Source organism: Erigeron canadensis, chromosome 2 (assembly GCF_010389155.1).
Source record: "Erigeron canadensis isolate Cc75 chromosome 2, C_canadensis_v1, whole genome shotgun sequence".
Classification (NCBI taxonomy): domain Eukaryota; kingdom Viridiplantae; phylum Streptophyta; class Magnoliopsida; order Asterales; family Asteraceae; genus Erigeron; species Erigeron canadensis.
The window spans coordinates 39919602-39991690 of NC_057762.1; the positions used below are offsets into that span (position 1 = coordinate 39919602).

General features: G+C 33.5%; 8 protein-coding genes across 12 annotated transcripts; 5 read left to right on the forward strand and 3 right to left on the reverse strand.

The window, feature by feature from the left end:
* Positions 1-3869: 3869 nt before the first annotated feature.
* Positions 3870-5771, forward strand: LOC122588255 (long-chain-fatty-acid--AMP ligase FadD26-like). Its single transcript, XM_043760373.1, has one exon. The coding sequence runs from the start codon at positions 3870-3872 to the stop codon at positions 5769-5771; it is 1902 nt and encodes a 633-aa protein (XP_043616308.1).
* Positions 5772-11288: 5517 nt separating this feature from the next.
* Positions 11289-14065, forward strand: LOC122588902 (zinc-finger homeodomain protein 5-like). 3 transcript variants are annotated; one of them, XM_043761121.1, is made up of 3 exons: positions 11289-11582; positions 12340-12876; positions 13468-14065. In XM_043761121.1, the coding sequence occupies exons 2-3, from the start codon at positions 12366-12368 to the stop codon at positions 13851-13853; spliced, it is 897 nt and encodes a 298-aa protein (XP_043617056.1). In that variant the 5' UTR covers positions 11289-11582; positions 12340-12365; the 3' UTR covers positions 13854-14065. The 3 variants fall into 3 exon arrangements, with proteins under 3 accessions (XP_043617056.1, XP_043617057.1, XP_043617058.1); XM_043761122.1 differs by having other exon boundaries at positions 12347-12876; XM_043761123.1 differs by having other exon boundaries at positions 12434-12876.
* Positions 14066-18267: 4202 nt separating this feature from the next.
* LOC122588721 (protein RADIALIS-like 3) lies at positions 18268-19997 on the reverse strand. The gene is made up of 2 exons (XM_043760893.1): positions 19597-19997; positions 18268-18580 (listed from the first exon to the last, which is right to left on the reverse strand). The coding sequence occupies exons 1-2, from the start codon at positions 19872-19874 to the stop codon at positions 18553-18555; spliced, it is 306 nt and encodes a 101-aa protein (XP_043616828.1). The 5' UTR covers positions 19875-19997; the 3' UTR covers positions 18268-18552.
* Positions 19998-24166: 4169 nt separating this feature from the next.
* LOC122586829 (bifunctional aspartokinase/homoserine dehydrogenase, chloroplastic-like) lies at positions 24167-33071 on the reverse strand. 2 transcript variants are annotated; one of them, XM_043758826.1, is made up of 19 exons: positions 32976-33071; positions 32257-32415; positions 31422-31492; positions 30934-31308; positions 30747-30835; positions 30336-30639; positions 29699-29751; positions 29405-29619; positions 29235-29322; positions 29054-29167; positions 28300-28398; positions 27927-28121; positions 27365-27447; positions 26504-26729; positions 26266-26411; positions 25326-25461; positions 25159-25242; positions 24765-24857; positions 24167-24677 (listed from the first exon to the last, which is right to left on the reverse strand). In XM_043758826.1, exons 2-19 carry the CDS (start codon positions 32397-32399, stop codon positions 24429-24431), a joined length of 2763 nt encoding a protein of 920 aa, XP_043614761.1. In that variant the 5' UTR covers positions 32400-32415; positions 32976-33071; the 3' UTR covers positions 24167-24428. The 2 variants fall into 2 exon arrangements, with proteins under 2 accessions (XP_043614761.1, XP_043614760.1); XM_043758825.1 differs by having other exon boundaries at positions 32970-33071.
* Positions 33072-45474: 12403 nt separating this feature from the next.
* LOC122587352 (U-box domain-containing protein 5-like) lies at positions 45475-50635 on the forward strand. Of its 2 annotated transcripts, XM_043759490.1 has the most exons (5): positions 45475-45721; positions 47638-47823; positions 47969-48076; positions 48459-49255; positions 49669-50635. In XM_043759490.1, exons 1-5 carry the CDS (start codon positions 45668-45670, stop codon positions 50408-50410), a joined length of 1887 nt encoding a protein of 628 aa, XP_043615425.1. In that variant the 5' UTR covers positions 45475-45667; the 3' UTR covers positions 50411-50635. The 2 variants fall into 2 exon arrangements, with proteins under 2 accessions (XP_043615425.1, XP_043615426.1); XM_043759491.1 differs by lacking the exon at positions 45475-45721 and having other exon boundaries at positions 47776-47823; positions 47915-48076.
* LOC122587353 (CBS domain-containing protein CBSX3, mitochondrial-like) lies at positions 50634-51829 on the reverse strand. Its single transcript, XM_043759492.1, has 5 exons — positions 51508-51829; positions 51309-51390; positions 51120-51193; positions 50976-51036; positions 50634-50898 (listed from the first exon to the last, which is right to left on the reverse strand). Exons 1-5 carry the CDS (start codon positions 51739-51741, stop codon positions 50756-50758), a joined length of 594 nt encoding a protein of 197 aa, XP_043615427.1. The 5' UTR covers positions 51742-51829; the 3' UTR covers positions 50634-50755.
* A 794-nt stretch (positions 51830-52623) lies between these two features.
* LOC122588256 (vegetative cell wall protein gp1-like) lies at positions 52624-54186 on the forward strand. Its single transcript, XM_043760374.1, has one exon. The coding sequence runs from the start codon at positions 52624-52626 to the stop codon at positions 54184-54186; it is 1563 nt and encodes a 520-aa protein (XP_043616309.1).
* A 6669-nt stretch (positions 54187-60855) lies between these two features.
* Positions 60856-62149, forward strand: LOC122590091. The gene is made up of 4 exons (XM_043762421.1): positions 60856-61011; positions 61265-61383; positions 61602-61699; positions 61835-62149. The coding sequence occupies exons 1-4, from the start codon at positions 60960-60962 to the stop codon at positions 61980-61982; spliced, it is 417 nt and encodes a 138-aa protein (XP_043618356.1). The 5' UTR covers positions 60856-60959; the 3' UTR covers positions 61983-62149.
* Positions 62150-72089: the final 9940 nt, after the last annotated feature.

A 72089-nucleotide genomic window follows, 5' to 3' on the forward strand; every position in this document is an offset into this window, starting at 1 on the left:
GACCGACCGGCCTTAGAATGCCGCAAAAGCATGGACGTGGTCTTTTCTAATTTTTTTTGCACCAGGCCAAGAATAGAACTATTAAGGTGGTCCAGGTTTCTTAATTTTGCTGAAGCCCACATAAAACATGGAAATTGTATATAAGCCCATAGTTAAAAAGTCCAAACACGGGCAACTTTAATTTACATGTTGGCTGTATGGCCCGTATGGGACCTAAGCCGGTTTTTGGTTTGGGCCGGTGTTAGGGGTTGGCTTATATATATATCGAACTTTTTTCTTTCTTTTTGAACGGCATATTAGATTTAGTCATTTAAATATCGAACTTATGTTTATTAAAATAAGTAGCTTATGATTTATCTTTATAAAGCTAAAAATTCAATCTAGTGTTTGAATGAACTTAAATATAATAAACTAAGTAAATGGGCTTGAATAAACTAATAAGCCCATGCTAATAAGCTTACCTAAATACTAAAATAAAGCTTATCTTACCTTTATAAGGAAATAAGCTAACACGACTATCAAATAAGCTATAACCCAAACACACCTAGGGGGATGTTTGATACGAGTGAATCAAAGAGAATGAAAATGTAATAGAAAAATGAATATAGTGGGAAAGAGAATGAGTATTTGGAAAGAAAATGGATTCCGTCGTTTGGTACAAGCAGAGAATAAATATATGAAACATACAAAATTTTAAATAAGTATTAAATTTAATAGATATAACATCATTAAAAAAATTTTTTTTTTTCCATTCCCATCTATTCTCTACAATTTATAAAGAATGGAGGGAATGAAATCGATTCCAACTTCTCCATTCTCTTTCGCATTCTCCATTACAACCAAACATGAGAAATTTTTCCCATTCTTTTTCCACCCTTTCCAATTTCCATTCCAGCCAAACACCCCTAAGGTTATATCAATAGGCGACAAATTTTTAATGAAAGTCTTATATATATAGTTTATGTAACTTTTGTTTAGAGGCGAGAAGAAATGCCATTGCTTAATCCATTAACTTCGATGTGTTTTTAGTTTCTTAGGCGTCTCCAAATGTTTTTCGTAAAATTTACTAGTCAAATGAGTTGTATAAGTTGTAAACATAATTATGTAAAATGTAAATAAGTTTAAGTTATTTGTTTTCGTTTCCCCGTTATGAAACTTACTCGTACAGTATACCTACGACACATATATAAACAGGGAACGAACCAGAGTGGTTTTTATGGGTGTTCGTTTTTTTTTTTTTGGTTTTATGGGTGTTATCGAACTGAATGATTTCTTTATGCAATAAATGAAATTTTTTAAAAAAGATTGGATTTTTGTTAAATATACTATGTCCGAATGATATTGTATAACTGACCCGCGATATATACCTTTACGACTAAAATTTGTGCACGCAAATATAAAAAATAAATGTTATTATCAATGGCTTTTAGATGCATGTGTAGAATCGATATAAAGCGCACGTCTTTTCGGTTCATCCGAAATTTACTACACCACTTTGCATCCATTTCATTTGCACATGAATGCCAAAAGCATCATTTAATTCAGCATATTTGGGAGATATATAACAGCAAGACGACAACATCCATCTGTAAATACAATTGTTTTCTACCTATTATTATTACTTAATAATACAATTTGGCATTGTTTGGGCTGGAAATATATCATTCTATCAACATGACCAATAACTGCTGAGATAATAACGTTATTATTTCAACTATTTTAGTTTTTTAACGTTTTTTTCAGAAGCGTACTATACTCATGGTGTAAAATAAACTATAAAAAAATCATTGTATTTTAGAATGTATAAACCACAAAAAGTAGTAACAATATATGTACACACAATAATATGTACTAAACGGTTAAAAATATTTTTACCGCAAAATTCAAAGTAACTACTACTACTACCATTGCAAATGAACCTAGCTCAACTCGCAGATGCATCCCTGATTTTTTTCATAGGTCCTGGATTTGACTCTTAGGAGTGACAACTCTGTAGGTTTTTCCCCTGAATCACCTGTAATAGCTTATGATTTACATCTCATAGTCTAAAGTACGTGTAAGATTTCACAGTGAGATGTTACCTGATATCTAATATACCGACTAACTATTAAAAAAACTACTACTACTACTATTTATCCTTGTTAAAGATAAAGCATATTCCATCAAGTATATACAACATCGTTTTCGTGTTTTTTTTCTTGCTTCTTGTTTTACCCTGTCCGTGTGAAATAATAATGCTTAGCTATAAATTTTATTTTGTCGTTAAACCTACTTTACAGAACTATTAAGTGAAGTAAAGTTTCGATCAGATTTAGAATACTGTCTACAGCTTGCAATTAATGAACTAATCTGAATGCTCAATATACATTATGAAGTAGTTCGTGATGGATCGGATAAATCTCAAATAGTATGAGGAACATTCAGTACAAAATCGGGTTTAATACATAAAAAGGTAACCTATTTACACAAATTTCTTATTAAAGGTAACCTATTTTGTTTACGTCTATTTAAAGGACCCTATTTCTAAAAATTTCCTAATAAAGGGTATCTCGTTAGTTTTTGACAAACGATGTCTGTTAAATGCCACATCACCGATGCCACGTTATCAGATTAGTTAACAGGGCAGTTGACTTTGACTAACTTATCCAAAACGAACATATATAAGTTAAGTCAACTGCCACATCAGCAAATCTGATGACGTGGAATCGGTGACGTGACATTTAACAGGCGTCGTCTGTCCAAAACTAACGAAATACCCTTTATTAGAAAATTTTTGGAAATAGGGTCCTTTAAATAGACGAAAACAAAATAGGTTACCTTTAAAAGAAAATTTGTGTAAATAGCTTACCTTTTTATGTATTTTTCCCAACAAAATCCGATATATCTTAATTTTTTCTTCTTCTTCTATTTCTTAAAAAAAACAAAAAAGGTCAAATTCGACTAATTAGAAACATGGTACAGAAAACCAACTCCATTTGGTGGTTGGCCAGGGGTATCTTCTAAATCCATTATGTGGGTCCCGGAGGTGAGTTTTCCCAAGGTCTCGGGTTTGAGTTTTGGGTTTCTCATCTCAAGGTATTTTCCATGAGAAGGGGGTTGGAAGTCTAGCGATTTGTTGGTTAAAATTGCCTCCAACACGTCTGAATCAAAACAAACTTTACACACAAAAACAAAGAAAAAAAAAGAAACATGGTACAGAATGTCAAGGTATTAATAATCAAATTTGATAATATTAATCTTGTTTTTTAGCATTAGTTATAACCCGAATTATAATATATATACGCTCTCCATTTGATTTGCCGCCAGAACCCTGGACCATGAATACGTACATTTATATATCGAGACAAAGACTCAAAGTCACTCGAGGATATACTCGGAGAATATTATCTAAAAAATCACTAAATATTTCATAATTCGGGTAATATTCTGGTGTCAAGATCGAACGTCTATTTTAATACTCACTTTTCTGTCTATGTTCATTTGTCTTGCATAAGGTGTATGTGTTTATGGGCTTATCCATGAAGCGACTAATTAATCCTTGAGTAATTCATTAATTACGTTTTTATACTTTTACTTATTTTGTAGTTACATTTTAATACCTTTAGCAATTAGCTAGGTATAACTGAAATTCACATACATTTGAAAAATACATGACAAATTAATGTGCCAAATCATTTAAAATTCTAGCAAAGCAACAAATAGCAGGGTGTTTAAGTAAAAAACCAAAACTAATAGACTCGAGATGAAATTAGAGAATATTAGATGCTCCTATAGCACAATATTAATTTTGAAGTTTCTGTATAAAAGCTAGTGAAGAAATCACTTGTTTCATGCACTACTACAACTTATAATTAGAGAAACAATTAAATATGAGCTTTGAGAATTATGACCCTTGTTTTCCGGACCAGCCAGTAGTTGATCAGTACCTCCCGGTCTGGGCTAACCTTCCTTCCTTCAGGTCCAAGCCGGCTTTCATTTGGGCCGAAGATGGTCAGTCACCCGGTTCATTAAAATGCTCCAGTCTCACTTACGAGGGGCTAAACAACTCAGTAGACTCGATATCCTCCCAGCTCCTATTATCCTTTCAAAGGGGCGACACCCTCGTTATCCTATGCTCTCCCGGGCTCGAGCTTGTGGAGATCTTATTTGGATGTCAACGAGCTGGACTAATGGGAGTGCCCATCATTCCTCCAAACCCAAAGTTTTCAAACGATGACCACCATCATCTTATTCGTGTTTTGTCTCAAACTAGGCCAAAAGCAGCTATTGCGGACCGAGGTTACATTGCAAAGGTCCATCAGTATATCAAATTTTCTCACCATGAAAACCATCTCGCTAATCTACTGTGTAAGCTCAGTTGGGTATCCATGGAAGATTTGAAAGATAAAAATGTAAGCTCAAGGTACAAGAGCTTACATTCATCATATCAAGGTTGCAAGCCAGATGAGGTGTACTTGGTACAGTACACCTCAGGTGCAACCGGAATACCCAAGCCTGTCTTGGTAACAGCTGGATCAGCCGCTCATAACGTTAGAGTAGCTAGAAAATCCTATGATCTTCATCCGAATAGCATGATAACCTCATGGCTACCCCAATACCATGATTGTGGGCTCATGTTTCTCTTGTTGACAATCGTTTCAGGCGCGACTTGTGTGTTGACCTCACCAAACGCATTCATCAAACGTCCAAGGATTTGGCTCGAGTTGATTACCGAGTTCAAGGCGACGTGCACTCCAGTACCCTCATTCACATTGCCATTGGTTATTAAACGAGGTCAAATTTTCAACAAAGATGGCCTTACTATAAACCTAAGGACCATGAAGAACTTGATAATCATCAATGAACCAATATACCACGATGCAATTAAGCACTTTGTGGAAGTGTTCAGCCTTTTTGGTCTGAACACTTCCTCGATTTCCCCATCATACGGGTTAGCTGAGAATTCCACTTTTGTCTCCACCGCATGGAGATCAAAAGTGTTGGGAATTGATTTCCCAATCCACAAAAAGCTAGTACCAAGTGCCCGCCTTAAGTATGATGAAGATGATGATGAAGATCAAATCAACATCGTTATTGTTGACGAGGAAACAAATGAACTCGTCAAAGATGGAATCGAGGGGGAAATGTGGATTGCTTCTTCTCCAAGCAACGCCTCCGGATACTTGAGCCATCCTTCTTTAACCCAAGAAATATTTCAAAGTAGACTAAAAGGCGGAAACTTCACCCATGAACGCTTCATTCGAACAGGCGATCGTGGAATCATAAAAGGCCCTGAAAGATTCCTCTTTGTAACAGGACGATGCGCAGACATTATTAAACATGAAAACGGGGTTGAAACACATGCACATTATCTAGAAACCGCAGCATACGAATCGTGCACGACATTACTTCGTGGAGGATGCGTTGCAGCATTTCAGATTGATGGAAATATGATCGCCATTGTTGCGGAGATGCAAAAGAGCAATGAGAAACAAGAAAGTATATTGAGAGGAATATGTGAAGGAATAAGAGCGTGTGTCTTAAAGGAAGAGGGCGTTCAAGTGGACACGGTCGTCTTAGTGAAAAATGGAAGTATTCCAAAAACAACATCGGGGAAGATACAACGATGGCTTGCTAAAGATAGATTCACATGGGGTAAGATGGACGTGATGATGGAGATGAAGTTCAATAAAAATGATCATGAAAACAGTTTCAAGAAATCTTTTGGAAAAAATCCGGTTATAAATCATCAAAGCGAAAGGAGAAAGATTGTATTGTATAGTAACTTATGAATATGTCTATACGAACTGAATGTAACATAAAGATAATTTAAGGTTTACCGCTCGTATACCCGATGGATTATCACGTACGATGCATTAGTTACTAAATTAGGAAATTAATAATAAAAGGCACTACTATTAATGTTATTGATTATTACTATAATTTCTCTATTGTTCTAAGTATAATTGTTTTTGTTGTTTTTTGATGAGATCTCATCATTTGCATTAACGATATCATTGGTTTTAGTTTACGAATACGGTTGTTAAAAAGACAAACAAAGAATTATGTTATTCGATTCTTGGAACGAATGGAATTATATAGATCGTTAATGTACAAATTACAAAAATCAAAGTCTACTTAAGGACAATAAATGGAAGATCGATCGTTATCAAACTCGATCTACTAAAAACAAAACTTCATTATATATGCACGTACTCAATGGTGATCATTTTACTTATTTTTTTTTAAGGATTAGTATTTCAAAATGCAATCAACTTTATATGAATTGTCATAGTGTGTATCAAACTTCAATCATGTACATTGTATGCAATGAACTTTTAAATCGTATTCATTGTATGCATCTGACCAATAAAAAACTTACATGTGGCAGCCTATATGGTTGTCACATATACGTGAGTACATATAATGCACAGTATTCAAAAGTTTATTACATATAATGCACATGATTGAAGTTCAATACATACTATCACAATTCGTATAAAGTTGTTTACATATTAATGTACTAATCTCTTTTTTTTATTGATTAACTAACCACTACAAATAATGTTGTATTTATTTACACTTTTAGTTAGCGTGAACAATTTAAATTTTTGTCACGCTTTTATGTTTGTACAAATAAAAGTATGTAAAAATTTTTTCACACTAAAAAGTGTGTATAATAAGGCGTTACAAAATAATTATGAAAGTTCACTCTAAAAAGTGTGAAATTTTGGTTCTACACACTTTTTAGTGTGGAAAAATTTACATACACTTTTTATTTCTATATATTTGTATACACAAAAAAGCGTGACAAGATTTTTAATTTGTTCACACTTACTAAAAGTGTGGACAAATGCAATATTATTTTTTAGCGAACTTTTATTATATTTGTATTTAATTTGAAACTCAATCTACATATCCATACGTAAACTAACAGATAATATGAGACTTTTTGCACATACACATGTACATGCACACATATATGTAATGAAATATTTCAAATAACGAAAGCCAACAGCAAACGTTATCTAATAACGTGTTAATTTATGCATTTGAACTCATTCAGGTATATATAGTAGTTGAGGTTATAAGATCAAATTCTACTTAATTACTATTTAATATTGAAAACAACAAATCTCTTTTTTCAAAACACCAAATTATATTCATTAACTATCCTTTTTTGAAGACTAAAACCATAGCGTTTGACTTCGTCAAACAAAACAAAACAAAAACTCCGCATGTAAATGTAATATGTAATGGGCCAGGTCTGTAATCTATAAGCTGGGCTAGTTGGGGCCTTAGACAAGGTCAAAAACCGCCAATGGCCAATAGACCCCATTGGTTTCTTCTTTGTCCAATGTATCATACATTTAATTTAAGTTTTTAATAAAATAACTTGTTAAGTCGTTATTAACATGTTACTAATTCATTGTTTTCATGAAAAAGGTGTTTCCAATGTATGTGCCAAATAACCTATATGCACATCTGATTTGCCATAAAACAAAAGATATAATGGTATTAGCTTTTCTTTTAAAAAAAAAAAGAAGAAACAATCAATAACGCTTTTAGGGACCTTTTGATTAATTTCACTTTATAAATGTATCACTTTAATTAACTTGCAGTGAATAAATTAATATAGTTCCAAGTACTCTGTAAGTTATTACTTCAACGTATATATAACACTGATAGAAAAGTTTATTGTATACTCCGTATTTGATTTGTGTATAAGTAAAAGTTAATGATTGGTGGGTGTTATGAAGCATCTCTGATATGATGTCATGAGCTGGGTGAAAGTAATGACTGTATATATGCGCAGGTGATTACTCACAGGCTACAGTTTACTGCATGATTTTTGTCCCTAGCTATACATGGGCCAATTCGTTAACTTCGATAAAAACTTATAGCTATCACTACTTTTCGTAATAAAAACATATAGAAAAACCTTATAAATATGGTAGAGGGTAACATCACTAGGTAAAAGTCAATACTGACAGGGAGCCCGCTAATTTATTTGTCAGATTTACCATTACAGACATGGGAGCCCGCACTATTAGCGGCGACGTCACCGCTAATAATCTTCCTGGTGGTGTTACCCTTTTGACCTGGTGGTGTTACGCTCCTCGATAAATATATATAGAGATTTAGTTTACTTACAATTATAAAATAAAATTTAACGCTGTATTTTTTTTTTAACATGCAGTTTTATTAACTAAAATAGAACTTCGGCAAGACACCGAAGAAACAAAGTACTTATAATATAAAAGAGGGACTCAAGGCCCATAAGTGCCACGAGAGGTTTAACTTCCTACCACGAGAGGTTTAACTTCCTACCACGAGTGGAGATCCAAGAATAAGAGACGGATACTATAGACTCAAACATCTCCTTACTCGAAGTTGCCCCCCCCCCCCCCTTAAAAACAATGTGATTCCGGTGTTTTCACAATGTCCACCACCATACAAAAGTGACCGCATGAATAACTTGTTTGTAGGTGCTGCGAAATTTGGTTTGCTTAATCCAGTCCAGAACCTCCATTGGTGTTGAAGAAGGCAAGTCTATTCGAAACCAAATTTACAGGTAAAAATGAAGTTCAGTAGCCACACTACACGAGGAAAAAAGGTGGCTACATGTTTCCACCTGCAACATACAAAGAGGTCAAAGAATGGAAGCAATATCTAATCCACGCCTACTCAGGATGAGCCTACTTAGGTTGAGTCTGGTCGGTATTCTATCTTTCATGACTCGCCATATGAAAATATTCACCTTCTTCGGGATCAGTCTGTTCCAGGGAGTATAAAATTCGAAAGTTGGGAGAGAACATTTGTCGATGAACACTCTAATACTTTGACGCTGTACTATCTGTTCCAAGGAGTATAAAATTCGAAAGTTGGGAGAGAACATTTGTCGATGGACACTCTAATACTTTGATGTTGTACTACTAACTAGAACGAGAAAGATGTTATAGTTTTAGTATATTATAGACCCGTTTCCTTATTCTAAAGCATTAGTATTCGTATCGTAATAGTTAGTTTATCCATGATCCAGGTCCAACATTTATATATATATATATGGTAACATTCCGGTGAAAATACTTAAAAATATTATTTTGATGCATTAAACGTTCATAAAACTAACATAGTGCTGAACTATTTATCATTATTTAAGTGTTTAATAACACATTGATCCGTCAAAATCGAAAAAATCACGTTTTTTTTCTTTTTTGTGCATCCATATTGGATGCATACCAATATGGATAATTTGGTATTTTCCAATTAAAGAGGTGGTATGGTGAGAAAGACTATTTAAGATCTACTTAGTGCGGGACCGTTTCGTTGTGCGATTAACACACATCATACGCGTTTGAGGTAAAATTCACTTGTTAAAAAAATAAAAGCGATGGATAATTTGGGACGATCAAGTTCTTTTTTGAAAAAATAAAATGGTCAAATGCTTTACAAGGTAGTTAAAATTAGGATAATATTAATTTGGTATTTTCCGATTAAGGAGGTGGTATGGTGAGAAATAGTATTTAAAATCTGCTTAGTGTGAGACCGTTTCGTTGTGCGATTAACACAAATCATACGCGTTTGAGGTAAAATTCACTTGTCAAAAAAATAAAAATGACGGATAATTTGGGACGATCAAGTTCTCTTTTAAAAAAAATAAAATGGTCAAATGCTTTACAAGGTAATTAAAATTAGGATAATGTTAAGATAGTTTCAAACTTTAGATGATTCGAATCCAAGTGTCGTACGGTGAGCTTCAAACAACAACTGTAAATTAATAAAAGATAATAATAATTTGAAAACGTGAAAGATGAAAAGCTGCCCATAACAAAACGTAGTACATTTATAAAGTTGAAAGGAGATAATTATATTCTAGATTGTGTGATTGAAGATAATGTAAAGGAATGGTGGGGTCATGTCAAATGAGAAAGAAAATCAAATAAGTTCGATTTTCATCATTGAATGTTGTCTTCGTTTATTTTGTATAACCGAATAAAATTGTGCATTTTATATTAACATGACAACCATTGATCGATATTGCAACATGTTATCGTTAAATTAACAAGACAACATTCAAAGTGTTCATCAACGAAGTTTATGTCTAAAAGAGTAGTAATGGTCATATAGTACTCACGAAATCTAATTAATGCTCTTTAAAGTTAACAAACTTACAATAATAAAATTTAAAAAACTATTTGGTTTGAATAAATTAAGATCAAAAGGGACGGGACGGTGAGGGATGGGTTTAGCATGAAAATGGAGTTGAGTTAGCCGGGTTAAAAGGGACCAATAATTAAGGGCCTTTTTTGTGAAACGGGGACCAATTTTGCAGTGTGTAGGGCCTCATCGTGGCCTTCTTTTTCCTTTTTAAATCTCAAAAATATGGCCACAGATTAATCACAAAACAAGCAATTTGAAATGTGATTGAATATTTAAGACAAGTATTTTTGCTGTATATGTGAAATATATCTAGACATCGATATGTTTCAATCTGCCAAATTTTTTTCCATATAGTAGTATATATTTCGTATCTAATGTTTAGGTGGAGTCGTGCCCACCATTACGGGTGTCTCATCGTTGGGAGAGGGTTGGCCGGATATATATCATTTTAATTTAACTTTTATTTAATTGTGTCATATATATTTTAATATAAAAATATGATGTGGTATGATTATTGTTAATAATATGATATGATTTGATACGATTATATTTTGGATATTATGCCACAATTAATTGTGAAGGTAAACATTCATAATTTAAGGAATATATATATCTTGTACGAATTAATTGTACGCGTAGCATGAGGTATAACTTTCACCAGGCACGAGAGAAACAAATAATTCCAAAAGTCCTGGTTTTTCTTTCGAGTACGTACGTTGGAGTTGCTATATATACTCCACTGATGATTTCAAATTGGCTTGATAAGCAGTTTTGCCCCATTTATACATTCATTCTCACATTACTTAAAAATTTTAATTTGCATCTACTATCTTTTGTTGCAGAAAATATTGAAAGACTAGTAACAATTAATTAAATACGAGGTATGTTCATTATGGGAAGGAAATTAAGAAAACAACTACTACTAGCTAGAACTAAAAAAAATAAAAATAAAATCGATCTACTAGATCGTTGGTTATAATAATAATAAAAATTCATCTACTATACTACTCCATCGATCTAGTTAGCTACACAATGAGCTAAATTTAACCCATACGGCCATACTATACTAGATAGATATGATGTACATATATAGGAGATTTGATCGAAAGTTGAAAGAAAACAAAAAATATATCATATTCTAAGTGTCATCTCTTGCTCTTGGGCTGTTTCCCACTACTCGATCGATCTCTTTCTCTTTCACTCTCCCCATATATCTCTCTTTCACTTTTTAATTAAATTAGCTTCACTTCAAGCAACCAAGCTGTCCCTTGTTGGAACCTCTGAAACACACACACTGTATATCCTCCCGATATGTATAGCATATCTAAACCCTAGCTAGCTAGCTAATTAATTCTTCCATTATATTCACAAATTAATTAAAGGTATATATGTGCATGCTAGCTTATGTTCCGGCCACTTCTTCTACTACTTATAAGCAGGTATATATAATTAATCCTTGTCTTTACCTTTTAGTTAGGGCACCATTCTAGATCTACACACATTTAACTAATTCTTTTAATATACTTCCGAATGATCTAAATCCGGTTTCTGGGTTTTGTACCTTTAAACCGGATTCAGCTCACTCGATCTTAGGTTGTGATATTCTCTCAATGTTTTCATAATTTCTTACAAATTTAAATATGTTTGTTCTTCAATTCCATCTTCAAACAAATGATGAGTTGGTTTTGATAACTAGCTACTTAATTATTTCAAGTACTTAATTAACTAACTTACAATATAGTATATTTTATATTGCTTTGACACATTTAGAAATCACATATGGATAGCAATCTTTTAATTTGCATAAGTGTATATATAGGTAATAAACTTATGATAGTTAGAAATGAGTTCAAACATATATTGAATAATTAATCAACATGATTTATAAGTCATATATATGTCAATCTTTGTTTAGTATACTAGCTAGCTACTTAATTATTTCAAGTACTTAATTAACTAACTTACAATATAGTATATTTTATATTGCTTTGACACATTTAGAAATCACATATGGATAGCAATCTTTTAATTTGCATAAGCGTATATATAGGTAATAAACTTGTGATAGTTAGAAATGAGTTCAAACATATATTGAATAATTAATCATGATTTATAAGTCATATATATGTCAATCTTTGTTTAGTATACTAGCTAGCTAGTATATGAATTTATGAAGAATGTTTTAATTAATGTTAGGGTTTAGTTAATCAAGAAATTACTTAATGGAGATGAGTAGTGGGACTGACAAAGAGATAAGAACACAGATATCTTCATCACTTGCATACAACAGCAACAGCCACCACTTGGTTCGTGAGCCAGCATCTTTAGAAACCATGGACCATGGATCAGACCCAGATGATCGGTTTGGTGGATCTGGAGCTTCGGTTACACCAATATCAGTCGGATCTAGGCTGTTGAAGTCACCCCTACATCAGCCGCCTCTAGTACGGTATCGAGAGTGTTTGAAAAACCATGCCGCAAGCAACGGAAGGAATGTCACTGACGGATGTGGCGAGTTCATGCCTTCAGGAGACGACGGAACCCTTGAAGCGCTCAAATGTGCCGCCTGTAATTGTCACCGTAACTTCCACCGCAAATTAGTAACTAATGCCACCATCCCAGTTGGACCCTTTCTTGCGCTCCCGCCTCCGCCATCACCATCCCCTTCATCGTTTTTCAACCATCATCCGAATTGGGCATCTTCCATCAATACTCCGAGGAGCGGATCTACATGTAAGGAAATCAACGTACCGATATATGTATATATACACTACTAGCTAGCTAGTCATAACATTCCCTATTTTTATTTTTGGTTTTCATAATAAAACTGTTGGCCCAGCTGGTCATAGGCACTTTCGGTTATACCTAAGATCTTGAGTTCGATCTTTAGGGATGACAGGTCTTGGGGTTTTTCCCTTCGAATACTTGTATAACTCATGGTCAACATCTCGTTGTCTAGGGTACGTGAAAGGTTTCACTATTATACTGTGAGATTTCCCTAATGTCGTATCCCCACTGAATGTTCGAACAAAAACATAAGTAACATATACTCGTAATTAAGACGTTCTCCAAAGTTGTTTTGGGTCTTGTGTTAACGTATAAAACGTTTTATTTTTTATCATAAGATTTAGAATTGAGGTATCCTGAATTTTTGATATGAAGGATACAAATTTTGTAGTTTATTTTTATGTTTTGAAAGTTAACAGTCAAACTTTGAAAAGTTAAAACATGACACATGTGGTGGGACGGAGGGAGTATCATTTTATGGGGAAATCTTTGTGTAAAACGAATAATATACGTCTCAAGCATAAATATATTTTCTAGATTCGCCACACCCAATGAAGATTGCAACGGGAGAAAGCGGTGGTAACATTAATGCTACGGGGGAATCTTCAAGCGAAGAGCTGCATTTCATCGCAGGAGGAGGAATGCTGCCATACGGAATGACAAAAAAGAGATTCAGATCCAAGTTCACTCAGGAACAAAAGGAGAAAATGCTGGAATTTGCAGAAAAAGTGGGGTGGAGAATACCAAGAGAAGATGATCCACAGGTTCAAAGTTTTTGCTCAGAAGTTGGAGTTAAACGACAAGTTCTCAAAGTCTGGATGCATAACAATAAAGCCGTTTCAGCTGGAAAGAAGCAACAGCAGCAGCAGCAGCAGCAAGATTCCACTATTGATGATCATGAAACAACGTCGACTATTGATTGATTGATATGATTGATTGATTGGTTGATAATGTAAGGTACATGCAATAATCTTCTCTACGCATAATGCAGTAGAATGTTGTAGCTAGCTAGTTAGCTACCTAGGTGTAGTGTATCATATTGTATGTGCTTTTAATTGTGTTTTCTTTTTATATATGTTCTATTGTGATGATTTTATGGAGTTCGAATCTTTATCTATACATTTTGTTTATTAAATTATTCCATGTTAAAACTAAATGATAAATACATTGGGGTCATATTTAATTAATTTGTTAGAACATATATATAGCTAAGCAAAGCAAATTATTATAGATTAAGCAAAATTAATAACCCCTTAAATACATGTATTTTTTCCGTCACATTTTAATTGTCCAAATATATGAATGTATGGAATTTTAAATATATTTTTCATTGATATAAGTTCTATCAATTAATATATAATACAAATAAAGATATTTATGATCAAAAATTAAAAAAAAAGACTTGAAAAGTTGACATTTAAAATGGGACAGATGGAGTATATATTTCGGGACGGATAATTTGAGAACACTTTTTGTAAAAGAAATACGTGAGAACTATATCAGATCGAGTCCTATGCACAAAACTATGTTTGTACACATACAAGTTGTAAAAATGAAGGCTTATAAATACAAAAATCATAGTACAACATCATATCCCATGTCTAAATAAATTAGCTGTTATCTAAAAACTAAAACTAATGGTTTCACGTCTCATGTTCTAAAATAAAAGTGTACGTACTGAAATCTTACCAAGTATTTTAACGTTTAGCAAAAGTTTTAATAGATTCTTACATAAATGTGGCATTACCCTTTACTTATTTGAAGGGAAATGATCTCATTGGGATTCTCAATACACTGTTATTTTTATTTTATTTTTCCAGTAAGTAATCATAATCTTTATCGATGTCCTCTTGTATATTTTTGCTTCATGAAAAGTGAGAGAGAAAGGAAACAAATGCAACGTACGCACTAAAGGGGGGAAGACTCGAGTAGTCGAGTTCTTGTATTGTTACATAATGTAAAAATTAATGATACAGTCATTTAAAACATTATTTTCAAAGTTGTTATAGCTACGTACTATATCATTTAAGTTTGAGTTCGAGTTCAAGTAAATGATCCAATTTTTGGAGTTTGTTTTAGCTCGACTACTCAATAACCATAAGGTTCGTATGAATAGACTTGATAATTTTAAGATCACATGACTCAACGTACATACTCAACATGATATGATAATACAAACCCAATTTAATATTTAATGAAGTTATCCTTTCGAGGCTAATTAATTTTTTTAGCTTCTTTTTTAAGGTGTGGATTATTTGTTCGCGACAGGGATTTAACTTACGTTGTCATAACTGGATTCGCGCTATAGAGACTCCTCACCCTCAATACATAGTAGGAGGAGGAACTCCCAACTAAACCGCCCAAAGACACGACATTTAATTGGGATAAAACCATGCCCCCTCTGCAGGACTCAAACCTGTTTCACTGGGGACTTTATTGTGAAATTCCCTCAAATGTCCTTTTGAGACATCCAGCATGTAAAGGTGGTACTCAACCACTGAGCTATAATGAGAAGTACAATTAATTTTTTTAGCTAAACCAACATTTTTTTGCTACTCCATATGTATATGATTAGTAAAAGATATCTCCTTAACCCCAATGGAGGTCAGTCTAGCTGGTCAGAGGCACTCCCGGTGTTACCTAAGGTTTTGAGTTTGAATTTTAGATGTGACTGATGTGCAAAATCGAGCTTTAAATTTATAAAACTAAAACTACCTAAAAACTCACTACTACGCACTCACGGGCAGTGAACCCGATCGTTTGTAATATAGTTAAGAGGTAAGTCTGAGTTCGTTCTCAGGGATTGGAAAATGATTAGTTGCTTGTAAAATGGTTTGGAAAATGGGTGTTGCTTCGAAAATCCTTTTGACAAATAAAGTAAATTGGTTTGCAAAATAATTGCATAAATTTAAAAGAACACTTCAGACAATATAATTAAAAGTCATCCACCTTGATTTCCCTCGACTTCAAATGTGATTGCATTTAATGAAGAACAAATTCTCTAGAGTTTAAAGATAATCGTGACAAGATTAAGCTACTCATGTGGTACCACCAACCGTGAACAAATTATCGAATCACCTGACTACTAGTCGAATTACCCAAGCCGATACCACCAAAACTAAGACAATTCTTCTAACAATCAGTTTTGTTGACTATCAAATTATCAATTGAACCTATGTGACAATAGTGTGGTACCACCAACCGATATCAATCACGTTGACAAAATTAATCTTTTCTTAAAACGATATTCACTATCATACCATGAACTAGTGATAATTACTTATAGACAAGTAACCGTTTTAAAATTACATACACATTCAACTGGTACCACCAACGAAGAATCATATGCAACCAATATCGAAATTAATTAATTAAAAGAATTAATATCATCAAGATCACAGAACAACGATAATTAAATAGACCCTTTTGAATTAAAAATATTGCAATCACATTATCCGTCTAGTTTCATCAAGGTGGATGATTAAACGTTTAGCCAATCATGATCAATTCACAATAATGAATAAAATAAAAGAGAAACATGATGTACCAATCGTTTGAAGAAAATAAAATGCAAGACAATAAGTAGATACGATCTAGATGGGTGTCCGTGAATCTTCAACGAATCCGCCTAAGAAATAATCTTGATTGGAGGAAGAAGAACCCTTGTAGAACAGCGCCTAGAAAGATTTCTGATAGCTTTTTTCGACCTAGGGTTTTGTTTATATACCCCTCCAAAATCTGATGCAGAAACAAGGAAAGGTCTGTCCTCCCGTGCACCCACTGCGGCGCAGTGGGGTTGAGCCTTCCCTCACTGCGGCACAGTGAGGTGGTCTTGACTTTGACTTAATGGTGATTGCGGCGCAGTGGCTAAGCAAACCACCACTGCGGCGCAGTACGTTTCCACGGCTTCTATTCTTCCTTTCCTGACTGCGGCGCAGTCATTCACTTACAACCCCCACTGCGGCGTAGTGGGGCAATCTTCATTTGTTTCCGAGGATTTTGGCTGCGGCGCAGTGGGCTACATGCACCCCTACTGCGGCGCAGTCATGGCTTGTACAGAACCAACTACTTTCGATCTCGATACTTGCCAAACTCTACCGTTTCTTCCACTCAAATCAACTCTCATCAACGTAACGTACCTCCTGGCCAATAATCACCCGAAAATGTACCAAATTGACGCGTAACCTGTTTAGAGCCTGTAAACACTAACAAACACCATAAACGCGCCAAATGCATACAAAAACGACTTAAAACATATGGTAAAATGGCCAAATAACGATGTGGGTAATGGGTATAAATTAGTCACATCAGTGACAAACTTTGGGGTTTTCCTTCTGAATACTTGTAACGACTTATAGTCAACATCTCGTTGTTTAGGGTACGTGCAAGAATTCATCATTATACGGTGAAGTTTTCTCGATGTCGTATACCAACTGAATGTTCGAAAAAAAATGCACAGGCTGTTGTACGTTTTCAATAAGAGCTTCAATATGTATCATCTTAGAAAACTAATGATTTATTTGATAAAAATTGATAAGATCAAAGAGCGAAAGAGGTAAGTGAGAGTGACGATTAGGAATCGACTCAAAATGAATATAACCGAACCATTTTTGAAAGTAAAGGAGAAAAAAAAGTGTTGCTTTAATACACATCTTTTTAGGATCGAAGTTTTGTTAAGGGTTTGGTTTTGGAATTTCTAAAACTGGAAAAGAAAAAAACCGAACCGTCTTTAATTCTCATACAAATTGTGGATTTGAATCATTTGATAAAGGAATTGGTTAGGTGTGTCTCATACAAATTGTGGATTTGAATCATTTGATAAAGGAATTGGTAATAGTATCACATAAAGCTATCATCATATGTTTATTCTCTTTGTTAGAGTGAATCAATAAAAATATGTTGTAGAATTATGTGCTCCCATTTGATAATGGCCTAATCGGTGTGTAATGACTGGCATTGAAATGTTGTTCCTTAAGTTCAAATTGGTTTTGGGCTGAAGTTGTCCAAGCCCAATAACTGAAAGAAGATGAAAAAGTACTCCGTATCTAAAACCAAGGATATGTTTATTGATTTAATTTTCTCACGTATTAGACTATCAGCCCTATGTGTTTGTAGGGCTTATTAACTTGTTTATGTCGATTGCAGACTCAAGGCTAGTATTAAAAGAAAACGGCGACAGGTTATTTCAATCCTGGTTTTGAGGCCTTTAACAAGTTTTGAGGACTTAAAAGCGCTCACTTTATCCTTGATCAGATAGCCTTTGTTTATATGTTTTGTGTTCTGTTTATTTGTGGTTTCTGTTATTGATTCTTGTACAATGATATACTTTTGATAAACGAAATGAAAACCACGCACTATCATAGATTCTTAAATATGAGATTACATTACAATTGAGAAAATGTTATAATAACATAATACTAATTACCATCCATTTTTTTACAAATTTAAACTTCTTTTTGGAGTTAAATTTGCAATGACTGAATTAGGAACAGAGTTGTATATAGAGTAATCGACAAACAAACACACATATTACTACATCATCCACTTTCTTCCACTAAGCCCCCTTTTCTTCTCCCATGATCTTGTTATTGTTGTAATATAAAGATCCTCCGAAGCAAAGTGTCATTGTAACTTTAGATTCTTCAGAAGCCTGTTAATTGACAGTTCAAGATTTGAGTGATCAGTAAAAAGCAACATTTTTCTAACCAACTTTATAATAAATATTGTTATACTTAATTGTTGCAACATATTCAAAGCCCATAGGTCATATGATCGAAGGATCGTACTATTCTGTTCATCGAATAGTTAACTATATTAGAAACACGCTACGACATGTGTTGATCAGGTGAGCACGTGATGAGATGGTTATGACCTCTTTTGGCAGTTGACTTGGTACCAACAGGGTAGCCGACCTCTAAGTAGAAAAGGTTGTTTATTTGGCAAGTGTAAAATGGGAACTGCTGTCTAAATTTATAGCTAGATCCAAGGAGAATTGTCATGACTTTATACTCAAGATTTATAAACTAGCTAGTAACTATATGTTGAGGAATGTGATAATCTTATAAAATACTTTGTCCATCATATGTCCACCCTTATCAAGACAAGTCACTAGCTAATATTTTACAACTTTTATAAGCATAGGTTTGGAGCATGTGCATGTGAACAAAACAAGTAAGATTGGATTTCATGTGGCTTTTTATAGTATTCAATTCAAATCATAACAATAGGCCTCATGATTATAATAAGTATATGCATGCATATATAGAAATACAGATGGCTGTAACATATTAATGTATGTATGCATTTGGTAATTGCCATTGTTTCTGGCTTCTGAAAATAGAAAGTGAATGTTTCAGCAGCCCCTACTATGATAACATAATACATGCTGATCAATAGATGTTTGTAAATTGAGGATCAATATGCGAAACTCTACATTATATCTGACGCAACATCATCAAATTTAATGTCATTATTATCATGATTGTACTGACTTGTAGATCGAAATAAGTTATATTATTGCATTTATAGATTTGCATTATGAACTATATGTGGATGAATATCCTTAAGAAGGGTCTAAATGCTTGTAATATTATATGGTTCTTGTGAAATAAGATGAGAATCATCAAAGTAGTTAAAACATGACAAGAGGAAAGACGATAAAACTACCTCTGATTATTAGCAAATCCACGGCCGTTGTTTCCAAAATCCCTATAATCGGGTAAAGGCACTTGGTCTGATTCAATTTGCATGATATCCCTCACAAGGATATCGTAATGTCGTTTCACCTCCTCCACTGACTTGCCACCTACAGCCCTTGCGATGTTATGCCAGCGATCAGGACTGTCTTTGTTGTAGTAAGCCAAAGCTTCTTCAAATTGTTTGTTTTGTCTCTGTGTCCAGGAGGAACCAGAGCTTCGTGAAGATGTCATAGAGCTTGATGCCATCAAATATAGAAAACTAGAGTGTATGTGAAAGTGGAAATAGTCTGACAAGGATAAAGAATTGAAGAATTTGAAACCAAAAAAGGAGAGTCAAAATCCCTCAGTCAAGGGAAAAGACTCAAGTCAAGGGGGATGGTATGCACTAGATTACCACACTGCCTCCCTTTAAATAGGAAGAAAAAGTGGCAAGGTGGAACAAGTTGGAGAATCTATATATTTTTAATCTCTGTTAAAACATTCAACACTATATTATTCGGTCTATTGGCAGACAATACATAAGCAAGGTCAGTCTAGTTAGTAGTTACGACGTTCTAAAGAGTAGTAGATAACTAATCCTATATATCTATTAAAGTTTTATTCTTGTCTGTGATAATATCATCAATGCATCAGCAAGTGGCTTTATGATAGCACCTTACCTTAGCTTATGGCATTAGATCCCCATTTCATATCCTACCCATTAAGATAGAAGATAGATGCGCTGACAGCGAGAATTAATTTTGACACCGAAAGATATTATGCTATCTTTGATTTGATGTTGTTGCACACATAATCATTTGATTTTTACACTACTATATATATTTGCTAAAATTTTAATAGATCACTGCACTAAACCTCTTCTGCTGACCAATGAGCTTAATGAAATATATTTATACCTTTACCCGGTTGAGGCATAACTGTCTACGTCTCATCTCCCCCTTATCCTGCCCATGGTGGGATTGAGTATCGTTAGTGCTGTAGCCGCTTTTTATGTCAAGAAGTGGGTAGCCATCATTGAACAACTCCAAAATGTTACGACATGTCGTTCTGTAAATTATATTAATAAAATATTATAATACCTTCATCGGGTGATAAAGTTTTCTACTAAATAAAACGAACCATGTCTTTCAGATGGTATTCTATCATTTCTCAACTCCAAGCATCATGGTAGTACTATCAAAATAAAAAAGGAATAAAAAGAGAAATTTATCAGTATCTAGTATACAAGGATATATTCTATGTATGATATTTACTAATTTGATGCCATTTACAGAGAATTTAACATTATGCTCTTCTGATAATAATATCTGTGGACTAGCTTTCTACCTTACAAAAATAAGAGAGTTTTAATCCAGCTTGACTAGCTAAAAGGAAATATAAATACATTCTGATGTTGAAATAATATTGTCTACTAAAATAAGGAAAAACAGAAAGTTATGGTGGCCTCATTTGGACAAGTTGCTGAAGTCCTTTGCATTAAGATCCTTCGCACGATGGAGGTGGAGGGACCTAATTATGGGTGATACGAAGGTCAAATATGCACCAAGAATCTGTCTAAATTAAATACTTAAATTTTTTGATATTGTAGAATCCTTATCATCTCAAGAGATTTCAGGTATAAAGCTTCCCTAGAAGGTGGAATTGTTATTCCTGCAGTGTGGCCTACTGGTCCTTGCAAACGATAGACTTGTTAATCGATCGGCTTGTGTCCATATAAAAAAAAATGTTCATCTGATAGTTTATCTTTAAAGGTATGATCAGAAGGTCAACGCTATCACCTTACTTTGAGTCAACTTGGGTATCAGTAAACCATTTTGACAACTCATATAATGCTTGAGCCAGTTTTTCTTCTAGATTCAAGACTTCAAATTAGAATTCTGAATCAAGGCACTAGATATATAAGAGTTAATGACTAATTAACCACCATAACAATCTGAAAGACTCTTTACAATCTTTACCATGAAATATGATTTAATGTTAATTGTAGGATTCCCGAGTCTATTTTCAGCTCCGGTTTTCAAAAATACACAATAACAAAAAATACGAAAAAGGTTGGTCGTAGTCCTTGGTTTAGTAATAGTCTAAATAGATAAGGAACCTGCAAATAGTGACTAGTCATGGGGCAAGGATTCTCTCGCCACTAACATGGTCGCACTCATCAATATATTTGAAAGCCAAATTTAATAGCTTCAGAACCACACTTGGAAGGAATTTGAGGAAAAAAGGTTGAACTGACATGGAGAAAAAGTTTCAAGGGATATTCTGGTCAGGGAATTTTTCCCAAAGAAAAGGAAATATACGCGCATAAGGTATGGACACCAACCAATGAGAATTACACTGTGATTGAGAGCTTCTAAACATATGCCCGTCGTCAGCAGCCTGTAATATCATTTATCAAACAGTGTTAAGCTCTTCATTAATGCCAAGTCATTAGAGGTTCTATATATTCTTTGGGATTAGATATGTTTCATCTTTTGTGTGCCGACAAGGGTCATGATGTTGGCTTTCTTTTTGTTATTATAACTATTACTTAAGTTAGATTCCAGACATCCTTTCTTGAAGGATTCTCATTACCTCTGCAAATCTGTAACCAGTATATGTTTCGCCTTATCAGGATAATCAAAGGTGATCACTAATTAGAGCTCAACAGCTAGAGGCCTCCAACGGTAAGAACTATAAGTTCTAAACTGTACATTGGTCATTGATACTCTTTTACTTTCACATGATTTCGAGCAAATAGACAAACTCTTCTCTCCGTCCAATTTTAGTTCTTGTACTATTCAACTAGCAAATAAAGGGTGAGAATCAGCATCAACATTGATTCCTGCTGATAAGGCATAAATTTCCATTGAAACTTTTAAATCTTTAGAATATCTGCACTGCTATATGTTATATATATTGATCTTAAAAAGATAACTTTAAGGCCATAAAACTTTCAATTCAGTAAGTATCAGCTCAACTTAAAGTTGGGAAATTGGCCTAATATATGCAACAACTCAGGATAGGCCGCCAGGGTAAACAACTTAACATAATGCAACCATCTAGCCTGACAAATTCTATTTTAACAAAGTGAAAAAACCCATTTGTGTTTTGACTTGATGGTGTCTTTTGGTTGCTGTCATATATTTGTCTTTGAGCAGATTTCACGCCTGAGTTCTAGTTATTGAACTAATGCTCTTGTAGCTATTGAATTTTGGTGTTAGGATTCTGTATACTGTTATGCACTTATCTCTGTATGCAGAGATATATACTGGTATAGCATGTACAAGGTGGAAATCCAGATAAAAACGACCACAAAGATATTAATAACGCAGTTCAGTGTAAACGTACACACGCCTAGTATATAGTACATTGTTAATCACTGTTCTCTCACTACAAAACCTTACAAAAAACACTATAAACACTGTTGAGCTTTGTATGCTAATGGAAATACAGTCAAGGTGATTGCATGCTCTTAATACTAGGCTTCCCCCTTTGTCCAAAAGCTGAAATTATATATTGTTCTCTATTTAATATCAAAACGTACAATTTTCTAGATATAGTCACTCTATTAGCTATAAAAACACAAAATCGACGTTTTTAATATATGGTTTAAGGTGTTGAATTGTTGCTTTCGTATTCGCATAATCATATTTGGTTGGGTGTAAATTGGCATGGCCCATATGGTCGTGTGCCATAATACTTGCTAGAAAGTCAATGTTACAGCTTGAGAACCATATTAAAAAGAGAAATATTGATGTGGAACTCTCAATGAATAGAGAATCAATAGAATAGATAGATGCCCTTTGGCTACGGTATTATCTAAAAGAAAAGGAAACGACTTAACGTGTAAGCTCTCTTAATATATATGGAGCCCAAACAACGTAACTGTTTGTCTGATGGCAATTACATCCACAGGCGATTTACAAAAATCAAACAAGAATCAACAAGATCACAGAAATTCTTATGACACATGTAGTTCAATTTTTTCTAGGTACAAATATGGAATTTGAACTCGATATTTTGGACTTCCTAAAAGTGTCCATGTTTTTGATTAGTGGTGGATTTGAGATTTTTTCTGTTTGATCAACAAATATTCTTCATCTCAAACTGGATGGTAGTGTTGGCTAGGAAATTGCTTTTTCGGTAAAGAAATTCTTGGATAAGATTCCTAACATCTTTTGTTATTGGAACATTACGACACAGATGTTTATGACAGGTCAGTGTTGATGCGTATGACCTTGGTAAGCTGGTGTTCAAGCACAAAGGTTTCTCATGACCTAATATTGACAAGTCACCGTTCTCGGTCAGTTTTCCAATACAAAATTTCCAAACTTCTTAACCAAAAAGTCGACTGGGCCTTATATTTCTTACACACCCAGAACTATATGAAAATGTATTTATGCTTTTAACAAATAAATAATAAATAAGCACTCTTTACTTATATTCTTTTTGGCCAACAATGGTAACAAACTCGAATTACATTTCTCATTGACCATCCTAATAAAAAATTTTAAAGCCTACTATGTACAGCAAATACTCACATACACTATCAAAACTTACAACCCAGTGACCCACTGGTGAAACAGCTTTATTTAATTCAAAGAGATGGATAAGTAAAAAGCACGAACTAGGGAAGCTTACCATTGCTACAATGGTTTTGCATCGTAACATCAACAATAGCTAAACTAACATCCTTGAGAACTAATCGCATTGAACCCCTGGGAGAAACAAATTAGAATTCAATGCAACCTGGACTTGACTTATTATATAAGTTATACAAAAAAAAAAAAGACCAGGGTTACACTATTACAAATACAACTAGTACGATGGGGCGCCAAGATTTGAGGCAAGCCGTAATAGGTCACTAAATACACCACCAGCTGTTACTTCCGCTCCGGCACCAGGACCGCGAACAATTAGGGGTTGTTTGTTGTACCTTTCTGTTGTAAAAGCAATGATGTTATCAGACCCTGACAGCTGGGCAAACGGGTGTTGCTTGCTATACCTTTGCAACTCCACAAGTCCTTTCTTGTTTTTAACATCCACGACCCCAACATATCTCAGAACCTGACATGAACAAATATTAGATCATACAAAAAACACTAGCAACTTAAAAGGGATCAACAGCTGTACAAAGAAATCAAGTAAACTCACTTCTCCAGCATCCTCTGCAGCTTTCCGCTTAGTAGCTATATCTGCGTCAAAGGATGGTAGCTGCTTCATAAAATCATCCACTGATGCAGTTTCCTGAAAGTCGGGAAAAAAAATTAAATTTTCAACTTACTGCATCAACAACAGGTACGAGCATACAACATAATTACTTCATCCACAAAAGGTACGAGCAGAAATTGAGAATCTTGCATATGGAGTAATTCTCTGCTTACGCATCACATCCCATGAACATTTTATGTAACATATATTTGAACTTTCCAATTCAAAGTTACTTATTGTTGCCATGTCTATGTATTATCAATATTTATTCACCGGACTGGGTCATAATTCGGAGGAAGAAACATTTATGCAATTGGAAACATGAAGTATATCTCACCATTAATGGATCTGGCACAAGGCTCTGAACAGGGATATCTGAAAGTTCGAGCATTAAACCACATTCTCTAGCAAGAATTATTACCTGCGGTTTCAGGAATTATAACACTACATTTGAAAAAAAATAAATATATATATATATATAGTGCCAAATTCACCAAGAAATACCTTTCTGGCAACGTCTGTTCCGGCAAGATCATCCCTTGGGTCTGGTTCGGTGTAACCCGCTGCTTTGGCCTCCACCACTACCTCACTGAATGCTCGTGTGTCAATAAAACTGTTGAATATATAACTCAACGTCCCACTGAATAGACATATAAGTGATGTTATGTTAAGATATTCATCCCAGTCATCAATTTCAACATTCCTACTATTAAAAAGAAACAGCCTCAAACAGTCAAACTTATTACTGCAGCATATACAACTTGTGATCAGCATATGAAGTTGAAAGAAAAACACAAATAAACCAAGTTAAGATGTATATCAAAAGAAAAAACTAAAAAATCGTTTTAAAAAGAAATAGCCTCAAACTTATCACAGAAGCAAATAGTAAATACAACTCGTGATTAGTATATGAAGTTGAAAAAAACACAAATAAACCAAGTTAAGATAGATATCAAAAGAAAAAAAATTAAAAATGGTTTTAGAAAAGACAGCTTAAAGAAAGGTAAGTTACAAACCATATTAGAAACCAAAACAATTGGATTAGAGGAAGACAAGCAAATGATGATATTAAGAACTGAACCTTAAGTTCTAAACTTCTAATTTTTTTACTTATTCGGAGACTGTCATGGGTGCACCAGCAACTAGCAATTACTTAAAAAATGGCTCAGAACAAAAATAAGATATAAACATCAACCTGCAGTGACAATTATACACACAAGTTTTGGGTACTCAAAATGGTCACCCGTTGTACAGTAACAAGTAGATGCAATATAGCTAGTGAGCTATCTATTTTTCTTGGACAATCAGTCCACTAACTCCCTTTTAAGAACTTTAACTTGGCAACTATAGGTGGTAATTTAGTGGTGCAATAGATGTTCAGTTAGTTCTTATCATGCACTGTATTCAACTTTTTGCAAATAAACAAGCAGGTTGCTTGATTGACCTGAAAATTCCTTCAATTTTTATAATCTTGTCCCCTGTTTGAAGTAGATCTCGTAAAGTATTTACAATTGGAAGACCAGCTCCAACAGTAGCTTCATAATAGTAATGAGTGTATGATTGCCTTTGAAGAGCTCGCAGCTTCAGATACTGCATCAATAAGAAGAATTTGGTCATAATCTTCTTGAATGACCATAAAAAGAAAGCCCATTTAAGATCACATCCGTATATAAGCATGTCACCTTATCAAGTGGTCCAGAATTTGCCTTCTTATTTGGGGTGATCACATGAATTCCTGAATGCAACCAGTCACGGTAATGGTCTGCGACCTCAGTGCTTGATGTACAGTCTACTAATGCTGTATTAGGGATAAAATGATTCCCTTGCACATGGTGAACAAACTTTTCCAGATCAGCTCTTTCCCCCTTTTCCTTCAGAAGCTCGTTCCAATTAGAAAGATCGATACCCCTACAAGTAAGAAATTTTAACATATATATATACGTGTGTGTGTATGTGTGTGTGTGTGTGTGAGAGAGAGAGAGAGAGTGTGTTTATATGCTCGTAACCTTCCAAGGCAAAATCTCAAAACCAGCTATATGAACCTATGAGTGTTTAAAGTTACTTCATAGCTTGTTCCCCAATTCTTGTTATTCCATTTTTCATCATAAATAAAACTTTAAAAAAACAATAATAAAAAAAGGAACCCCATACTCTAAATGCATGAATGCCTCGGATTGCATTTTGAATAAACCTAAGCAGATCTCATTAATTTTAGCAAAATGTGCTTTAGTCTTTCACACTTTTTATTTGTCTGTGTAGCATTAATATTGTGTCCATCATAGCTATATAATCCTTGAAGTTTCCTGGTGGTAATAGATTTTTACATAATATGAGTAGATTGGCAACGAAATATTAATGGAACAATCCTCAAGTAACCCTGGGCTTATTAGTTATTTAGTTACCTGACAAATCTTTGTTGTTCATGACATGATGTACCTTTTTTTAGTTAGAGAACAGATGACTTATAGGATAGATGCGACTAGAAAGGATATTTCTGTGCAATATTGATTAAGAAATAAAGCATATTAACACAAGAAACTTACATGTCACTTAGCAGCATTTTCTTCGATCCAATGATACCCATGACACGTAAATCGGTGTTAGACTTTTCCTTCAGGACTGCTGCCTACAATAAATATACCTTAATGTGGTCAAAAGAAAGTAATAATCACCCCTGACTACACATAATAACTAGGAACAATTCTACAATTAACCAAAATGCACAGAATGATAGCTCTTTAACTCTAACAGGCAATTTGTTGCTCCATATATCCCATGAAAACTGTAACTTTAGCTTTTGGCAAGAACTAAACCCGCTGAAATTCAATCAGTCTAGTAAATATTTTGTTCCAAACACTTGAAAGAAAGTTGTTAAAAATCCAAAAGTACACAACTACAAAAAAATCTCATCAGAAAAGATGTATACACAATAGCTGACTCATGTTATCCATGAAACAAAAAATATTGAAAGAATTACATAACCATGGCTTTTTTAATACTAAAGGCACTGACACAATAATCATACCTATGAAAACATTAAAAAATAAAAACCTCCTGCCTACAGAAAACAAATACACAAAAAGTTATATGAATTGTAAAATATACCTGATCCCTAAGCTGAGTAAGTAAAGTGGCACCAATCAGCCCAGGCCCAATGATACCCACCGCTATTGACGTTTTTGAAAGATAGAATCTTGAATGCACCGCTCTTAAGGCTCTTACACAATCTTCCCTTTTGACAACTACAGTAATATTATACTCAGAGCAGCCTTGTGCAATAGCCCGGACGTTAATGCTAGCCTGCATTACAAGAATGTTGCAAATATCATAATTGATGAATAGAATAAAATAATATGTTATAGTATGAATAAGACATAATAAAGCAGAAAAAACAGCAGTAAGGAGCTGACTGAATTAGAAGAATGCATGCGGAGCAAATGATATGTATGACAAAAAAAAATTCCTTAGAGGAACTGACCTTTGCAAGTGCATTAAATAGTGTCGCACTAACACCTGGAGTGCTGGCCATTTTCTGTCCAACTGCTGCAAGAATGCTACAGTTTGGAATTACTGCAACCTGAAAGGACCCAGAAACATAAGGGAAGTTCTTTAAGGATAGTTGAAGCCATGTGTGCATCCATGGTATAAATCAATACACAATATGAGAGGCCAACATAAGTTCTTAATCTGTAAATCCAAAGAATCTATACCATAAAATGGTGCAGTGCATATGTTAGTTTTTCTCCAAGTGCAGGTAAAACTATCACTCTTAAACATACAGATATTGTTTTTAGAAAAAATTCTTCTACCCGAAGTCTGCGAAAATACTGAGTGCCACTAACTGCTAAAAATATGGCCTAAGTCCTGGATAAATCTTATCTCATTTACTATATTTACTTCTAAAAAAGAAACTAAACAAACAGACCATATATTGCAATTCCACGTCAACCTTACTCTCCCACTACATGTTATCTTCTTTAGAAATTATATCCTAGCAATTATACTCCACGAAGGTACCACGAAACTTTATTCTACTAATTCCTTTGTTAGTTGGCTATTCGCCTGGTCAAGAAAGCATAGCTTCCCGTGTCAAATCCAACTAACCAAGTTATTAAACAAGTACAGTACTGTCAGTACTTGACACATTGTATGGTACTCTCTGTAAAAGGGCAACAAGAAAAATTTCAAAAGCAAAAAAAGTGTGATATTTGATTCAAGTCAAAGCTTAGAACCTGAGAAAGACGTCCAGCACTTAAAGCTTGACGAAATCTAGCCTCTAATGCCTTTGCAACGGCTTTCACTTCCTTCTCAGGCACAGCAAAACACACAGAATGTTCACTGCTAGCCTGAAATAGACCACTAAAATAAGAAATCAATTATGTAAATGATTGATAGTAATCTAAAGGAAAGTACCTGAGAAATCATGATGACATTAGCTCCAACGTCTTTTACGGCAGCAAAAATGGCACTTGCTGTCCCGGGAACACCAGCCATTCCAGTTCTGAGAAGCATTGCATGATGCAAATTACACAAATATATAAAGAAAATGAGCAAAATTACCATGAAATACATGCAAATCTCACCCCTCAACATTTACAAGAGCTAGGTTGTCTATGGTCGCAAAACCTTTTACATAAGATTCCAATTTCTGTTTTTCTTCATTTTCAACGATCGGTTCCCTGCAAATCTTTGTCCCGGGTGCAGAGAGGTTGAAGATATTTCTTATAACGATGGGGATGTCATACTGCATGACTGGAATGATAGTTCGAGGATGTAAAACATTTGCCCCAAAATACGACTGCATCAAGCACCTAAGATGGTTACAAACATAATTCCAAAGGCTTCGGGTATAAGAAGAAAAAGATGAATGAGTGTACCATTTCCCAGGCCTCCTGATATGATAAGGTATTCAATATCACAGCCTCACTAACTGCAAAAGACATTGTTCTTTAGAACAGCTAAAGATGCTCAGATTCATGAAAGAAGTTTTACACACATATCAACCGCTTTTTAAATGCTGAAAATCATAAAGTATTAGCAAGAGGTGGCAAAAAGCATGATTCAAGAGGGCTGAGTATTAAGTCAGACAGGTTAATATTAAAATGGGACTCCACTTGGGTTAATCTGAAGCAGTTTTGTTCCAAATACTTCTCAAAAAATTTATAGATAATTAGTGTCAAATGTAATTACAAATTCATCTTGTTTCAACAATAATCGAAAATGTTTTATGCATTGTTTGGGAAACTTCCGGACCTGTGCAACCCATATTACACAATTCCTTATCTATGCTTTCTTACACATTTGACCCAATAATAATAGAACATCCCGTGATTTGACCTATTTCTAAGTAAGTGGGTTAAAACTACCATCTCTAGTACAGGCCTTCCATAGGGCCCTCTATGTACGGGAAACTAATGACTGGTGCTAAAGCCAATAAAACGTGCAAGACATCTATGGTCAGTCAACATGATAAAGTCATTGAACTATGTAAACTCTATTATTATCGACACTAACCTTTTCTAGGATCTGCACTGTAAACACCATCAACATCCGTCCAAATTGTTACCTGTCGGGCCCTGAATAAAGCACCCATGATAGCAGCGGAAAAGTCGCTTCCATCCCTTTTCAAAGTTGTGGGAATATTTTGAGGGGTGCTAGCTATAAAACCAGTAGCAACTACTACCTTAGAAGGATTGTCTAAGAGCCATTTGTCGAGTCTTGTCTCTGACTCTTCATAATCTGGATCAACTTGATTAGAACCAGCAGGTGTGACAATGAGGACATCTCTTGTGTCCATCCAGTTACAATCTATCCCACCCTGTCATAAAAGAACAAAAAGGAAAATTTAAGAAACTACAAAGAACCTGTAACTGACAAGCTCATATATGTTAAGTTCAACATCAACAGGAATCACCACAGCAGCACCTTTCTGAGAACAGATGACAATAACTGAGCAGACCATAACTCTCCATGTCCAACTACAAAAGCTGAAAAGGATTCTGCGGCATGTCCAGCTGAAGGAAAGAAAAAAATTATTATTCACTAGTCTAAGAAACATTAATATATATTACATGCGTACATGGTAGAAAAGAGCGAGAGCAGAGATTAAAACCTATATAATATGCACGTAGCATCGCTTTAAGGTTACTAATGTCATGACTCAGAGTAGACAAGAAATTAGCAAGTTCATCACCATCAAGTAGCGCAACTGCTGCCAGCTTGTGTTTTTCATAAACAGCATCAAGTGCCAATACATATGTCTCATCTCGGGACTGTGCTTTTTCAATAATATCATACATCATATCCGTAACTTTAGACATCGCGGAGACAACAACCAGCTTTCTTTCGGAAATGTCTTCAATTACAATATTCGCAACATTTTGGATTCTTTCAGAAGTCCCTACACAGGTGCCACCAAATTTATGGATTGACCAAGTGTCACCCTTGATAATTGGAGACTTTGCAGGAGCTTCAGATGCTGGAACATCTGAAATATTGATAGAGGCAAACAAAACACATGAAAAAAAGACTCAAGCAATAAGATACCAGTATTTACAAACATATAACATAAAATTGACAAACAAAGACTTATATATAGACCTGTCGTAACTGAAGCAGATACTTTGAAGTTGTGTGCCCCTCTTCTTTCCAAATGAGAAGAAATACCAGCTCTGAATTGCAAGTAACATGCATAACTTTAAAAACTAAACATAATTTAAAAAAGAAGAGATGGGCACTTTAGTTTATGCTACTTCACATAGGGTAATGCAACATACTAACAACACAAACAGTATCTTTTACGGTTAGATAAACAAAATGTTCCATATGAAATCAGCTTTCGAGGTTCCAATTCCTGATTTTCTTGCACCTATAAATACTTCAAACGCTAGTTTTGTTTCAAAAAGAAAAGTAATACTACAGTTACCCAGTGGACTGGCAAAAAAATGTTGAAATGATTAGAAGAGGATGCCCATGTTTGGCACATTCATATTTTACATGTTTGTACCATATTGAATCCACAAATAAGCTTCTATCAACCAAAAACATCATTTAGATGATTTCTTATAATACTATTGATTATGGGTACAGGGCATAAACTTCACTATTTCTGTGAGCAGTAATTAAAAGCTAAAGATCATAATTATGCCATAATACAATGAATGCTGTAAGTATAAAAAAGATAATAAGATTATAGCCTTGCAAATTTAACACTTAGGCAGTGGCCCTGAATTTTACATAGTCAATTCCAAGGGATACGACGAGTCATTTAACTACATATATGGTTCGCTAAGGAATACGACGAGTCATTTAATTACATATATGATTCTAACAGAGAAACAACTGCATATTAGGTTATTTACTTAAATTTAAGCAGTAAAAGTTTTTACTCAGATTTTTCCCATCAAACAACAAAGTAATAGCTCAAAATACTTACTTGTAACTCAAAGAACGTTGAACAAAAGGGGTTGCGTTAGATAAGCATATCATAGACTTTGTCTCTGTAGCTGCATCATGCGCTGATAACTGGGAGTACAGTCTAGGCATATACGATGATGAAACGGCAGTCGAGAATGCCATTCTTTAACCACTGAAACTATAACCCAAACAAATGATACACATGTGAATCAGTATTCAGTAAACTGTTGTTTGTCAACCATAGTAATTTCAGCTTTATATTAACACATTATCAAAATGATTTCTACTTTCTATGGACATACTCATACACAATTCTCAGCGTTACTTTTTAACGATGCGACTAGGTGTCTACGGACAATTAAGAAAAAATATTACAGGTCAAAGTTGACAGCCACTAAAGTCAAGCAAAACAAACAAAATATATCATTTTAAAAATCAGATCATGCACAAGCAGAAAAATGCTAAACTGGTACTAAATTTAAAATAAGGCATTAATAATAAACAAATTTAAATAATGCATTAATCTTACACAGCTATAAATATTGCCAAAAAATAAATAAATTATTGCATTTTACACATGAATTTAATATCTACACTGATATAATCTCAATAAACAACTAACGACAGCTTACACTTATATATATACATATACTTATACATACATGTGCATATACATATATATAGAACATGAAATGAAATGAAAAATAAATTTTATAGAATCGAAAGGCTTACACTTACAACAGTGAAGTTGTCGGAAAATGCAGTTACCGCTGCTGTTAACGGAGGAAGACGGCGAGAGAGCAGCAGAAAAAGCTGCTGGATGATATTATATTATTTATATCTATTATTATATCTATATCGAGATTTAAACCCTAATTATAGTTTGATTAAAAAAAGGAGGGTAAGAAAGAATAAATGTAAAAAAGGAGGGACCGGTTTATGTCCTTTGCAACACACAATAGTCACCTTGATTTTTTTATTTGTCTTTTGTGTTTGTTCTCTTTCGGCATAAATAAAAAGGAAATTATTTTCGTATTAACTAATATATGTGGTACAAGAATCACTTCTCAAATAAAAATAGCATGATACCGTGCAATGTGAAGGACCTGACAGTGGTCGTGGCGGCGATGGTATGGTGGTGAGAGCGAGTGTTGATGGTAGAGACATCGTTGAGTATTGTAGATAATTAATGTAAAGGTTTAATGAAGATATCCAATACAATCTTATAAAGCATTTTGCCCTTTTTTTTTAAAAAAAAAAATGATTTGAACTATCCAAATTACCTCTATTCTTTATTCACTCATTTAAACATTTCTACCTAATATACCTAATAACAACCTTAAATCTCAACCACTCATTTTTTTTCTCTTTTAATCTCAACCACTCATTTTTTTCTCTTTAATTCATAAATCATTTTATTCCTCTAATTCATTCACAATATTTTATCTCAAAAACCGTATATCAATAAATTATAAAAATTGTATGGGTGTTTTTGAAATTTCATGTTCTTTCATTAAAGATGTCATTCGATATACTTTCAATGAATTTTTATATCCGATGACGGAGCCTATACGGCTAAAGCATTTGGCTATCATACTCTATGACTTGACCTATCACCTCACCATCTCACCGTCGTAACGCGCGGGCACTATATAGTTAATCATTAAGGGCATTTTAGACAATCCTTCAATGTAACTTTCAACATAGTTTATTTCTTTTGTAAGGGTTTGGTATTGTAAAACAAGTAAGACAAGATCCTAACCCTTAGATCATGGTTAAATTGATGCACGAAGATTCACGAAACAATTGATACACAATGATTTTCATGATACACGGTGATTCAATGAAGAAAAACATATTGTTTTATTTGTTTTACTTTAATACTTGTTTTATTTTACCTAAAACCTTCTTTTATAATATAGTATAGAAGTATAGATAAAAAAAGACAAATAAGACATGTTAAAAAAGATCAAAGTATATATAAAAAAATCTTATGTCTCTTTTTTTCTAATTCAAAATAAACATAATATTTGATGTCACTTAAATTCATTTATATTATTGATGTATATATATATGATATACTAGGGGTGTTAGTCGTTACGTTTTCATTATAAATCTTGCGTTTTCAAAATAGACACTGTGTTTTGAAAAAACATGTATGTATATGTTTTTCTAAAAAATGCGTTTTTATAACAAAGAATCACTTTTCCACTCAAACACTATTTTAGATTATTTGTATTTTATAAACGTAATAATCAAATAATCAGTTCAAAACGTAATCCTAAACACCCTCTTAATCTTCATATTCCAAAGATAAATAGATTGATTGTTATATTATTTTATTATTCATCCAATGGTTTATGTACCTTTTTATTTGTTTGTTCTTTTTCTTTTGTATCTATAAAAAATAAATTTGCGGGAAAGTAAACATATTATTAATGACATAATATAGTAAATGTTCACGTTTGTAAGTTAAAACTATTGATTTAAAAATGTGATAATATAAATAATATTATTTTGATAAGTTGGTGAGGATTTTTACTTGGCGTTTGGTTCACATAATGTTTTTTAAGGAATTGGAATCTGTCAAAGGAATTGGAATTTGAAAGTTTTAAAATTTGTCATGTGGTTGGTTGACAGAATTCAATGGAATTCAGTCAAAGGAATCTGAATTTAATTTATAAAAATGACAAGAATACCCGTTATTAAATATAAACAATAATAATAATTTTAAATGTTAATAATATAAATAATATTAAAATAATAATAAGAAGAAGAAAAATAATGATAAAAATAATAAAAGTAATATTTTAATAGTCATAAAAATAAGAATAAATAAAAATAATGCTAATAAAAGTTATATTAAATATAAAAAATAATAATATAATAAAAATAATATGATTATATTATTTATATTAACAATATTCATTATTTTTCATATAATATTATTGTAAATATACAAAAATAATAATATTATAAATATACAAAAATAGTAATAGTATAAATGACATAATAATATTAATATTATATTATTTATATTATTATTTATTATTTTTATATAATATTATTAAAAATCTATAAAAATAATAATAGTTTAAAGATATAAAAATATTAATAATATAAATAATATAATAATAATAATATTATTTATTATTTTTTAGTTTATATAATATTTTTATAAATATATAAAATAATAATAATATAAATATATAAAAAGATTAATAATATATGTTATTTAAAGGCATTTTGGTAAATTTTGTAAACATTCCATCCATTTTGTGATGGAATCTTGAATTCCATGATTTAAAGAATTTAAAGGAAAGTTTGCAATTCCGATTCCATCAACTCTTCCAACCAAACATGGTAAAGTGTGGAATTTAAATTCCAATTCCTATGAATTCCTGAGAATTCCGCGAACCAAACGCCCCGGCGTTTGGTTCACAGAATATTTTTGAAGGAATTGGAATCTGTCAAAGGAATTGGAATTTGAAGAAATTAGAATTTGAAAGTTTTAGAATTTGTCATATGTTTGGTTGACATAATTAAATGGAATTCAGTCAAAGGAATCTGAATTTAATTTATAAAAATGACAAGAATACCCTTTATTAAATATAAACAATAATAATAATTTTAAATGTTAATAATATAAATAATATTAAAATAATAATAATAATAAGAAAAATAATGATAAAAATAATAAAAGTAATATTTTAATAGTCTTAAAAATAAGAATAAATAAAAATAATGCTAATAAAAGTTATATTAAATATTAAAAATAAATAATAATATAATAAAAATAATATGATTATATTATTTATATTAACAATATTCATTATTTTCATATAATATTATTGTAAATATACAAAAATAATAATATTATAACTATACAAAAATAGTAATAGTATAAATGACATAATAATATTAATATTATATTATCCATATTATTATTTATTATTTTTATATAATATTATTAAAAATCTATAAGAATAATAATAGTTTAAAGATATAAAAATATTAATAATATAAATAATATAATAATAATAATATTTATTATTTATTAGTTTATATAATATTTTTATAAATATATAAAATAATAATAATATAAATATATAAAAAGGTTAATAATATATGTTATTTAAAGGCATTTTGGTAAATTTTGTAAACATTCCATCCATTTTGTGATGGAATCTTGAATTCCATGATTTAGAGAATTTGAAGGAAAGTTTGCAATTCCGATTCCATCAACTCTTCCAACCAAACATGGTAAAGTGTGGAATTTAAATTCCAATTCCTATGAATTCTTGAGAATTCCGTGAACCAAATGCCCCGTTAATTTCAAAAGATCGATTGATATTAGAAATTAGGTATTTTACCCGCGCAATGCGCGAGTTATTACAATTATTGTCCAATATTATTTAAAAATAAAAGTTTAGGTATACGTGTATTGATGATTAGTTCATGTTGTTCTATGTTTTGTTACATCACCATTTTGTAGATCATTCTGAATTATACAAAATTCATAAGATTAAAAAAAAAAAAAACATTAACAACAATTACTTGTATTTCGATTTTTTTTGTCTTTAATCCTATGAGTGGTAAACAACTATCGCTTGTAAATTACGAATGGTGATGCAACTAGCAAAACAAAGTTTCAAATTATAACAAATCATTCTCATCCTTTACTCATATAAAATGTAAAAAATCAATTTTTTTGAAATGTGTCGATCATTTGCTCGCAACAGGAGATCTAGCTTATGTTGTCTTAACTAGGTCCACGCTAGAGAGTCATCTCACTCTCAATACCTAATAAGAGGATAAACACCCAACTAAACCGCCCGAATGCACGACATTTAATTGGGATAAACTCTGCCTCATTTGCAGGACTCAAACCTACTTCACTAAAGGACTTTATTGTGAAATTCCCTCAAATGTTCTTCCCATGTCTCAAACTCGAGACCTCCAACATATAAAACTGGTGCTCAACTACTGAGCTATAATAAAAGGTACAAATATATTGTATCATTTAGAAGGCAATACCTTGTATCATTTAAAACATATAATAATTTGATAACCATTAGGGTTTTGATCCAGTGGTTGGGGTATTTTTCCTTAAGGGATTTCATCTGGGGAGTCATGAGTTTAAACCCTGCAAAAAACATTTGGAGAGAGGACCTTTTGTAACGTTATACAAATCCAAGACATAGGAGACAAATGTATTAGCGCATTACCAGGATTCAAACTCGAGGTTGATACATCAACTCTAGGTGGTGTTGCTCGTTATTTGACGTTCAAATTAATACATAAAAACTCGATAAACAAATACATATTTTGGATAATTTAATTTTGTAGACAGTATTAACAATTAACACTTCAAATATATAATTTTCTAGAATCTTGAGATTTCATCATATAACTTCCAAGAATGTAGCGTTTTATATGCCATATACGTACGGTTTCTTTTTTCTTTTTTTAATAACTAACAAGATTTTCTTTTTTAATTTTGTATTATATAGATTCATTTATTTAATTAATACTTGCTATTTCTAACTTTAAAAGTTTTGTATTTAATATTTAATTTGATTAAATTAGATAGAGATTGTCAAAAATATATATATAAAAATGCCACATAATGTTTCAATAACGAATTGCATTTTTGGTTCGTGTGTTATCACACCATTTGCAACTTTGATACAAACATGTGAAAAATGGCAAAACGTATCCCTGTAATATCACACCGGTTGCAATTTTGGTCCAAAAGTAATGTGCCGTTAGAATTCAACCGTTAAAACCCCATGTGCGTCTCACGTGCGGGGTAGTTGAGTCATTTACACCCTTCCACCCACATATATACCAGAAACCACCCCCAAATTTACTTCAATCGCGATTTCATCCCAAATGAGTTTTGGTTGTTGCTTTTCCCATAATCCCAGCCAACAAAAACAAAAACTAGATGAAATAACAATAAATAAAACTTAAAACTAATGAAAATGGGGCATGTTGCATGAAAATGGAAATGGGGTACGACTGTTGAGTGTTGTGATTGGTGAATGATCAACAACGTAAAATTATCAATTTTGAGAATGTGGTGCTCTTCACGCCATACGCAAACGCTAAACAAATACACAGATCTACATCGTCATCATCCAACTTACGACAGAAATAACTAGCAAAATTGAAACCACCACCACCAAAAGCATCAGAACTGAAACCACCACCACACCCGATTTATGTGGTGGGGGTTGGTGTGTTTTTCGATTAGAATCCCAAAACCTTGTGCTTTTTTTTTTATTTGCTGCTGCTTTTGCTACTCTTCAGATCCACCGCTACAGCCTCCCTTCAAATCCACCACCGTCGCAGTCGCCCTTCAAATCCACACCGCCACTGCCCTTTGGGATTTGTGATGGTCGGAATTTGGTGGTAATGATGGTCGGGTTATATATACATAACCCTTGAATAATTAATTCATAAAAAGATATAATAGCCTTGTGGATTTGTTTGATGGATTGAAATGCAATTTGGAAAATGAAAATGATGGAGGAGTTTTGGTTTTACTTGTTTAGATCGAGACATTTATATAAGTAATTTGATGATGATAATATATGTTGCAAGAATAGTCATCGTTTAGACGAAAAGACAATATTGTCCATCACGTGCCTTTCACTTGATACATTTAACAGTTGAATTCTAACGGCAAGTTACTTTTAGACCAAAATTGCAACAGGTGTGATATCACAGGGATACATTTCGCCACTTTTCATATATTTGTATCAAAGTTGCAAATGGTGTGATAATACAAATTTAAACATTTTTACCTAATATACCTATAATACCTATATTTGTATCTCAAGAGATAATTTGAACAACCTAAATTACCCTTCTTCTTTATTCACTAATTTAAACATCTTTACCTAATATACCTATAATACCCTTGAATCTCAACCACTCATTTTTTTTCTCTCTTCTCCATAAATCAGTTTATTCCTCTAATTTATTCAAAATCTTTTATCTCAAAAACCGTATATCGATAAATTATAAAAATTGTATGGGTGTTCTTAAAATTTTATGCTCTTTTAAATGTGAGGGCGGAGCTCGTACATCTAAGGCATTTGGCTATCACACTCTATGACTTATCACCTCCTATGACCTATCACCCCACCATCTCACCGCCGCATTGCGCGGGTATTACTGCTCTCGTATTATAAAACATAGCTCTTTATTTTTGAATATATTGAAAAATATGTAATATTTTCACTTAGCACATTTAAAAATATTTTCACCTACACTACCCCCTTAATACTAATGATTAAATTACATTATCAATCATTTTTTTCTAAAATATCCCTATTAACCCTTTAAATCAATTAATTTTACATCAATTAATTACATCACTCGACGCCTCATTTACCACCAACGTCGCCCCCACCACTACATCGCATCCGCCACGACCACCACCGCATTGTGCGGGTAACTAACTAGTGTTATATAATTAGATTTCTTTTTGTCACAAAATGGAAAGCATAGTCAACCAATTAATTTCAATATTTTTTTTATATGTAGATTTTAATTTTTGAGAGTGACTAATGTAGTGTGTCTTTCTACTTAACTTAAGAGATAATGTCTCAATCAACAAATTTTTTTTTTTTTAACTGGCTAACACTTTTTATACGGATGCGTCTAACCACTAAAGCTAACATCTCAATAGCTCAATCTACAATTCTATATATATGCATTGCTCCTTATAATACGTATATAATAAAAAAACATAATCTATGTATATCCATTGCCGGCCGGCATGGACCCTAGCTTTTGAAAGAAATGTTTGTGGATTTCATTTTCTATAAAAGGGGAAGAGATAGCAAAGAAATCTAATTTTCCCTTGTCCCCTGAGCATCAAAGCCCCTAGCTTGCTATGACTAATGATTTAGTCTAATATTATCTTATAAAACGTTTTTTTTTTTTTTAAAAAAATGATTTGAAGTATCCAAAATACCCTCATTTTTATTCACTAATTTAAACATCTCTACCTAAATATACCTACAATAACCTTAAATCTCAACCACTTATTTTTTTCTCTCCTCAAATCTTAACCACTCATTTTTATCTTCCCCCATAAATCATTTTATTCCACTAGTTCATTCAAAATCTTTTATCTCAAAAACCGTACATCGATAAATTATAAAAGTTATATGAGTGTTCTTAAAATTTCATGCTCTTTCATTAGAGATGTCATTCGATATACTTTTGACGAATTTTTAAATTTAAGGGCGGAGTCCGTACGACTAAGACATTTGACTATCATACTCTAATACTCTATGACTTGACCTATCACCCCAACCATCTCACCGCCGTAACGCGTGAGCACTATCTCTCGTTTGTTACAATGTTGGATCGGTTATCATATTGTTTATCAAGTTCGTAGTAATTGCTGACAGCAATTTGCTGTGATATTGTCAGGCTCGTACTTATTTCGCATTTCGTAGCACTATGCTGGTTTTGTATAGCTAAAAGGTTTCTTTTTGTTATTGAATGATGTATATATATAACATGATTTAAACTACAATATTTTGTTTAACTAAAGGGATACCCGCATGGCCGCATATAAATTTATAATGCAACGACACACCAATAAAATGTTTCGAATTCTTGAACACGATGTTTTGACTTTGTCTCATCGGATTTATGTAATCGGAAGGTGGATGTATTTTTATCACTTAACTTCTTATTATATGTCTTTCATGGACAAAAAATATTATGTGTCTTTTTTCTTCTTCCAAAGCAAAACATACTCTACATACGAACAATATTGTTAATATATAGTAAAAGAAGTTGTTGTTAAATTGGTTTTTTATTTTTTATATTTTTCTAGAACGAAACTTGTTAAATTGTATAAGTTCATGTCAGTAAGAACTCGCTGTTAAAATATATAATATCATGTTGAACATATTTTTAATTTTTATAATTAATATAGAAATAAATTAAATGTTTTAATTATAAATATATAAAATAAATATTAATTAAGATTTAAACTACAAAGTTAAAATGATAATTGTGCGTCTCTCAATTTTATAGTTTTAAATTTTATAGTTTTTTCAAAAGAGATGAAGAACTTTTATTAAACAGGAACTAGAGGGATGTCCGTGTAATACGACGGTAGAGGAGGAGATGTGGTGGTGGCGGTGTCGATGGGTGGTGATGGTGCAACGACGACTAGTGGTGGTAGCAGTGAGGGCGAGTAATGTAGGTTATAAATTAACGTTAAAGTAATTGATGTAAAAAATAAGACTATAGTTATTTTAGAAGTTGATAAGTAGATGTTGTAAATTATTTTATTAATGATATTTTTGGGACATCATTAAAGAAGTAGATGTAGTAGTTTTGTTCAAGAATATATTTAGTTTTATCGGTCCATTATGATGTTAGTATAAATATAGATAGATACATATGTCAATGTCATATGTAATATAATACTCCGTATAAAGGAAAGTGAAAACAAGGTTGTTTCATATTTAAGTTTAGGTATGAAATTTCTCACAAATTATTTTTTTAAACCATAAAATTTATGAGGGTTATGTGATTTAATTATTATACAACAAACATTAAAAAAATTCATATGTAATGAGTTCTATATAGCTAAGTTTAGGTATAAGACAACGTTATATTCACTTTTTTCATAATACGAGTAATTAACAATTAACAAGCATTCTCTTTTTCCGCAATAGGCTTGCAATCTGAAATAAGCTTTTTTCCGCAACGTTGATCTGCGTTCTTTAACATGTCCGGAAATGTGACGATGGAATGAAATTAAAACCGCCAATCACCTGTTTGGTCAATAATGATCTTTGGCTGTTATTGTTTGGAACTTTATTAGGAATTAGTGGAATCTTTTTTACTCAACCTCAATGGACCTGGTCGGTTTATTTTGGCCTTAGTCACTGCAAAAGCTAATTAATTTGATGTATGTCACAATTCAAGCGGCTTAATTAACACATGGAGAAAACGAAACCAAACTTGCTTCAGCAATTAACAAACCTTCAAAGGCCGAGATCGTATTCGAAGAAATTGTACTGCTCTTTCTCGTTCAATTGTGATTCTAGTCATCGTAAACTTAGATGGCTAGCTAGATGCCTAGATTGGCCGTTAAATCCCTTAAGTTTCTAAATTACATATACATCATTCCTTCTTCTAGCATGTTGATAGTTCAGTAAAATTGTTATGCTTTAAAAATTTAAAAAATAACTAATACTAGTTAGAGACGGATCTAGAAAATCAAGTTGTCAGGGCAACAAAAAAATTCTTTAATAAACAATTTATAGATACTTGATCTAAACAATATAACAAAACCAACTTTTTATAGACACAATATTAACATCTATTTTATTAAAAGAAAAAAAAGTTAAAAAGCAACAAAACAATTCGTATATATTTTATATCTGTCTTTCAACTTTTGAAATCAAAAGTCTATATCTTCATCATGATGTGTTTATTAATTACGAGAGCAAGGTATCCGCGTGTTGCTGCGGTGATGGAGGTGATGACGGGGTGGTGATGTAATAGCGGTGGCGGTGATGGGGTGATATTGACCAAATTATACACATTTTGAATATTGATTTATTGGCAAATATCATTTACTTGGTTGTATTTTAAGTCCAATTTGGATGTTTTTCGTTACTTATTGGTTTGCGTAAGTATTTTGTAGGGTCATCATGCGATATTGGTATTTATGGAGCTAATTTGATGCTAAAATGAACAAAAGACGACTCAAAATGGTGATCAAGAAAGGTGATGTTCGGGTATAGTATATGGTTAAGTCGAGTTAAGATGGGGTGATCTACCTAACGGGTTACGCCCTTAGCCGTACTCCGCCTTTGAATTTAAAATTTCGTCGAAATTTTATCGAATGACCTCTTTAATAAAAAAACATGAAATTTTAAGAGCACCCATATAATTTTTTTAATTTATCGATGTACAGTTTTGAGATAAAAGATTTTGAATGAATTAAAGGAACAAAATGATTTATGAAGAAAAGAGAAAAAAAAAAGTGGTTGAGATCTGAGGAGAGGAAAGAAAATGAATGATTGATATTTACACTAAGAGTATTATAGTTATTTTAAGTAAATGTAAAATAGATAGAAAGGACATTTTGAGAAATTAAATGTTGAAACTTAAAATGTTAGACATGAACTATTTGCTTTATAATATAATATAGTATATATATATATATATATAGTATATATTTGCTTTATAATGTAGTAGGGGAATAATAATTTGAGACCAACTAAAAAAAGTCCAAAAAAGGACCATTGATTTTCGTAACTTACACACCACCATCATCATCTACTACGATATACAAGACTTTTTTGTAAAAACACCAAGACTTTCCGGCGACGGGCCCACCAGAAAATCATGTGTAAGTTAACTTACACATGTGTTACACATGTGTAAGTTAACTTACACATGATTTTCTGGTGGGCCCGTCGCCGGAAGTCTTGGTGTTTTTACAAAAAAGTCTTGTATATCGTAGTAGATTGACATGTGTAAGTTAACTTACACATGATTTTTTGGTGGGCCCGTCGCCGGAAAGTCTTGGTGTTTTTACAAAAAAGTCTTGTATATCGTAGTAGATGATGATGGTGTACAAAAATCAATGGTCTTAGTTGGTCCTAAAATAAGAGGTGGTCTCAAAATATCTCACCCCATAATGTAGTATATATATATGGGGTTGTCTCCCATATAAGCTTAGATGGGAAACCCCTCACATTTGGTTTTTATAATCATAAAAATCATGGGGGTCCATGTATTTATTTAAAATTCAAACAAGTATTATAATATTTGTATGCGAGAGGCTCTCCATCTAAGCTTAGATGGGGAACAACCCCATACTCACTTTTCCATATATATGTATATATATATAGATATAACATAGCAATACAACAATGCAAGAGAAACCACACAATGTAAATAGAGGCAATTTTACATTATTTTTAGTAGCTTTTACTATTTAGAACAAACGAGCCTGGTGCTCGCGCAATGTAGCGACAAGCCGACGATGATGGTGATGTGATAACGGCGATAGATGATGATAGTGGTGACAACGTCAATGGTGTAGGTAATTGATGTAAAAATGTTTTATAATATAAAGGAGATAGTAGAGATATTTTATAATATAAGTGACTACTGATTGTGTAATTTAATATTAAAGGTTGATAGTAATTAATTCATTAAGGATAGTTTGGTCAATTTACATGTCTTATATTTTCTAAATTTTCAACATGTGATTATAATTTTTATATATAGTAGTATAGATGAAAGTGATACAATATATTTTTGTATGTGTAAATGCATGAATATATCATAGGTTATTAATGAAGTATTAAATTCAAATGTGTAGTATAAAGGTGGACGGAGTGGGACGGGGAGCGAATAGGTACCGGTCTGGTACCTAAGGGAACACCGGCCCGTGGTACCGGTACCGGTTGAGTGGGGAGGGCTGTGCCCGGGTCTCTCACCACCTAGCTATTCGTTTTTCGACCGTTACTGGGGTGGGGAGGGGTGGGGAGGGGTGGTGAGGTGCTCCTATCATTAGGGAAGGGAGGGGAGGAGAAGAAAAATCGGGGAGAGGAAGAGAGGAGTGGGCAAGCCTCCCCCAGCCTAAGTGCTTTTAAATTGGGTTTCAAAATCTTGGCAGAGGGCATTCAACTTTTAGAGCGAGGGCACGAGACATATTACCAATGAAAGTTTATGTTTTCTTAGTATAAATTAACACAATCTTTTGAACTAATTGTTGTCACATAGGGGCCCCTGATTACAACATGGAATAGAAAATTCTTACATACAGTAGTATATTGACTCTCTACCCATTTAAGAAAAGAAAAAAAAATAGTTAAAAGATACCAACATGAAGAAAAATTGACAAATTGTTAAACGCGTTGGGATAGTTGACTCGGTACGTCTATTACAACTACTATTCAAGTCTTGATAAGATTTTTATCTAGTGACTGAAATATTCCATATTTATAGTGGTAGACTAGTTGTAAGTTAAATCAATGACTGCTATTCGAGTCTTCATAGGCCCCCCACAGTCCCATTCTTTCGATCTACTTCACCATTTTGACGTCATTATCTAGAACTTTGGTTGTTGGAGTCTTCTCATTGACTCGTATGATCACCTCTCTAGCTTTATTTATAAACACCTTGTGCTGTGTCCACTCAAATTTACAACAAACTTTTTTTTTTTTTTTTTGTCTATAGACTTCTGTTACTATATTTTTTTCATGGAGCTTCTAACTATTATTTTTGTACCAATTTCTTAGTGACTTGAGATCAAAGTCCTAGTCACGAAAGAGTAACTTATTAATTAGTTCTAGCTTTACTAAATTTAGTTTCTGTTGTGTATTAATGCAGGAGCAATTAGGAAAAGTTGTGTAAAAAATATGCAGAGTTATGATCTTGAAGTTGTGGAATATCCATATAAGAGTACATGGAAAGTAAGCATTCAATTCTTTCATTGTTTAGTAAAACTAGCCATTTAGCCCTTTTTTCTTTCTATTTTATGCCAAACACCACATTTGTTTCACAAATTATTGATTTCACGGGTCGGGCTGCAAATAAGATGATAGTCAAACTCGGTTCATTTTAAAAGGTTAATTTGAGTAGACCTTACACAAGTTCGAGAAAACAAGTATATCACCCCAGCACAGCCAGAGAGGAAAGGAAATGAGGGAGTAACCGTAGTCATAGTGGGCCAGTAGGGTACCGTAGGCGGACCATTTGCTGTTTTTTTTTTTTCGAAAGAGAACGGTAAGAGGATTTTATAAGAATTAGCAAGTTATTTGTAATTTTGTATATAACGGCAGCAATGTGGCGAAGCCAATAATCTATGCGAGTGAATGATTTTTGTTGAAAGATTGTGAAAAGAGATAAAAGATTGGGGTAAAAAAGGAATGGAAAGATTGAAAACAGAAATTAAGTGAAAGCTGAATTAAAATGCTCTTATTCCACAATTTTTTTCTAAATACATCCCTCAAGGTATAATGATTTATGTCCAGTGTACAATCATTTAACCCATAATTATTAAGTTTATTTTGGAAAAAAAAAAGTAGAAATAGATATGTACCCTTTTATAATTGTAAAAGTAATTACAAATCAACTATTAAATTTAAAGAAGATATGTCCTTGAGCTATAGCTCAATATTTGAAAGATCATTCCCTTGTATGAGATCTTGTGTTCAAGCCTTATGAGGACATTGAAATCAAATCTCTTTATGAGGACTTGACTTGGGTATACAGGTTCAAATCTGAGGGGACTAGGTTTACCCCTATTAATCTTCGTGCTTTTAGACGAATTAATAGGGGGTTTTCTCTCAATTGGGTATTTGAAATAGACATATCTATTTCGAGGGAGTTCTTTAGCTCAGATCCGGTTAAGACAACTTATGCTAAATCACCCGCTGTCGAATAGTGACACAAAATTTCCATCAAAATTCACCTTTTATAATTTTTTTTAAAGAATATATGGTTGATATTAAATCTAAAATTTAAAAGAATTAAGATTAAGATTAATGAGTATGTTAACACTAGCAGGACCATTTTTGCAACAACTTCTCTCTCATAACTTCACTTCCATCCAAATAAATGAATAATGCATCACAATAATTGATGATGACAATCATGACATCATATTTTTCATTTACTTAGAAGCCCTTGAACTTTTTCTGTTAATCTCATTTAAGCCATCTAGTTATAAAAGGGGATGCGACACGAACTAGTTATAAAAGCTTTTGATTTTATAAGCTATTAAGGGATAAAAAAAACATGATTAAATATTAAATATACCAAATAACTGATTCAACCAAAATAAAATGATTATTAAGGTTTTCAAATAACCGAAACAATTGATTATGCGCCATAACCAATTAGTAATTAAGTCATAGTAAGAGTGGTCAATTAGCAAGCCCCCCATTTGACCTTAGGAAATGAGTAGTTAACTCGGTTAGCCCGAGTCATTCAGTTAGACCTGAGCAGGTGATCCTGTGGCTCAGTTAGAACATGTGGAGATGGACTATCGTTGGAGAGGAGGATTGTTGGGTGTAAAGACGTACACGTTCCACGTACATAAACACACCATTTTTTTAGTGTGTGCTCGTGGGCTGGTTCCTTTATTACCAATCGGTTTTAGAGTGGAATCTCATTGGGTTTATACTTCATATGGTTCACATTGTCCCATTAACATATTAATGGTCACACATTTTGGATCAGACAATGCAGTTTTTATAGTTCTTTGTTCGAATCTTATAATTAAGTTCCGAACTAAGTACAACCCATATATATGTTCATTGTACATTTGACTTGTTATTGTGAAATATAAATCGAGTTTTAGCTTATATTTAATTGACTTGAACAGGTTCATGGTTTGGCATGCTCAGAAGTTAAGAAAATTATCGACAAAATCACAAACATATTTACAGCACTTGAGTCTGCCCGCCCACGTTGCAAATCAGGATTACAAGCATTGTGCTCATTACACAAATGCATGGAAAATTGCAACTTACTTCTTCGTCATTGTTCTGAGTCCAGCAAACTTTATTTGGTAAATACTACACTATACTATTTCAGTATGTTGTGTTTAAGGTAGCAATATTTTGCACATTATTGTTAATGTTTCTGAAAATTTTCTGTAGGTAATGATAACCTTTTGTTGATTCAATAACACATGTCAATAAACTTGTTTCCAGGCAATCAGTGGAGAAAAAATTATTTTGAGGTGTGAAAGAATTCGTAATTCTTTAGAATCATGTTTGAGCCAACTTCAAAACATGGTTGAACCAACATTGGCTGCTCAGGTTTGTTGTTCTGCATTGCATATGATTTTACGACCATTTTTATTTCTTATATTTCAAATGGGTAAGAACAAATATTTAGTTAAAAAGGAAAGGTGCCTGATAGGTCTAATGGGCTAAAAGTTGCCCGTATAAAAGCTAAAATATCATAATTTTCACGATGTTCAAAATGCTATAATATTTTAGCTTTGAAAGATACCCATTAGCTATAATAAAAACTGGACAATGTGTTTCGGGTCAAACCCAACCCACCCAAGTCCCAACCAATACAAAAGTTACCCATTTGACCCATACATGTTTTGACACATCACCCATCCTACTTGTGCTGCTCCATTTTTCAATATTTTTCTAATCGTTTTGATTTCAATTTTTGCTGTTTTTGCAGATATCCAATATCGTAGGTTATATAGATACCATAACCTTTTCCTTGGATTCCTCAGAAGAAGCAGCAGGTAGAGTTTTACTGGCTTTACTCCATCAAGACATAGCAGCATCAAAAGATGTTAATCAAGGGGAACTAAAGGCTTTCAAGTATGCAGCTGTTAGACTACATATAACATCCCAGTTAGCTCTCTTGATAGAAAGCCGTTCCATAAGAAAGCTATTAAGCAAGGTTTGTGATACCGACCCTGCAAAAAGGAAAATCTTAAGCTATTTGTTGTATCTAGTGAGAAAATATGGAAATTCAGTCAAAACACAAGAAATAGAAGGCATTGAAGGCGGCGACGATATTTTTGATTCACTCAAACTACCTATGAAATTCAAAAACCGTCACATTAAAACACTTTCATCTGCTAGCTCGGTACCCAGCTTTAACACTTCTCTTGGGGATCTTAATCTTAATGTAGACGATATTTCATTTATATCTTCTGATGCTGGCACTGAAGATGGTTTTGGCGAGAATCAAGAAAATTCTAAGGGATTTAAGTGTTGTCCCATTACTGACAATGGGCCAAACTTGTTTATACTTGGAAATCTTTCTGCGCTTCCATGGACATCCAGGCGTAAAGCAGTGGAAGATGTGAAAAGCCAGTTGCAGGATGAGCAACAATCTCATAATTACATATCTACCAGTTACGTTAAACCCATTTTCAAGTTTTTGAAAGAAGCTCATCGATTAGGCGAGTCAGGAGCAAAAAGACATGGAGCTGAGTTGCTCTTAATGTTCTTGAAAGAATGCAGGTACTGCTTCTTATCTTTTTAGTTAATCTTTTACTTTATATGGTCTGATGGTCATGCATAGATATACAATTTGCGCTTTTAGGCTGCAAATTTTCGATTGATATGAATTCCATCTATTTAAGCAGATTTACCATGTGCATAGAAAAGACTTCACACTTGATATTGATAGTCCTAACTGCTTAAAGCATAAATTAGTGTTCTTTTAGGAAGGAAACTTGGAAGGGGGGCTGGGTAACGGGTCAGAAGTATTAATATCTTATTTTCATGAATCTTAGAAACTTAATGTCTTACATATTATTTATTCCGTACACTTGTTTTTTATCTGTGTAAAATTCATGATCAACAATACTCCATGTTAATTATTATATTTTTGGGAAAGGTTTGATATTTGGATTCTTGATGACATTATATAGAACTGGTGTGCCACCTTTACCAAAAGATGCCATTTTCGACTTATATTCATTTCTGGATTCTGAAATTGCGGAAGAAGTGTTACTAATATTGGAAGTGCTCTCCTCCCAGCAACATTACACTTCTGAAATAGTGAAATCTGGCATTCTGTTGTTTGTCTTAGAACTCATCAGAAACCCGAAGAGCATACACCACAATGTGGCCATGAGGGTACTTTGTAATATGTCGGCTCACACTGATCTAGGACACCACCTGATATACCTAGGGTTTATTGAAGATCTCATGCCCTTTTTGGACGACCTCTTGCTGACGGGCTACTGTGTCAAAATCTTTAAAAATTTGTGCTCCATTGAAGAAGCCGCGGCTCATTTTGTTGAAGATGAAAATTGTATTGTGTCCATTGGAGAGCTTCTAGAAGTCGGTAAGGATGAAGAACAGGAGCATGCCCTTGATATCCTACTCATGTTATATTACCAACGTGATGAGGTGCGTGAAATTTTGATGCAGGATAGCATCATTTCATCTTTGGTTAACTTATCAGGAAATGGGAGTAGTAAGGGCAAGTTGATTTCGGTTGAGTTACTCCAGCTATTAAATAATGTCCCTGATGACCATTCTCAAGTATGTAGCTTCTCAAATACCCCACAAAGCACAAATGGTGGCTCTAAAACGAATAACTCATGTTCTAAATCACCGGGATTGTTTTTTAGGATAAAAGCGAAATTTAGAAAATCAGTAAGGTAGCTTTTTCTCTTGGTGAAGATTAGACTCTAGTAATTGTAGGATTGTGCATTTTTATAATCTTTCTATTCTTCTGGCCCTTAGTGGACCTTGTGTTGGTGGTAGCCTCATACCCTGTTCTTTCTTTTTGTGGCAATGTCTGATTTATAGGCTTTTTTGGGTCTCCTTCCTCTGTAATGTATTTTTTAGTTTGAGAATGACACAAATTCATAGTAATGTATCGTTTTATTTCTCAAGGTACAGAACAAAGGTCTACAACAAGAAATGATCAAGTGTCTATTGTCCTACCATTGTTGCTATTATTGGGTGTTTAATAAAAATATACAAACAGTTAGTTTTATTTGGAGACTAGTAGTAGTCGCCTTTGATGAAGTCGTTCAATTTATTCAATTCATTGCTTTGTTGATCCACTACAGCTCTTACAACATCAACAATAGAAATCATCCCAACTATTCGTCCGTCTATTACTGGAATGTGTCGTATATGGTTTTCTGAGATCATTAAACCACTTATGAGTGCCCTTTGATCAAGATTTTAAAAGTAAAAAACATAAGTTATAATCATCTACCTGACATTAGTCGCATTGCTTGATACACATTTGTATCAGATGTCACTGTTACCAGCTTGTTCTGTTGAAGTTAATTATATGTTTACGGATTCATATCATTAATGGTATGCATGATAGTTAGAAAATCGTACATAAATTCCTAACCTGGTTTGTCATGATTTCCCCGACTTTGGTGGATTTTAGTGATCTGTCCTTGACAATTACCTTCTGCATGTAATCTAAACATCATTGTCAATGACAAATTCATTATGTCCTAAAATCATTCTCTAATCTATCATAGGAATGGTGTTCATTTAACTCGTAATGAGTGCAATATATAGTGCACGTTTTAACCTCTTTCAGTAATGATTCCTGCAATCATATGCTCATCTCCAGGCTTTAGAACCACTAAAGATCCAATATTGTTTAGAGCCATCTGTGAAATGATCACAAGCAGTATGATAGATTAAAAAAATTTAGACTTCTAAACTTTATTTGTAGAGAAAAATGATTGCAAAAACGGATGGAAACCCCGTTAATATGGGTATCATACTTGCTTTGCCGCATCATAGACTGTGTCGTCACTCCTGCACCAGAGCCAGGATCCAACTTTTTCATCTTCTTTTGTCATCAAAACTTCAGAAACTGTAGTATTTTCCAAACCCTTTTGATGCATTAGTTGGGATTCTATACTCGTTGCATTCTCTGTGTACTTTTTCAGTTGCTGCAAGACTGGTATACGAAATGTTTCCTGACAAGATTTTATAGCTCTTGCAATAACTTGCATCTTGAATATCAAAATGAGAGCTTTTGCGCCTTATATCCTGTACTATTTAGAACCAGGCTTTCTATGATATTAGAAGTCTAAAAAGGCAAACGAGTAGATGAAAAAGAAGGTTTACCTTATGAGCAAGACAGGTTGAGTATGTTGATCCATAGTCCTATTTGTACTTTGAAGATATATGGATGTAAGCAATCTTTCTTTTTGGTACAAATGTTTTTAAGAATACAGTTTAGTGTTCTTTTCTTGTATCAGCAAGTCAAAGAAAAGGATTGCAAACCTTTCTTTGCAATGATACTTGCTTCAACATGTGGTCACCTCCAATGCTGCAATCGCTATAATGACTTCTATGTTAGGCCTCAAGAGTCGTACCATGAGGCTTGCACGAAATGTTTTTATTTTTTGTTTTTGATGATATTGTATCGTAAACAATATGGCCTTTCTGCAACAATACAGGCTTAGGCATACATGATTTTAATAATTTTACATTTTAATTTGCCAAGAGTTTTAGGACAGCATATTCTTGGATTGTCTCCTGATACACACATGGAACCTTAGAGTGTTTCACACCAAAGAGAATGTTATTAAAATGATGTGATTAACAAGTAGTAATGAATGGCTTACAAGTCGCTAAAACATCATCAAAGGTTGTTAACTTCTTTAAAAGTGATACTAGACTTGCAAAGTAGGGAAAAATAGCATCATAAACTAACCCCTAAGAAAAGCTATGTAAAACTAGATTAATTCATGACCTTTCTAATGTATCATTCTTGTATTTATAACAATTCCTTTTCATCATTTTATGATATCACACAACTCTTATCTGACCTTGAATCCATTTTCTTATCTTATTTTTATTTTTTGAGCATATTTCAATAGTGAAAAACCATGGCTGACAAAAAACCTTCAGGCTTCCGTTTTCGCCTTCCTTGGTTGCCAAAACCAGCACTAACAACTAGTCCTGCTGTTTCTCCTGAGCCACCGTCCCAACCAACACGCTCTGCTCCGCCTACCCAACCACCACGCACCACCACTCAAACCTCTGCTCAACGACCACCATTTCGGCCTCCTGGGAAAGCACCAGCACCGGCAGCACAACCAACAGTAGCTACGCCGGCACCAGCATCACCAAGACAATCCCCACCACAGTCAGTTTCACCGCCACAACCACCACCACCACCATCTGTTCCAGCTAAGTCACCAGTGATCAAATCTCCAATTGCTAAAAGTGTTGGAATCCAGCCTACAAAAGAAATTGAAGCCACCACCGAAACCACACCAGCTCTTGAAACCCCGGGTTTGGCTACCCCACCTCAAAGATCACCACTCAGGTCACCTAGGCGAGCTCAATCCCCACCTAGTCCCCCGCAAACTCCACCACCATTCATTCTAACAGAGTCCTCACCACCCGAATCTCCAATGGCTAAAACTATTGAAACTGTCGCAGCCCAGCCTGCAAAAGATTCTCAAACCCTCACCGAAACCATGCCAACTAGGGAGATGCCAGGTCCAGCAACCACTCATCAAAGATCACCACTCGGACCACCTAAGCAAGGTCAACCACAGCCCGGTCATCCTCAAACTCCACCACCATCAAAACCCGATTCACAACCGTCTTCCCCATCACGCTTGCATACTCCACCACAACCCAACTCTCAAGATTTATTGCCATCTCATATGGTGGCTCAACCCAATGTCCCAACCAGCCCCTCCTCATTGTCCCCTGAACCCACAAGAACACGAGCCACCACTCACCCGCTGTCCACTCCTCCTAAATCCCCATCTAGATCACCATCACCTACCACTAAAATCACTAGTGAATTTGCAGTAATCAAAAGGCCAACTAAAACATCAGACGAAAAGTTTCCAAACGATTCAAATCTGAAAGGCCCAGAAACCGAAGCCATGAATCTACATAAATTTGAAACAAAATCTCAAAAAGCAAAACCAACAAGCACAACACGACTTCCCCTGCACAGAGAGATCAAAGACGACATTTCACAGCTCATTAACAAAATACTAGCAACAAGCTTGCCAAAGCAACATATAGATGAAAAACATGCAAGTATCATCACACTTGCTGGCGAAAACAATGGTGCATCAATGCATTTAGCTTCAGATAGTTCAATAAAACCAGATTCAAAACTTGGTGATCATTATAATAATCAGGAAACTACTAAAGCAATTCTAAATAGCAATGCTCAAGGAGTCAACAACTCAATGATGTTCAACAGTTCTGCTACTGAAAGGAATCCAGGTGTTCATCTACGTATCTCGCGTGATTTACCAAATATTAATGATTCGGATATGAGTGATACTGATTCAATGGAGATGCAAAGGGCTGAAGTTAACCTTATTCCACCACAGAAACTTGTCTACAATCCGGCATTCGGAATTGATGATGATCTTGAAATATCTGTGAGCACTGGCAATGAAATTAAAGTTTTATGATTTGAGAAAATGTAACAACATTATTACGTACTTAATATATATGTTGCAAGAAAATAAGGATGATATACGATGCTTGACCATCCATGAAATTTAAGCTTTTCTATCTTGTTTGTCTATGTATTTGATTATGAGTCAATTAATGTTTTTCTTCTCTTTTCAAACTATACGAGAGTAAGTACCCGCGCGTTGCGGCGGTGAGATGGTGGGGTGATAGCTAGGTCAGAGAGTGTGATAGTTAAATGCCTACGGCCTCCGCCCTCGGATTTAAAAATTCGTCGAAAATATATCGAATGACATCTCTAATGAAAGAGCATGAAATTTTAAGAACACCCATACAATTTTTATAATTTATCGACATATGATTTTTGAGATAAAAGATTATGAATGAATTGGAGGAATAAATGATTTATGGAGGAGAGAGAAAAAAGATGATTGGTTGAGATTTGAGGAGAGAGAAAAGGTATTATGGTTATTTTAGATAAATATAGAATAGATGAGAGGGGTATTTTGGGGATGTACTTAAAATCAATATTGAAAATTTCAACTCAATGTTGAAAATCTGGAAGGAATCTGCTTTATAATATAGTATAGATTTACATTCTCATTCAATTCACTTATGATAAGGTTGATAGATATGAGAAAACCTTACTGAGAATTTTGCTGATAAAAATATAAGAATCAAAACTATCTATACTCCCTATATATAAACAAACTACTCTTCTCCAAATTAAACACTCTACCTTTAAATTTCTTATTTTACCCTTTTAATTTACACTACCACCAAACACTTTAATCCTGAAATATCGAAAATACCCGTTTGAAAATCTTACGCCCAATTTGTCTCCCTTCCCTTCCCTAAAGCTACTCACATATTATACAAAAAAACACACCTATACATCCCCCAGAACAAAACACACACATACATCCCCTCAGAACCGCCTCCCTCTAAAACACACATAGCCACCGCTCCCCAAAACCGTCGTCGTCTCCGTCGTCTAAAACACACATAGCCATAGGTACGGTGATCTGGAAATCGCGCGGGTACCGCTAATTAACCAACGTTTTTTCCTATGCTCCACCGCATCGCGCAGGTATAAGGCTAGTTTGATAACATGTAGCTAACTTGAATCTTGCTTAAATTACTGAAAAGTTATACGAAAATGCAGATAAGATGACCAAATAGTGTTTACAATTTAAAAAGGCAAAATAAACGTGTTGGGTTTACGTATCCAAATAAATAAACTTTTAGTGTATGTTAAATATAGGTTGATTTAATTATTTTTTTATTAAAATTTTTTTTTTTTAAAATAAAGTAATTAGATGGAACCCTATCTCATGTACGTAAATTATACAAGTAGTTATAGCTTCCAAAATCTTTTAAAATATGCATTCCATCGTAGTTATAGCTTTCAAAATCGTTTAAAATATGCATTCCATCGTCGTAAATATTATCTTATCTATAGTGTATTATCATCTCTATCTCTATTACATTATAAAACATTTATTCCCTACACTTTTTTTCTAACTTTTCAACAATGTACACATAATAATGCATAATATACAATACATCTATATACATCTCAACCACTCATTTTTCTCTCTCATCAAATCTCAACCACTCATTTTTCACTCTAATCCATAAATCATTTTATTCATCTAATTCATTCAAAATCTTTTATCTCAAAAACCGTACATCGATAAATTATAAAATTTATATGGGTGTTTTTAAAATTTCATGTTCTTTCATTAGAGATGTCATTCGATATACTTTTGACGATTTTGTAAATTCGAGACGGAGTCCGTACGGCTAAGACATTTGGCTATCACACTCTATGTCATATAACCTCCTATGACCAATCACACTCTATGACAATATCACCCTCACCATCTTACCTCCGCAACGCGCAGGTACTTTGTCTCGTAAACTAAATAAGGTTTCAACTTCCAACTTTCAATTTCAACAATGTATACACAATAATGCATGATGTACCACAACTTTCAACTTTCATTTTCATCTTTCTCCTCAAATCCCAACCACTCATTTTTTTTCTTTTTCCTCCATAAATCATTTTATTCCCTTAATTCATTCAAAATCTTTTATCTCAAAAACCGTACATCGATAAATCATAAAAATTATATAGGTGTTCTTAAAATTTCATGTTCTTTCATTAGAGATGTCATTCAACATACTTTCGACGGATTTTTAAATCCGATAGCGGAGCCTGTACGGCTAAGACATTTGGCTATGACACTCTAAGACCTATCACCTCCTATGACCTATCACCCTTACCATCTCACCGCCGCTAACTACACGACCGTCGCAACGCGCGGATAACGTTCTAGTTCATAATACATCGCAAAAAGTCTTCCATAATGTTTGGACAAGTCTTACAACATTTAGTTGAGATAAAATCTTATCCCCTCAACAAGACTTGAATCTGGGTTTTGTATAACTAAGAGACTTGTATGAGATATCTTGTACCACTGGGATATTTGCTCGTTGGTTGCTTATTCGTAGATTTTTCAATCAACATGTAAAATTAAATGTTATAATTAACCGTTCGAAAAGATTTAAGGGTAAAAATGACAATTTCTTATTGTCAATATATATCTTTCCATTCACAATCATACTGGTATCATATATCTTGACATGTTAAAGAAGAAAAAGTCGTTAATTGATAGATTATGCATACCATCTTTGCTCTAATTTCGTAACAACCCTAGTATGTATAGTCACGTTGTAGAACTCGTGACTCGGAATCGGATCGGTGGGGGTAGTGGGGTCACGAGTTTTTAAAAACTCAGATCGGAATCAAAGAGAACCCGGATCGGGTTTTTATATAAAAAACTTATACGAGTAGTTTTTAAAATTAAATGGAATAAACTTTAAACATAATTGTTTAAAAACTTTAATATAATATTTTAAAGTTCAAACTTCATTCATTATAAACATAAACATAAAGTAATTTAAGATTTTTTTATTTATTTAAAAAAACAAAAAAAAATTATCTTTTTCTTAACAAAGTTGACCCAAATTTTGACCCGATCCGGCCAATTTTCGACCGATCAAGGCGAGTTTGACCGAGTTTTACAAGCGACCAAGTCGTTGACTGAGTTTTCAGACGATTCTAGCTAACTCGACCCTTTTTTAATCCCCGATTCATATTCCGATTTCGTGTTCTCGGCCGAGTCAGCTGAGTTTACAGACACTGAATAAGACTCGTTGAAGTTTGTAACAATTAAAACAAGACTTTTTACTATTTACGCTTATTCGCTTTTAAGATAAGTTATTTAAATATTGGAAGAGAAGTTACATCGATGTGACAATGACTTTATATGTACAACAAACATATTACTCGTAAATAATAAGGTGTACCATTTTTATAATCAAGTTGTCAAAAAGTTACAAAAATGATCCCTATGTTTGATGGGAGTAATATGGAAATAAAACCATTTCTCTCGATGTTTTTATTATTTAAATATTCAATTGGCATATAACGTCATAAAGATCTTATCATATAATGGTAAAATCTTGCATGTATCTTAAACAACCAGATGTTGATCATGAATCTTAAAAGTATTCGAAGGAAAAACCTAAAAATTTGTCATCCTTAAAGATCGAACTAAAAACTTTGAATAAAACTAAAAATATTTCTGACTAGCTGAATTTACTATCATTAGTAACCCTTTAAAATCAACTAAAAGAAGAGCTTCATTCTTATTTAGTAAAGTTATCAATGAAAACATGTATCGTCCAAAAGAAAAAGAGATTTATGAAAAGAAAAAAATTTTAATTTGATTTTTCCTATTATTTTCAAAGTGTGGATGAGTTTTTTTTTTTTTACCCTTTGTCTTAGAATTATTTAGTTCTATTTCTCAATGGAAAAATTGAAATCCTGGGAAATTGATTTGGTTGTCTTTCATTTCTTTTACTTTGGTGGAGAAATGTGATTTTAATTTTATTTAACATTTTATTCATTTATAAGAAACAAGTTGATAATATAATCTCTAAATAGAAGGCATGTACTTTGACATTTTAGTTTAACCTTCTTGGCCATTTGATTCATCCATTAGACAATTCGAGTTTGAACAAATAGCATATTGTCTAATTATTTATTAATCAACTCCTTTGAAAATGTTGTTGTTTCATATGCTCGATTATCACCTTAAAAATTTTTGTTCGAGTTTTTTATGAAAGATTAGTAGTTTGTTTCATAGAGTCTACTTAAAAGGCATTAAGCAAACAGAGCGATTAGAGAAGATATCATTTATCATGTTGCAAGTTAAATTTCAAAAAGATTTTCTTAGTTTTTTTTTTTTTATAAATAATTTATTGTATTATTATTGGTTGGTACCACATAAACTAAAAAATTAAAAAATTAGTATATACAGTAGTTCTGAGTTCATGGATTGGACATTATATCATTAAAAAAGCCACCAATATCGAAGACCTATCATCTATCTCTATTTCATTATACATACATATATTTATAATTATAATATAATTATATTTAGGGGAATGATTAATCTAGGGTGAATTATTTTAGGACAACCTCTTATTTTAGTACCAATTAGGACATGTGTTTTTTGTAACTTACACATCACCATCATCATCTACTACGATATACAAGACTTTTTTGTAAAAACACTAAGACTTTCCGGCGACAAGCCCACCGAAAAATCATGTGTAAGTTAATTTATACATGTGTAAATTAACTTACACATGATTTTTCGGCGACGCGGTGGCCGAAAAATCATGGTGGTGGTTGGAGATGATCATAGTGGTGGTCGGAGATGATCATGGTAATGTGTAAGTTACAAAAAACACATGTCCTAAAATTGGTCATAAAATAAGTGGTCCGAAAATAACTTGCACCATGATTAATCCTTCTAAATAAATAGCCTAAAAATTCTCTTAATCACTAGATAATGTCACATGGAAAAATTAACGGGGAGGTAAAGAAAGATAATTAGCGGATTACACATGTCAAATGTCTATCTTATTCAAAGAACTTTTAGACTATTTTCAAGAGGATTGATCATTTTCCTTATATTTAATTTAATATTCTGTAGTTAGCTTGTATAGGTTTAGCATTAACAATTTGTAGTTAATTAACAATAAAAACAAGTGGATATATGATATATCTAACATCTAAAATAATAATATTAAGTCATATAAATACATTTTTAAAATGACAAGTAATGCTCGATCTCCACAAAACACAAGTTTTATTATTTTAATTTTATTTTAGTTGTATTTTATGCTGGTGGCACTCTTGTGTGGGACCATCCTTTCCATGTCATAGAATCTGTGAAAATATAGGGAAACTAAAAATCATATTAAAATGTGAGTTCGGGGTTTTATTGGATCCAAATCTATTTGGAGTGTGATTAAAAACGAGTTTTATGTGAAAACCAAAAGCACAACTTTTAATCTTGAAGAATATTTTCTTTCTAAAATTCATGTTTTTTTCATCTATCTTAATTTCTCGCGGTTAAAGTCTGGACAATAAGAATGCATAATTTGTAGATAAAAATACAAAGTCTATAGTTTGTTGATTTCATTTTTGTAATTGTATAGATATCCTTGTATATGTATTTGGACAAATACTTTTGTGTCTTAGTGACTTGCTAGTTGGAATGTTATTAATATACAAATCTTTATGCCATTCAAAGAAAAAAAAAATGAAAATGTGAGTTTTATTTATGTATCAGTTATGTTTAACAAGACTAACCAATGATTTTTTTTTTTTTAAAGTACTCGTATGAATTAGTTGCGAATATTAGAAAGCCTGATAGATATTATTTTAATTAACCGTGTCTGTGTTCGAGTTTTCTTTCGCAAAATGAATTCTCAATTCAAACCATTTAATAAGAACTAAACTCTTATTACCCATAAATCTGAAGTGGAAAACTCAAACATATAAGCTAAACGTTAGTTTATTTATGTAATTTGTGTTTAAAAGAAAAGCTTTAAGCTAAAATATATATAATATAATGGAAAGGTAAATGTTTATAATTTTCGAAAATTTTGATCACCAGCTATATGCCACACCCTTCCAAATTAGTACGTGAGAGGCAAAATTAACAATAGAGTGATATTGACCGTAAAGACGAATTACTAATCTCGTGTTATGATGAAAAAAAAAATTGTCCCATCCTCTAAATAACTAAGTTTTAGCTACCCATCGGGCATTATATTCATTAATTTATTATATATTGTGTGGGCCGGGGTAAATTTGAATATTCACGATTCTTGGGTCTTTCGTGCTTAACTTTGACCGTCAATATTTTTGTTTGTGTTATATAATATTTGATATAATATATTTATGATTGGATAGGGTTTTAAATGTATTTTACATTGATATGATTTTCATCAAGTAATATATAACATAAACAAAATTATTTACGGTCAAAGTTATGAAAAGAAGACTTGACAAGTCAAAATAGGACATTTAAATTGGGACTTGTCAAAATAGGACATTTAAATTGGGACAGAGGGAGTAATAGATTACATTATAAGATACGTATATAGACACAAGCTTCGTGTACGTAACATAACAACCGTAAAACAAGCATAATATATATATACGTTAAATTGTTAACGTCAATTAGTCAACTATTTATCACCAAATTCGACATTAAAGTGTTTGTCTGTACATATATAGTTCTAAGAGTACTACCATATATCAAGTGACCATATATCTATACAACTTCTAACTAGAAGAATCATTCGAGATATATAAGTTTGTACGATTTTAGGCCGGTCATAAATGGGTTCTCTAATGCCAGGTTGGAGTTCACCTGTTCATAGTCTCGAATCTGGTATATATAATTTCTTTTTCCATTTTTTTAGCTGTTTATATTAGAAAATTTTGTCATTTGTACTTGAATAGCTAGCGTTAGTGCATATATATATATAATACCCGAGTTTACTGACTTTAAGATGAATCAATATATAGATTATGCTCTAAGTTATGATTTTATCATGAAAATTAATTAACAAGCTCGATCTCGATCAGTTTCTTGGTTTTTTCAAGTCTTCTAACCTTTGCGGTATGATAATATTAATTTGTAGAGAGGAATAATAGGTCATTAACGAAAGAAGAGATCGCTGAATTTTGGAGATTAAAGAAGATGGAAGAGGAAGAACTTTTCTTTCTTAAGGCTTCTTATCGACTGTCAAAGGAAGATCAGGTGTGTTTACGTCATATATTGTACCCATAGCTTTTTTTTTTGTCGATTGTGATATTGTTCCCTTTATTTCAATACGTTGACTTAAAATGACTTTTCTAACTTGTTCTGTTAGTTTCACCTTAATTTAGATCACCTTTGTGTGAACTTAATTTTTTGTTTTGGGATAAAATATAATTTCTAACTTTAATTTAAACTTTACTAAATTACATTCAATTCAGAAAGTTGTATTTGATGGGAGTGAGCTAATTCCTCATCCAAGCCTCAATGATGTACAAGAAGAACATAGTACGGAACCACTTCTGAAGAAACATGGCTGGTGTGTTTTCATATTTGTTCCTCTACCTTTTTGAACTCCATCTAAGAACAACTTAGACAATTAATCCGTCGGCCAAAATTAATGCATATAAATATATTGATCTTATACTTATGAATATTTGTTTAATCAACATAGGTGGATTAGTAGCAAGTGGGCTTTTCTAAACGAACCACCGAAGAGGTCATGTGAGGCATCGTACAGTTACGTTGCACAGTTTCACATTGCTCGGAAACACATCGACAGCTTCAAACTCCATCCCACTGCCGATGGCATTACTGCTTAAAGACCACCAAATATGAAATGTGTGGAAGAATAATCGTTTTTCTATAAGTCATGACTATTATCTATGGAATAAATTAGTTTATTTTTACAACTTGTAATATATATGTAACTAAATGTCATTTGGGTTCATTTGCCCAATATTATAAAAGTATATATGTTTATGTTTTATTTACATGTCCAATAAAAGACAGCAAGCTAACTTAATACATCGACTAACCTAGTTTCTTTAGACTCAAATTTAAGTGGCACTTTGAGCCTTTAATTTGAGGCCTCCAAAGTTAAACTTCTTTTTAAAATCATTTTGAGAAATATAACATTACATTTCTGTTCGATTGGATCTATTTTAAAACTCCACCCCGTGGGCTTTTTTTTTCTTCTTCTTTTCAAATGGTAAATTTGTATATATTGAAGTTAGCTACATTAGATTCAACTTAATCGCCCCGGCCAATACAAACTTGATTAGTCCTTCCTTTCAAATCCCTAAATGTTAATTTGCAATCCTTATGAATCTTATATATAGCCCAAACCACTTTTCCTATCTATTCCTTTTCCAAGGTACTACATACACCTCAGCTCCTCCACAACATCTCCATTTTATCAAAGACTTGCCATAAGACCCTCTTAACGAGCTACCAAAGTAGAAATTCGCAACGATGTACTCATAATCTCCTACCTTTCCTTCTCCATTCATTTCATCGTGTGCTTCATGTTGGTTTCTTTTCTTCAATTTCTATGATTGCATCCTCCCCGTCGTTGGCCAGCCAAACGACCACGGGGACAGTTAACGAATTGTCTCCCTCCTTATCCTCCATTTGACTTTTAACAGAGTGCCTCGCCATTTAGATAGACATGCTTAAACGGTTCCCAAGTCAAAGGGAATAATCACATAAACAGTTGTACAAGTACTTGATCTCATATATATAATTGAGTTGTATTAATCAAAAAAGAAAAGATTCTTGCTACCACTCGTATATTTTAATACTACATTAAAATGCATTTATAAACCTAGCTTATGTATCGTCTCTTCTCCATTAACAGAAATCAGCTGAAACTTGAAAGAGATCAAAAAAATCATGACAATAGTGATGCTTTGTGACTTTGTCATGAAAGTGACACACGAACTATATGATAACTTTATACATTTAATAGTTTTGATAAAAGGAATCTATACCCTCCAACCGTCTATAGGAATCGTTTTAGCAATCATCTATACCAATCAATGAATCATATTATAACTTGAAAACATAAAAAAGAAAATACAATGGCATTATTATTTTTTATTATATAAAGGAGCCTCTTGTTGTGGTACAACCCCTAAATGCTAATCCCCACATAAAGAGTTAATTATTGTTCAATAATGGTTGATTCACCTTGAAGCAACCATCATGAGCTTTTAGATGCCACAATTATAACTTGTATACTCCATTATCACTTGTATCATTCAGCATCTTTTGGCAAAAAAATTATGTCAAGACACTGGTCGCCTCGAATTCACGACTCGTGTTATTTAAACAGATCTTTTCTTCTGATCCTTTGGACATCCCTTTCTTATCTTTCCTAGCTGATTACAGTAAAGAGCCTTTTTCTATAGAAAAAAAATATGATCAATTTGGTTCGCTACATAACTATACAAAACGAACCAGGTTAATCAACAACATAACCCAATTAAATTCCCAATGATTTGATCCTAGCTAGCAACTTCATATGATTTAAAGTTACCGTCTTTTGCTTTTTGGTATGAATAAATTAACTTTTCATGTCACCGCTAATTAACCTCCAGTTCAAATGTAGTTTGCACAGGAAGTTGCGATGATGATGGCGATGGTGATGGTGTTGGTGATAATGCATGTCTTTCTTTCCGGGGACGTCCGACGACAGATCCAAGTGCTCTTCTGGACAATATATTTATCTCATTATCATGAATAACACCATTTGTCATTTCTCCTGAAATAACATACCAACAAATATTTCAGAATTATACGTGTTTCTTGAATGTAAAGAATGAGTCAACTGTCAAGATTATGAATGAATGCCATTTATCAACCAATTAAGATACAAGAATACTCAGCTGCCAAAATAGCTAAATGATACATAGAATTACATACCGTTGTTATCCAAGAGTTTTGCAGAGGCAGACAGTCGAACAAGGATAGGAGTGATGACAGTAAGAGCTGCCCAGAAGAACAATATTACAAAAAGGGTTCTCCCGAACATTTTTTCAAGAAATGTATATATGGTAGCACAAATCTTGAATTGTTTTTTTGTCAGAGGGGGTATATATATGGTGTCTAGGCAGAGGAAGACCCTTCATAAATATAAGGATAGACTAATAAAAAAGACATGAGCTGTAAGGAATAAAAGTTTTAGAAGAGATAGTGTTGTTAAGAATACAGGATTATTAAAACCCCATCACTCACTCAGATAACTACACTTAATTTGCTGGACATGAAAAAGTCAGAAAGTACTTTACAATGAACTTGGTGACTTTCCTTGGTTGGTAGTTGGGAGGTGGTTGTACCAATCAGGTACATACAAGTATGACAAACATCCTATCTGGCATCTCCAATGAACCAAATTCCATTTGGTGGGGTTAGATCGGTAATTATGCATACCTTGTGTTCCTACTCATGAGCTTCTCAAGCAAAAAGCCCATCTGTAACTGACATATATTGCAAATAAACCAACAGACACTATTAAAGTATTAATCATATCATCTCATCAAAAGATAATGATTTGCTCTTGTAATATCAGAACTCCAAAAGGTTTTGCGTCTATAACTGAAAGCTAAATTAAAAACGAGGGATAAGGAAACGAACTAATTATAGCTAGACTAATACTACTACGCTATTATATATGAATCCTACTTAATTGACTGCTCCTTCAACCTCGGTGACTTGGTGAACCACCAGCAGCTACAGGCGACTTCCTTCCACCATATTTCTGTCAAATTTCAAAACACGAGATGATCATTTTCTTTGGGGTTTGTTGGGATTTAATATTAAAAACTTAATTGGGAGTAGTTACCTGCAGCTTGCCAATGTTAAAAGGGACATATTTGTATTTAATCATGTGCATGATTTGACGCTGCTTCATAGTGAGGGCAAATAGCACGATCCAATAGCAGAGTACGTAGTATTGGCCAGAAAACAGGAACATCAAATAGAGAAAAGAACGTCATCATATCAAGAAGGCAACAATGAAAGCCTTCGTGATGGCATACCTGAAATTATGTACTATTCAGAAAGAAAAACAATAGATATAGTAATAGATGATTTTGTGTATGGATCCAGTACGGGTCAAGTCAGGTTGTGAATTATCAAGTGGGTCATTGTTTTCTTATAAGAAAAGTTATTACTAGCAGGAGTAGTCTTGGTTTGTTTTGTACCCGACTTCATTGTTACTCTCTACATATTATCGTATATATAGGATATAATTGGAAAAAAAAACAGAACCTACAGCAAAAAGGGAACAAGTGAAATATATTCAGGATATAGACACATTCCCAGGAATGATAGCATACGTAATGAAAGAAATCCAGAAAAGAAAAAAAAAAAAAGTGTACGTTGCTAGATTATCACTACTGTAATATCACTACTGTAATATTTACATAAACGTGAGACGGGGGTAGCTTAAAGCTCCACCCAGTAATGAGGAAGCGTATACTTTATCCCAGATGTACAATATTCTTGTGAAATGACACGAGCAATGCAGCTTAAGGTGTTTGGTGATAGGGGTTGCTTGCATATACGGGTGTTTGGTTCGTACAAATGGTCGATCAGGAACTGTGCGACAACGGAATCCTCCTCCTGCGCAAGAGCAAAGAGACGAGAGGCCGTCTTCTTCATCTTCCTAATGAGGCTACAGGCTGACAAGTAGATGGAAAGACGTGACGACGACTGCTGCATTGCCTCGTGCTGCACGTACATGGCTTTGATGAGATCGAATTCTTGTGCAGCTGCATTCACTCGGTTAATCCAACGAGTGTACGTATTGGATCGAGCAGTCACTGTCGTCTTGTTATCATGTAGGACCGATCAACTATGTAGTCGTAACAAATCCTTTTGTGAGTCAGTGAACTCACTGTTGTCTCCATCACCATATAGGTCACCTCCAAATCGTTTGATGAACTTGTGGTTTCCGACACTATTTCTTCCCAGTTTGGGAGCTTAAGTGTGCTAAATACGAAGCTTACTATTTCCCCATCTGGAGTTGCCTGACGATGTTGGGATTCAGAGGAGGAGTGGGTGGAAACGTCAACACAGTCGTAGTCATCATCTGGTAGAATCCTAGCTCCTTGCTGGTTTTGTGATGATGAGCCACTTCACGAACGAGGTTAAGGCCCGCTTCATCTTTTCATTTTTTGAATACAAGTTGCCGATCGATCGACTTTTTTGTGAATACAAGTTGCCGACGATATATCGATGATTACGAACGACAAAATACTTTGTTTTCTCTCTCTTTTTTTTTTTTCGAAGGTAACAACAATAGTTTGATTGTTATTATTCTCTAGGTTATATGTGTGTGTATATATATATATATGGGTTTGCTATCGGGTGTCTCGATGGGGCATTTGCCTAATATCTACTATCTATTACCATATATATTACGAGTTTCCTAAAACACAAAATCATCTATTACTATATCTATTATTATATAAAATAAATACGTTTTTAATAAATTATGTAATAAATTGTGTAATAAACTATTTAATCAGGTTATACTGTTGTAGCAAAAACATATGGGTCCAAACAATATAATGTACCTATAAGATCTTAATTTCCCTTCTTCTAATCATAATCCCATTTAAACATATGTTAGTGTCTACGTGGAAATTACATATTAGAAAAACACTCAAACTGTCTAACTCACTTGATCTTTTTATGAAACACTAGGTACGAAAAATAGAGATATGCTGGTGAAGAACATTAGCTAAATACATAGAAATTGCCTTCTATAAATATAAAAAATAAATAAATTTAGAACTATATGTATATGAGTAATACTTCTCAAGTTGATTTCAGTATTTCACCATGTTTTGAAATAATCTTAGACCAGAAACAACCTAGATACTACAACAGACATTCAGAAGTATTAGAAGCTAACATCTTAATTTCCAGGTAACAACAATATATGAAGAGTTCCAAACAGGGACAGGTGTATATACAAGTATTATATCTAGAAAAATGACTTAAATGGTAAACCATAACCCAATAGAAGTCAACACAGATGCAGAAACAACCACAATTACTACCATAGCTATCATCCGAGTAATAACAGAAGACTAACAAATAATGACATGATAACATAACGCCCCTCGTATCCCCACCACTATTTTTTGGTATCTCGACCACTACTACTTTTTGCAGCGACCCTCGCTGCAAAAAGTGAAAAAAGTGCGGGTCCCCATGTCTATAATGGTAAATATGGCAGAATAAAAGCGGGCCCCCTGCAAGGGTCGCTGCAAAAAGTCTGGTCGGGTTACCAGGCGCCTAACATAAACACTTATATCATGACAATTAATATCCTAATTCATGCATCATTACTACAACAATTATGAGCCTAGCCTATGTTATCCTATTGTATTAATAATATGCAACAATAGAAGTCTGACTGTCTGAGAGTGTGGTCTAATGTCAGTATGATAACAGGAGCACGTACGTATTACAACATGATCTAATTAGACATAAGAATCCAAAACCAATATTCACGAAATCAGTCACTTTTTGACTAATCTCATAGATAATCAAAATGTACAAAAATACAATGTAACATTATGATGATGAATTTTGGGACTGGTTACTAAACTCACCAAAACTTGAACTCTGGAAGGCGGCGAATAAAACGCCTAAATTCATCTGACTCTTTAGTAGGCAGAGTAGCCCCATCCAAAGCTTCCAGCTCTGGATCAACCTTTGGTGAGAGAAATCCAATCAACAAGTTCAAGATATAGATTCCAAGACCATAAGAGATAATATAAAACCCTTGAAGATAATAGACCCGCAATACATAAACTGAAGCAACAACAAGCGTCCCGAGCCACCTATGAACAGGAAGCGGGGTTGACTTATCCAAATAAAACTGAAACGCCCTAGCAAACTCAGCTTTCCAAATTGATGTAAGGGTTGACTTATCCAAATTTGTTACATTTACGTTTATCATAGTTTCCTTCCAACCCGCTGCTGAGTTCATCAGCAAATTGTTTTGTGAACCCATTTTCACAATCATTTTATAACACTATGGGTTAAAATCCAATTATGGGTAATAATTAGAACGAACAACAACGAATGACGTTGGCCCAAGCTCAAATGGCTTTCCAATACCAACAACAACACCAACATCAACCACAACAACAACCACAACAACCAAACCTGGTTAATGCACCTGAAGCGGGTAGCGTCGCCGGCCTCTGCCGATGATGAAGATGTAAAATGTTCCCTTTATTTCAATACGTTGACTTTAACTGACCTTTCTAACTTGTTCTGTTTCACCTTTAGATCACTTTTTGTGTGAACTTAATTTATTGTTTTGGGATAAAATATAATTTCTAACTTTAATTTAAACTTTACTAAATTACATTCAATTCAGAAAGTTGTATTTGATGGGAGTGAGCTAATTCCTCATCCAAGCCTCAATAAGGGTGGGGAAAAGCTTGCCCACTCCTCCTTTTCCCTCTCCGATTTTTCTTCTCCTCTCCTCCCCTCCCCTTTTGCTAGGAGCACCTCGTCACCCCTCCCCCTCCCTTCTCCACACCCTTTTCTATTTAATTTCATTTCCATTTAATTTTTATTCAAATAAAACATTTTATTTCATAAATTAAAACTAATACAACTTAAAACACAATTAAAACACATAATTTTATTCTAATACACAAAAACAAGTAAAACATACAACTAAGGCGCCGACCATCCGTACTACTCACAAAGGGCGCGTTTCTGCGCCAAAACCATCTCCAACATCGGCCCGTTGAGGTGATCGTGTGGCCTGATCACGAAGTCCATATCACTCTGTCGCTGTTGATTCTGGACCATCCGTGTCATCTCCTCCTCTCGTTTCTTCCTAGCCTCCTCCGCCGCATCTGCATCTTCCTAGCTATCCATCATCGCCTTCTGCATCTGCATCTTCTCCTCCCGAGCTCGTTTTTTATCCTCATTGTCGCATTTCAACTCCGCGACCATCTTCAAGAACTCCTCAGATGTAGTAGAGGCGGAAGGAGCAGCCTGCTTACCCTTAGCTTTACGGCGGGGTGGGACGGGTCTAGCAGGATGTACGGGTGCATCATCAATGTCGTTCCCTCCCTCCTCTTCCTGCTCCAACTGGTCCTCATTCAAGTCAATGCGGACCGATGCCTCCCCCGATGAACGTACATGGACAGACCCTTCTGTTCTTGCCCGTTTGCTACCCGACTCCTCACAAATCCCCTCCAAAGTAAGAACCTCCGACCATTTCGGTCTTTTCCTCAAAACCTGCCACACCTCTACATGCGGAAACCCGGACTTGTTATTGTATTTCCGCATATACAATGCCACAGACGCCTTAAACACATCCTCGTCACTTTGGCCAATCAACATCTTACTTTTCTTCACATTGTAGATACCACAAAAACCCGACACCTTATGCTTCAAATCCTTCCATTTTGACCGACACATTTCCGGGGTACGCCCCGAGTCACGATTCAAGTGTGAATCCATCTGAAACTTCACCTTCCCCCAAAACGAACCCGTCATTTGTGCGTTTCCAACGTATGGATCCGCAGAAACGTTTAACCAAGCTTTTGCCAAACACGCCTCTTCATCCTTCCCCCAATTTCTACACTCTCTTTTACCTTTAATGGGGAATTGGGTCTCGGGTATTGCTTCCTCCACGACCTCTTCTTCTTCTTCCTCTTGACTCGCGAAGTGGCTTGAAAAACCACCCGTGAAACCCGAAAACCCGGCTTGAGATTCATTTGCAAAACCCGTAAACCCGGTGTTCATTTGTTGGACATTTGCCGGGACAGATTCGAAAAACCCTGGATCCATACTATTCAAGAAATCTTCAACACGTTGTGGCCTATAAACATTTTCGACCGTGTTTTTTTGCGAAGGAGGAGGTGGCATAATATCACGATTGTTTGTTTGGTTTTTGCGTTTTTTTGTTAGATTTGAGTAACTGGGTTGTTTTGGTTTCTTCCCCCTATTCATTTTTGTGGGTTTATATGATTGATTGGAAAAAAAAAATTTGAGAAAGGTTGATGGTGATTTTTAATACATTAAAGATATTCTAGTCAAATCGCATGTCCCATTTTTATAAAGACATATATTAACTTTAAAAGTAAAAATATTTATTTAATTTGTGACAAATAATGAAAAAGATGTTTAAAAGATATTAGTATTATGAACATTTTAATAAAATCTCATCAAATGTGCAAATAATTATAACATTTTTTACTTATTAATAACATTATTGAGTTCATATATATACTTTGGACCCGACCTCATACGAATATACCATTACTTTTACTTGTGTCAACAAAGATACCGTCACTTAAGAACCCAATGAGCTTTAAAATCTAGATTCATCACAATTGTGAATCATCATAAATCAGTTATATATATATGACCCAGTGAGCTTTAAAATCTAGATTCATCACAATTGTGAGTCATCATACATATACATATATATAATATATAATATATATTATATATTATATATATGTATATGTATGATGACTCACAATTGTGATGAATCTAGATCTTAAAGCTCATTGGGTCCTGAAGTGACGGTATTTTTGTTGACACAAGTGAAAGTAATGGTATATATATATATATATAGGTTTTATGTAAAATAAAACAAATATTAAAGTAAAACATGTAAAATAATAGGTTTTTTTACTAGAAATCACCGTAAATCATGAAAATTATCATGCATCAATATATATGTTAATCTTTGTGCATCAATTTTATCATGATTTTCTTGTCTTATTAGTTTTACTTTAATGTTTGTTTTACAATAACTAAGAAGGTACTTTAAGGAGAAAAGGGAGAGAATGTTCTCTTTTTTTTAGCTTTTTTTTTTAACTTTTTTTTCCCCCACCTTTTTCATTCTCTATTTAATTAACCAATTTCATATAAAAACCTTAAAACAAAAGTTTAAGAATATATTTTTTTAAAAAGGCATGCGAAACCTCTCAGACTATGGCGGAACCATGATAGCTAAGGGTGAAGCCCGTTAGATAGATCACCCCATCACCGATCACCCCTATGACCTATCACCCTCTACTCCCACCAACAAAATTTGCACGCATAAGCGTTGAAATGAATTTGAACAAGCCTTTGGTCCCTAAAGTTCAATTAGATTAGGGAAAAGAACTCAGAGAATTGAGTTACCCCTTATTAATATCCTTGAGGGCGAAGTTCGTACCATACACTTACATGTATAACTCACTAAATCGGTTATAAATTATTTTTTAAATTTTTTTGTTTTTTTTTTTTATGGATTGAGTTAATTAAAAAGAGAATGAAAAAAGTGAAAATATCAAAAAAACAAGCTAAAAAAAATAAAACGGACCTTCTTTCTTTCTTTTTTTTTTCTTAAGAACCTTTTCTCTAAATTTTTACCATATATATATATATAGGTTCATGTGAAAACGATGCACATATAAACACAATATAGTTTGGTTTGTTTATAAGTAAATAAATTTTTTCATATATATCATTTATATATCATGAACATATCAAATAGTTTTCATTTAATGTTGGTGGTAGTGCGTAGCTTGGGGTTTGGCCGTTTGGGTTCATATAAAGTTGACAGTATTGATTGAATGAGTAAATGGGTCGGTCATAAAAAGGTTTGTTTAGTTTGGGCCTACATATCACATATGCGTTTCTTTTATTGTATAATATATGACACGTATCTCATTCGATTATGAGTCTGGTTCAACTAATACTTCTGCTTGTACATTAAGGCTTCGGAGGCTCATACCCCATCTGATACGACTTGCTGAGGCTTCAGCTTCAACTAGTGATAAACAGGTATGCAATGAGTAGTATATTCTTACCTTTAAATGATATACATATACTATGAAACAAACTTAACATATTGTGGACGATCTTAATGGTAACTCGAAACT

What these genes read in the sequence shown, in the direction of transcription:
- LOC122588255 (XM_043760373.1), top strand. Translation starts at nt 3,870, where the DNA reads ATGAGCTTTGAGAATTATGACCCTTGTTTTCCGGACCAGCCAGTAGTT.
- LOC122588902 (XM_043761121.1), top strand. Translation starts at nt 12,366, where the DNA reads ATGGAGATGAGTAGTGGGACTGACAAAGAGATAAGAACACAGATATCT. An exon ending in TCCGAGGAGCGGATCTACAT is followed by an intron (nt 12,877 to 13,467) that starts GTAAGGAAATCA and finishes TATATTTTCTAG; the next exon opens with ATTCGCCACACCCAATGAAG.
- LOC122588721 (XM_043760893.1), bottom strand. Translation starts at nt 19,874, where the DNA reads ATGGCATCAAGCTCTATGACATCTTCACGAAGCTCTGGTTCCTCCTGG. An exon ending in GGATTTGCTAATAATCAGAG is followed by an intron (nt 18,581 to 19,596) that starts GTAGTTTTATCG and finishes GTCAATTAACAG; the next exon opens with GCTTCTGAAGAATCTAAAGT.
- LOC122586829 (XM_043758826.1), bottom strand. Translation starts at nt 32,399, where the DNA reads ATGGCATTCTCGACTGCCGTTTCATCATCGTATATGCCTAGACTGTAC. An exon ending in CAGTGCAGATCCTAGAAAAG is followed by an intron (nt 29,752 to 30,335) that starts GTTAGTGTCGAT and finishes TGTCTTTTGCAG; the next exon opens with TTAGTGAGGCTGTGATATTG. An exon ending in AAAATGCTGCTAAGTGACAT is followed by an intron (nt 26,730 to 27,364) that starts GTAAGTTTCTTG and finishes TCTTACTTGTAG; the next exon opens with GGGTATCGATCTTTCTAATT.
- LOC122587352 (XM_043759490.1), top strand. Translation starts at nt 45,668, where the DNA reads ATGCAGAGTTATGATCTTGAAGTTGTGGAATATCCATATAAGAGTACA. An exon ending in CATATAAGAGTACATGGAAA is followed by an intron (nt 45,722 to 47,637) that starts GTAAGCATTCAA and finishes TGACTTGAACAG; the next exon opens with GTTCATGGTTTGGCATGCTC. An exon ending in AGTCCAGCAAACTTTATTTG is followed by an intron (nt 47,824 to 47,968) that starts GTAAATACTACA and finishes ACTTGTTTCCAG; the next exon opens with GCAATCAGTGGAGAAAAAAT.
- LOC122587353 (XM_043759492.1), bottom strand. Translation starts at nt 51,741, where the DNA reads ATGCAAGTTATTGCAAGAGCTATAAAATCTTGTCAGGAAACATTTCGT. An exon ending in TCTATGATGCGGCAAAGCAA is followed by an intron (nt 51,391 to 51,507) that starts GTATGATACCCA and finishes ATCATTTCACAG; the next exon opens with ATGGCTCTAAACAATATTGG. An exon ending in AGCAATGCGACTAATGTCAG is followed by an intron (nt 50,899 to 50,975) that starts GTAGATGATTAT and finishes TAATGATCTCAG; the next exon opens with AAAACCATATACGACACATT.
- LOC122588256 (XM_043760374.1), top strand. Translation starts at nt 52,624, where the DNA reads ATGGCTGACAAAAAACCTTCAGGCTTCCGTTTTCGCCTTCCTTGGTTG.
- LOC122590091 (XM_043762421.1), top strand. Translation starts at nt 60,960, where the DNA reads ATGGGTTCTCTAATGCCAGGTTGGAGTTCACCTGTTCATAGTCTCGAA. An exon ending in GACTGTCAAAGGAAGATCAG is followed by an intron (nt 61,384 to 61,601) that starts GTGTGTTTACGT and finishes CATTCAATTCAG; the next exon opens with AAAGTTGTATTTGATGGGAG. An exon ending in CTTCTGAAGAAACATGGCTG is followed by an intron (nt 61,700 to 61,834) that starts GTGTGTTTTCAT and finishes TAATCAACATAG; the next exon opens with GTGGATTAGTAGCAAGTGGG.